The 62,862-nt window shown below is 32.4% G+C and overlaps 9 protein-coding genes and 1 non-coding gene across 11 annotated transcripts; 3 read left to right on the top strand and 7 right to left on the bottom strand.

The window, feature by feature from the left end:
* Positions 1–5,987: 5,987 nt before the first annotated feature.
* On the top strand, positions 5,988–11,243 carry LOC101219498 (NADPH--cytochrome P450 reductase 2). The gene is made up of 18 exons (XM_004146269.3): positions 5,988–6,559; positions 6,675–6,734; positions 6,851–6,927; positions 7,045–7,102; positions 7,181–7,264; positions 7,386–7,422; positions 7,578–7,647; positions 7,731–7,925; positions 8,051–8,143; positions 8,240–8,465; positions 8,561–8,644; positions 8,738–8,889; positions 9,387–9,483; positions 9,932–10,081; positions 10,171–10,248; positions 10,350–10,472; positions 10,567–10,680; positions 10,786–11,243. Exons 1-18 carry the CDS (start codon positions 6,212–6,214, stop codon positions 10,864–10,866), a joined length of 2,127 nt encoding a protein of 708 aa, XP_004146317.1. The 5' UTR covers positions 5,988–6,211; the 3' UTR covers positions 10,867–11,243.
* A 324-nt stretch (positions 11,244–11,567) lies between these two features.
* TRNAM-CAU lies at positions 11,568–11,639 on the bottom strand. Its single transcript has one exon. It is a non-coding gene; the product is annotated as a tRNA-Met (tRNA).
* Positions 11,640–12,571: 932 nt separating this feature from the next.
* LOC101219736 ((DL)-glycerol-3-phosphatase 2) lies at positions 12,572–16,903 on the bottom strand. Its single transcript, XM_004146270.3, has 6 exons — positions 16,663–16,903; positions 16,122–16,346; positions 14,690–14,750; positions 14,402–14,549; positions 14,193–14,272; positions 12,572–13,061 (listed from the first exon to the last, which is right to left on the bottom strand). The coding sequence occupies exons 1-6, from the start codon at positions 16,871–16,873 to the stop codon at positions 12,929–12,931; spliced, it is 858 nt and encodes a 285-aa protein (XP_004146318.1). The 5' UTR covers positions 16,874–16,903; the 3' UTR covers positions 12,572–12,928.
* Positions 16,904–20,956: 4,053 nt separating this feature from the next.
* LOC105435774 lies at positions 20,957–22,239 on the top strand. The gene has a single exon (XM_011658520.2). It carries the CDS (start codon positions 21,063–21,065, stop codon positions 21,867–21,869), a length of 807 nt encoding a protein of 268 aa, XP_011656822.1. The 5' UTR covers positions 20,957–21,062; the 3' UTR covers positions 21,870–22,239.
* Positions 22,240–25,191: 2,952 nt separating this feature from the next.
* On the bottom strand, positions 25,192–27,663 carry LOC101219260. The gene has a single exon (XM_004146268.3). It carries the CDS (start codon positions 27,343–27,345, stop codon positions 25,408–25,410), a length of 1,938 nt encoding a protein of 645 aa, XP_004146316.1. The 5' UTR covers positions 27,346–27,663; the 3' UTR covers positions 25,192–25,407.
* An 800-nt stretch (positions 27,664–28,463) lies between these two features.
* Positions 28,464–34,116, bottom strand: LOC101219019. Of its 2 annotated transcripts, XM_031880149.1 has the most exons (7): positions 33,780–33,918; positions 33,063–33,340; positions 32,257–32,371; positions 31,381–32,025; positions 31,072–31,180; positions 30,204–30,261; positions 28,464–28,802 (listed from the first exon to the last, which is right to left on the bottom strand). In XM_031880149.1, the coding sequence occupies exons 3-6, from the start codon at positions 32,320–32,322 to the stop codon at positions 30,236–30,238; spliced, it is 846 nt and encodes a 281-aa protein (XP_031736009.1). In that variant the 5' UTR covers positions 32,323–32,371; positions 33,063–33,340; positions 33,780–33,918; the 3' UTR covers positions 28,464–28,802; positions 30,204–30,235. The 2 variants fall into 2 exon arrangements, with proteins under 2 accessions (XP_031736009.1, XP_004146315.1); XM_004146267.3 differs by lacking the exon at positions 33,063–33,340 and having other exon boundaries at positions 33,780–34,116.
* A 6,448-nt stretch (positions 34,117–40,564) lies between these two features.
* Positions 40,565–42,603, bottom strand: LOC101218790 (AAA-ATPase At5g57480). Its single transcript, XM_004146266.3, has one exon. The coding sequence runs from the start codon at positions 42,373–42,375 to the stop codon at positions 40,783–40,785; it is 1,593 nt and encodes a 530-aa protein (XP_004146314.3). The 5' UTR covers positions 42,376–42,603; the 3' UTR covers positions 40,565–40,782.
* A 5,213-nt stretch (positions 42,604–47,816) lies between these two features.
* Positions 47,817–53,739, bottom strand: LOC101218557 (mitochondrial outer membrane protein porin 4). The gene is made up of 7 exons (XM_004146265.3): positions 53,585–53,739; positions 52,457–52,537; positions 51,582–51,649; positions 50,005–50,115; positions 49,767–49,853; positions 48,825–49,033; positions 47,817–48,675 (listed from the first exon to the last, which is right to left on the bottom strand). The coding sequence occupies exons 2-7, from the start codon at positions 52,503–52,505 to the stop codon at positions 48,369–48,371; spliced, it is 831 nt and encodes a 276-aa protein (XP_004146313.1). The 5' UTR covers positions 52,506–52,537; positions 53,585–53,739; the 3' UTR covers positions 47,817–48,368.
* A 1,693-nt stretch (positions 53,740–55,432) lies between these two features.
* On the top strand, positions 55,433–56,753 carry LOC101209952 (hydroxyproline O-galactosyltransferase GALT3). Its single transcript, XM_004146314.3, has one exon. The coding sequence runs from the start codon at positions 55,554–55,556 to the stop codon at positions 56,559–56,561; it is 1,008 nt and encodes a 335-aa protein (XP_004146362.2). The 5' UTR covers positions 55,433–55,553; the 3' UTR covers positions 56,562–56,753.
* A 3,382-nt stretch (positions 56,754–60,135) lies between these two features.
* On the bottom strand, positions 60,136–60,498 carry LOC101218317 (hypothetical protein). Its single transcript, XM_011650195.1, has one exon. The coding sequence runs from the start codon at positions 60,496–60,498 to the stop codon at positions 60,136–60,138; it is 363 nt and encodes a 120-aa protein (XP_011648497.1).
* Positions 60,499–62,862: the final 2,364 nt, after the last annotated feature.

Genomic DNA, 62,862 nt, shown 5'->3' with positions numbered 1-62,862 from the left:
TATGTAGACAAACTAATGGACCGAAATGATGTGAAAGGTTTTCCACAGTCATGTACATTTATCTTTTGAGAAATTGCATTAGATAACAGAAAAATTTAGAAAAAAATCATAATACTTTATTCATATGTGCCATTTTTATTGATAAATTGCATTAAAATTAAAAAATTACCTAAACTAAAATCAAATAAAATTTGAAGTATGTGCCATTTTTATTCATACTTATTATGATCGAATTTACAAGTCTAGTATTTTATTTTTCATATTTAATAAAAATTTCAAAATATATTTAATAAAATTTTCAACTTCCAGTTTAAGGGATAATAAGTCTTTAATTAGATTTTTATTTGTTAATTTTCAACATTTATTTAAAATTCAAACATATTTTACTTGTATGGTTTGATTTTTAAAAATAGTATCAGCATGGACATTTACCATGCTTGTTGCTAACTAAATGTATAACATCCATCGTTGTTTGACACTTAATAAATATAGTTTAAATTTATTAAATAGAGAATTCGTTTGAGCGCTAGGCCTACACGCACAATTTTGTGGACAATATGGTACTGTCACACATGCAACTAACATAAACAAATGCTATTTTTCAATCACATTTGAATCTTGAGCCAAATTTCATTTGAACATTTAAAAAAAAGTCACTTGTACAAAACCTCATGGGAATCACTCTCAACGTTAACAAGTTAATCCGATAAAACAAAATTAAAAATTCATAGATTTATTAAATAACTTTTATAGTTAAAATAACAAATGAGCACAAATTCAGATGTTTATACTAAACTTACAAATTTGATCCTACAAGTTTAATGATTAGAAATTAAATATAAATCTAGATTATAAAAAGTGGTTTATAAAAATGAGGTGTATTTGAAAAAGAATACAATATAGTCAACTAATTCAATAAATATGACAACAAAGGCAACAAAAATAATCCATCCCTATCATGATAAAGATACAATAAGTACCCAATTGACTAATGGACCAAAAGAATGTGGTAGAGTTTCGAACTAGTAATGTACTTTTTTTTTTCTCGCTTTTTAATATGAATATAGCCCGTATATGTTCATAGTTAAAATGACAATTTAGTCTAAAATTTTTCAACATTTAATTTAAATATACATACTATCGATTATTTAGTTAAAATCTTTCTTCTTTTAATAAATACTAAATTTACTCATTGAAAGTTAATTTTTTTACCTAAATTAGTTAAATAACAGAAAATCAACCTATAAATATATTTTCAACATTTATAATAAGAATGCTAAAATAATACCATAAATATATTTTTTTGAAAAATAACCAAATTAAATTGAGTATAACTAAACTTAAGATTGATTAAAAAGATATAGATTAAAATTGACTTTTTTTAAAAGATCTAAACTAAAATCAAATAAAGTTTGAGGTCAAATAAATTCTTACAAAAATAAATAATTAAATAAAGTGAATTTACAAATATAGTCTTTTAATTTTCAACCTTCAATTTAAGGAATAATAAAGTCTTTAATACCTCAATTAGATATTCAGGTGTTCATTTTCATTATTAGTCTATTAAACATTTATTTAAAATTCACTAACTTATTTGGAGATATAAAAATTATTTTGGGTGTATATTGTTTATATTTAAAAATAGTATTAGCATAGACATTTAAAATGATTGTTGCTAATTAAGTATATATATATATAGCATCGACATTGACTATTCTTAAATTCATATTAAGTTTGACGTACATATATTATAATTAACGTATATATAGTATTAGTAGGTCATACATATACTTCTATAGTTTATTTTAACAAATTCATGTGAATGTGATGGTGTTTTACAATATTATTAAAACTAAATTGTATGATATGAACTAGTCTTATAGCATATTAATTATTCAAGAATATGGGAGAGATATGAGTTTTTTCCTTCCCTATTAAGAATAGATTAATCTTTCCTTAATTAAATGTAACATTTAGTTCATAATAGATTGTTATTAGGATCCTTTTTATATTGTAAAATTTGTTTATCTTTTTAATTTGGTTAAGAATTCGATTTTACTAAAATAAAGATGTAATTTCATAGTAAAAGATGAAGATGAAATAGGTTTAGATTTTTCTAAAAGATCGAAATGGTTACTACACGAAATCTATTCTTTAATGATTTAAGTTCATATTTCAATTTAATACTAGGTATGGTTTTATAATATTGTTATTGTGTCAAACTAATTTAATTTAATATATAGATTTCAAAATTTATACTTTTAATGTCAATTAATTTAAAATAGCTATGAATTTAAGATTTAAATTAAAATTTAATTATAATTATTTTAATTAAATAGAAAATAGTAAAAAATAGAAGTTAAAAAGGTAAACATTGAAACATGTTTCAATAATAAATTTAAACAAAAACTAAAAGATAGAAACTTATAGTAAAATTAAATAAAAGATTTATTTGATAGAAAACTCAACTTCTATTTTTTATTTTAAGATTATCGATTTCAACAAATACGTTTAGTCGATATTGCCGATTATGTTTTTGAAATGGTTTTTAAATTTGTAATGAATCTATACTTTAAAATTTCAATCTAAAAATAAATTACATAAAAAACAAAAAGTTTACTAATTTGTGTTGTTTAGAAAATAACCAAAAATGTTATTTGTTTATTGCTTTGGACGACGAACAAATCTCAATTGTATTGATTGGTAATAGAACGACGACTTTGAAATCACGTCTTTTCGTGTTTTTGTTTCTTAGAAGAAAGCCTACATGCAAAGGGGCATTACCTCCTCTTTCGGAACATTTACTATAAATTGTGAAACGATTAAATGCTCCATTAATACAATACAATATAATATAATTATTTTCTAATCATCATTAACCAAACTAATCCCATATTATATTTAATATTGATGTGATTCAGGCTAATTAACAACATATATTTGGTAATCTGACATACACATAAGCTGTAGTTTACAACGCATAGGTTTAAAGTCGTTTCCATATTTACTCTCAATTCATACGTGTCAAATACCAATTGGTTCACAATCCATTATTCTAAATGTATAAGCTAAGTAGCCAATTACACAATCTTGCTATTTTAGCTATTTTGTTTGTAACTGGGAATGGGATGGATGATGATTGATGAAGCCAAATAATATAATTGTCCAATACAAATTTTAATCAAGGAGGATTTCAATTTGTCGTCCATTGTTATATCCAAAATTTAGTTGTTGAATCTGACTAATTATTAATGTGGTGGAAGAACAGAAAATTGGTTTAATCAGTGTACATATGGTGAAAGAAAGAATGACGCTGACGCCATTGTTGAATAAACAATCTATTTATACCCAAATTAAGAGAATCATCAAAGTTACTGAGATTTTAGGATTTTCTATATATGTATATATATATTAACTTGAGAATGGTCCAATAGAAAGAAGAGGTTTTTAATATAAGAATTTTGAAGATATAAATATATATAATACATTATTACCACGTGTCATATAAATATCTAATTCAATTATAATTAATAATTTATAGGAAAACTGCATATTGAGAGGTTGTGGTTTATTTAGAAAAGTGATGAAATCAAATGAGAACCGTAGATCTTTTTTAATATTAATTATTGTTGTTGTTGTTTTTTTAAAAAAAGAATAATGGGAGGTTGAGGGGAAAAGGAAAGGGATCTACAAATTGAGTTTTTTTTAGCAACGTGAAACACGACGAAAGGAAAAATTTTCTTTATAAGGTCTGAATTCTAATATCCATGGAATGATGGGATTTTGGTTACTGTCTATACCAAAAAAAAAAAAAAAAATAAACTAGTGGTTGATCCCTGTAAGTAGAAGTTTGTAACTCACATGGATTTGAGACGATGAGTTACATGTAGTATCGTTTGAAATACTAATCCCTTCAGTTAATGGTTGTTACAAGAATATATTATATATTCCGTGTTTCGGTCTTATACCATCTCATTGTTTGAATACCCTCACTCACATGTCTTTACATAAATGATTTGAATCAAGTTCATTTTGTGATATGGTTTTATATCAAATCAATTCAAATCCAATCACTTGTAACAACTATGAAATGAGTCATATATGATCACCAGTATGTCAACCATATACTGTTTAAGTTTCATTAAATAACTTCTCTTGTCTTCCGCCAATAACTTAGTTTTTAGTTTATTGAATTTTAGTTATGTATGACATTTATTTATTAAATAAACGGGTTGTTTACACACAAACCACACGTTTAGAGCACAAATTCTAACAAATATGCTAGATTGTTGGAAGATAAATAGATGATTGTTTTAGCTTTGAGTGTTGAATAATTTCATGATGAATTGAATTTGGATTGATGGTTAACCACGTGACAAATTATTTGTGAATTCAATTGCATTTTCACTCATCTATATTCATTCTCTTAATCAATTAGCAAACGATTGAATGTTGTTATTGAGCCGAACTTTTTGCAGTGAGAGAGAAAATTTAGTTGAGATGATAGAGTAAAATGTTATCCAATCATGAGCAAAAATTAAATGATATGAAAATAATTAGAGTAGTAATTGAATGGTTTTTAATGGTGCAATTAGTATGAGAATTGTCTATTGGGAAAAGATTCGAATTAGAATGCTAAGGTTAGGATCATACTCAACTCAAGAAAAAATGAAATATTGAATTTTGACATTTAAGCTCTTACAATTTATAATTTATAATTAACTATCATTGATTGATAGATATCAACATTTGCAAAAGTTACAACGACGTAACAAAAATGTTGAATATTTACAACATTTGCAACAAAAAGAATATCAATACAAGAACCCCAATTTGAATGTTATTAAAAAAACTTCTTTAACAAGAACCTTACAAAAAAAAACTACTTAACACATCATTCACAATCAATTTGGAGTGACGAAATAACTTAGAAATTTTATCCAAAACCAAAATTGTCTACTAAGGTTATTATCATGCGATAATATATGCATTATAATCACTAAATATATAGATTAGGGATTTAAAGAAACATGCATTAAGGGTTTAGAGAAAAATGAGAAAGTAGGTTTTTGTTGAAATATGTTTGAAAAGGCTTAATTTAGTCGGTTATTGAATGCATTTATTGAATGTTTAGATTGGATATTAGAAATTGTATGTGGGGGTAGGAATTGCGACTAACTTTACTTCAATATTATTTATTTATTGCAACTTCTTATGATAGGAGACTTTCCTCTTTAGATCCCTCACTTTTATGAGATTATTTTTTTCTTATTTTAATTTTATAACATAATGTATCCTTTACTCATTTTAAATAATTAAATTTGAAACTAAATAAAAGTTGGTGGGACACAAATTGATTTTAGAGAAGCAAATTGACAAGTCTAGATGCGATCTTATTAATTATTTTGGTTCAATTAGATATTAAAATTTAAGTTTTAATTATGAAATAGACTTATTTTAGCTTAAGTGCTAGATAATACCCAAACTCAAGCTTACAAAATTGATTGAGAACTTTATAAATAGAAGAGTTTGAAGTCGGTTAGAACACGATTCCTTAACTTCTTATGAGATCGGTTAAAGTTTTCTAATTCTTTTAAAGTTATAACTTGATTAACCATCTTTCGAAACGGCATTAATGTACCTCATTGGACGACCATTGGAACAAATTTTGGGTGCAAATACCTATAATAATTTAAAACTTTGTAGTCATGGGTTATGTAAGGTTTTTTTCCCCTCTTTTTTTGGGTATTTGTGATGCCTAAAAACGAAGTTAATTCGTTTCTTTCCTGTTTTGGGCAATTAAAAAAAAAAGTTGGAATTTTGTTTGGAACAGTTATTAATAAAAAATTTAAAAAATGTGGAGGGGAGGAAGGTTACGTTAACCATGGTTAAAAGTATGGTGTTAGGTGGGTTTGACTGGTCGGGTTTGGTAGGCGTTGGTTCATTCACGCGCTTCTTTGCCCTTCCAATATAAACACACCCCTTCTCTTATTTCTTCTCTCTCAACGCCAACTCACAACCACCACCTCTTCTGCCACCGCCTTCCTCCACCGGAGTTCCGGCCTATTCTTCACTGCATCTATTCACATTTTTCACTCCATACTGTTACTCCCATTCTTAACCGGATTCCGGTGGTTTCTTAATTCCTTGGTCATATCCTCCACCGGATTCCAGTGAGGTTTTTTAAGTTTCTTTGGATTCGGACTCCATCATGCAATCGGAATCCAGTTCTATGAAGGCTTCTCCATTTGACTTCATGTCGGCTATAATTAAGGGCAGGATGGATCCGTCTAATTCTTCATTTCAATCGACTGGCGAGGGTGCCTCAGTTATTTTCGAGAATCGCGAGCTGGTTGCGATCTTAACTACCTCGATCGCTGTCATGATTGGCTGCTTTGTTGTTCTTGTGTGGCGAAGATCCGGAAATCGAAAAGTTAAGACTATAGAGCTTCCTAAGCCGTTGCTTGGGAAGGAGCCAGAGCCAGAAGTTGACGACGGGAAGAAGAAGGTTACGATATTCTTTGGTACGCAGACTGGTACTGCTGAAGGCTTTGCAAAGGTTTGCATGTGAAAACAATCGTAGGCGTTGAGAATTTTGTGTAACTCGTTCGTTTGTTTACTTTTTTTTTTTTTTTTTTTGGCTATTGCTTACGAGTGACTGCGATTGTTCTCAGGCTCTATCTGACGAGGCGAAAGCACGGTACGATAAGGCCAAGTTTAGAGTTGTTGATTTGGTAAGCTTCTTTTTCTTATTTTGTATCTGTGATGTTGGTGGATGGCATTTTGGCACAGTCTAGTTTTGATTGACGAACTATGGTGCTGACATTTCGAATTGGACCTTCTTGCGCAGGATGATTATGGGGCTGACGAAGATGAATACGAACAAAAATTGAAAAAGGAGTCTGTAGCTGTTTTCTTCTTGGCAACGTGAGTTTCAGCATACGCGCAAACTTTCAAACTTTTGTTTGGATCCCTCATCTTTATTTCAAGGTTTAAGTCGTCTGTTTTTAGTTTCTTTTAGTGGTTAATTGTTTATGAATGCAGGTATGGCGATGGAGAGCCCACTGATAATGCCGCAAGATTCTATAAATGGTTCACCGAGGTAAAACTTCTTTCGGCATATTTCGTTTTGTGCAAATCATTAGAATTGTTTTTCTGATCTAAATATGCATATTCATAGGGTAAAGAGAGAGGGGAATGTCTTCAGAACCTCAATTATGCAGTCTTTGGCCTTGGCAACCGACAATATGAGCATTTTAATAAGGTCTCAATGGTTCCTTCCAAATTTCTTGGCTTCAATTGTTGATTGTTGATTGTCCGTTGTCTGATTCAGATTCTGCTATGCTAACTAGATTCAACTTTTTTTTTTGGATGGTGACAAACAGATTGCAAAAGTGGTTGATGAGCTGCTTGAGACTCAGGGTATGCTCTTGCCTTCTTTCTGATGTTCATTTATTAGGAAACCGCAATGATAAAATTTCTTTGAGAACACGATTAAGCGAAGATTAATGCATCTTTGAAGATAGTTTTTATAAGTTTATTACGCTTGCCAATATAATTCTTTATTTTGTTTGCAGGTGGTAAGCGCCTTGTAAAAGTTGGACTTGGAGATGACGATCAGTGCATAGAGGATGACTTCTCTGCTTGGTATGGAGAAAGTTGATTTGTTTGCTGAGGTTTGTTAAAGAAGATTGGCAACTCATACTTTCATGGTTTACTAATTTTTTTAGGCGAGAATCATTGTGGCCTGAGTTGGATCAATTGCTTCGGGATGAGGATGATGCAGCAACTGTGACCACACCTTACACAGCTGCCATATCAGAATACCGAGTGGTATTCCATGATCCTTCAGATGTAACTGATGACAAAAAGAACTGGATGAATGCAAATGGTCATGCTGTACATGACGCACAACATCCATTCAGGTTGTGAGAAATTTGATGTGTTGTGTTTTGAGTTTAACTTGCACCTGTCTTTACCCATCTGGAAAATTTAGAAATAAGGAAAAGAAGTAGAATGAAAATCTAACTTATTGTTTTATTGCATGAAGATCTAATGTGGTTGTGAGAAAGGAGCTCCATACACCTGCGTCTGATCGTTCTTGTACTCATCTAGAGTTTGATATTTCTGAGTCTGCACTCAAGTAAGTAGCCTAGTTAATTGTTGGGATTGTTCTATATGTCTGTACTATAATTTAGTAGCATAACACCATTCTCTAACGTTTGTTCTCTTTCACCAGATATGAAACAGGGGATCATGTTGGTGTTTACTGTGAAAATTTAACCGAGACTGTTGATGAGGCTCTAAATTTATTGGGTTTGTCTCCTGAAACGTATTTCTCCATTCATACTGATAATGAGGATGGCACCCAACTAGGTGGAAGCTCTTTACCACCTCCTTTTCCATCCTGCACCCTCAGAACAGCATTGACTCGATATGCAGATCTTTTAAATTCACCCAAAAAGGTATGTTTTGGAGTTGTTGCTTCATGCTTCTGGTTCACTGGGAGATCTATCTGTCAACTGAGGTGATTAATCTAGTCTTACTTATGCCTTTTCAGTCAGCATTGCTCGCATTAGCAGCACATGCTTCAAATCCTATAGAGGCTGACCGATTAAGATATCTTGCATCACCTGCTGGGAAGGTATTGATTTCTATCAGAAAATAAATTGGACACGTTTCTGCTTCTCTAACCTCACCCACTTACTTATTTGGTTAAAAACTAAAAATCGTGTAGGATGAATATTCTCAGTCTGTGGTTGGTAGCCAGAAAAGCCTGCTTGAAGTCATGGCTGAATTTCCTTCTGCCAAGCCTCCACTTGGTGTCTTCTTTGCAGCTGTTGCACCACGTTTACAGCCTCGATTCTACTCCATATCATCATCTCCAAGGTATTTACAATTTCCCTACCCTCTCCTTTAGCATTTTTTATTGTCTATTGAAACTTCTTTAACTGGTTTGGTATATAATATCCAAGAGAATTTTGTGTGATTAGAACCAAACAATTTGTTTATTTTCATTACATAAACGGAGGCTTGCAATGTGCAATGTATAGAAGTTCTTACCTGCTCCAGTTGGTTAGAAAACTAACATTTTTAAATTTTCTATTGTTTTGGAAAAGCTTATTATTTCTTAAAGATAAGTTGCAAGGAAGGGAATATAAGTTAGGATTTTAGGCTGAGTTGATTAGAATAAAGATTTAATGGACGACTGTTTGGTGAAATGATTTTGGAAAGAAATCACTTCTCCTAAATTGTCATTTTGTCTAGGCATATTACTGCACGATGCATCTTTCCTATCATCCATGTATCTCTCTTTTCATCTTCCTTTCTCTCCTTTTCAAAGTTCTCTTTATGCTGAATCTTCGATATCTTTGTGCCTTTAACAGGATGGCTCCATCTAGAATTCATGTTACTTGTGCTCTTGTCTATGACAAAATGCCAACTGGACGTATTCATAAAGGAATTTGCTCTACTTGGATGAAGGTATGTAAAATGAAAGACATAATCCCGAGAAGCTAGTATTTTTCAGAGAGTTATCCAATATTAGATGAATAGCAATTGTCCTGAATGTTTAGAGTTCTGAGCATCTTTAGATGTTTATTATGTAAATGATTCATGTTAAACTTCAGATGTTATGGATCATCATACAATAGCTCGGATATCTTTTTTGCTTGATATGTTAACAAGTGAAGGTTTCCACTGGGAAATTGGTGTAGGGTTTTTTTTCTTTTTTTTGTGGGGATACAAACACACAGTGATTTCTAACCTCATTTTGATTTGTATTTTATTCTGTTTCCTGATGACTGCTTTTAAGAGATTTAGTTCATCAATTTTCTCGTTGGTTTCAGATATTAATTAGTGATTGGCAGCTCATATCATAGATTGCCTCCTTCTGGCTATGAGAATCTAATAATTATTCTGCATTTTTCAGAATTCTGTGCCCATGGAGAAAATCCATGAGTGCAGTTGGGCTCCAATTTTTGTGAGGCAATCAAACTTCAAGCTTCCTTCTGATAGTAAAGTGCCTATTATCATGGTTGGTCCTGGAACTGGATTGGCTCCTTTCAGAGGTTTCTTACAGGTTTCAACTCGCACACTCCCCTTTGATTTTCTTCTACTTGAACTTTTGCGCTTCTAGAAAATAAACAAGTCGAAATATTTTATCTTCAGGAAAGATTAGCTTTGAAAGAATCTGGAGTAGAATTGGGGCCTTCCATATTGTTCTTTGGATGCAGAAACCGTGCAATGGTATGCCAAGTTCCTAGATTCAAGCTTGTACTTCGGCTATTGAAGAAATACATAGTTTATTTATAGATTTTCAAACTCATGCTTTTTATCTACTTTTGAAGGATTATATATACGAGGATGAGCTGAACAACTTTGTCGAGACTGGTGCTCTCTCCGAGTTGGTTATCGCCTTCTCGCGTGAAGGTCCAACGAAAGAATACGTGCAACATAAAATGACAGAGAAGGTGAAAAGACAATCTTAACAACCTATATAAGATTTCGGATTCATCATGGAGGAAGATATTAAAAAGCATTTTTTTTCTCTCTTTAAATATGCAGGCGTCAGACATCTGGAATTTGATATCACAAGGTGCTTACTTATATGTATGCGGTGATGCAAAGGGAATGGCTAGAGACGTCCACAGAACTCTCCACACCATCGTGCAAGAACAGGTAGTTTCACAAGTCATAACTCAACCAATAAAGTCATATATTTTATACGCAGTCTCGAACAATCAATTGTTAGGCCTATTCGCTAACTACGGATGTCGATTTCAGGGATCTCTTGACAGCTCGAAAGCTGAGAGCATGGTGAAGAATCTACAAACGAGCGGAAGGTATCTGCGTGATGTGTGGTGATAAAACTGCTCAACCCATGTGATCTCCAGAAAGGCATAATAATTAATAAGAAAAAAGTAAATGTGGTTGAATTAAATTATTATTGAGGTTCCTATGTCAATCACTTGGATTGAGACTTTTGATGGGTCTTCTTCTTAGCGAGGCAGAGGTTATGGAATTCTCTTCTTTTCTATCTCCCCATTTTGATCTACAGCTAAACATGAAGGATTCTTTTGTTCTTGTAATTTATAAAATACAGAATGTAGTTTGTCATTAGTTAGAGCTCTCGTTTCTCTTAGTGTTATTGTATCAACCAACAATATGGTTCAAACTTCAAATTCATATATACTTTGCTGTAATATTAAACGGATCAAATAATTTCCAATTTTGTCTTCATACTTTGTGCTCTCTCTCTCTCTCTCACTCACTCACTCACAATTCTGTTTACTAATTCGCTTGTCTTCCCAATTGGATTCGTTGTCACTGTAAACATACTTTGTGCTCTCTCTCTCTCTCTCTCTCACTCACTCACAATTCTGTTTACTAATTCGCTTGTCTTCCCAATTGGATTCGTTGTCACTGTAAAAATGGAGCATGTAAACATCAAGCACGTGACCCATATTCGATTCCATGGTGAGATTGTATTCCATAAAAACGTGACCCATATTCGATTCCATGGTGAGATTGTATTCCATAAAAATGATACTGCAGAAGCCACTCAATATCAGAGCCAGGTTTCGATCCTGGGACCTGTGGGTTATGGGCCCACCACGCTTCCGTTGCGCCACTCTGATTTTTTGTTATATAGAATGAACCAAAATAGTTAAATAAGAAATATGTGAGTGGTACGTCTCTAATTTATGACTTTGTATTTGTGGGTGGAAATATATTACATCAAATGAATTCAAGTTGAAGAAGAAAGATTGAAATCTTTAATGACTTGATGGATGGATTATGTAAGGTTGGATACGAAGGAAGTAGTTAAACTAAAAATATGCATATGTGGTGGAGAGATCTCAACACAACAACTAACCAAGAAATGTAAGTGCCGACGTGGTGTGTAATTGGCCGTTGGTTTATTGGTTGAGTATTATGTGGGTGTGTGTGTTTTGATGGAATGAAGGTGAGCCTAAATGCCAAGTTGCCTTTATAGTTGGGAACTTCCACCTACCACCATGCTCCCTTCCCTTTCCACACATAACATCTTTCATGCTTCTTTGTTTGGAGCATTGTATTAAATTTTCATTGGTACATCCTGTTTTATAAAAGAAATTTTACACGGTTGACATTCATGTAAGAATGAATAGACATTTCTATTAAAAAAGACGACAAAATGTCACTGTCTAAAAGTAATTTAAAGAATAGGCATTTTGGTTTTCTTTAACTCTTTTTTAAGACATATAATGAAAAATTATTATTTGTATTACGATAGACGGTGACTTTTGCTATATTTATATATATTTCATCAATTTATCATTATTTTTTATCGTACCGTTAGATTCAGCATAGTCGAAAGTTCAAATCTCTATACTCCAAATATTAGTTTAATTTAAATCTCAATATTCTCATATTTGTATCTCATTCAATCGTTAGGATATCGTTATTTATTTCATGTTGATATCGTTGTTTATTTCATGTTGTTCATATTTAAGTTTAACATTTTGCACAAAAATACAACATTCAAATGATTAAATAAATAAATTAAAAAATCGAGAGAAATTCGAACTGAACTAAGCTCATTTTAGCCGAATACATTTAGTTTTATTATATGAACAAATAGACCAAAGTAATAACAATAATAGTAATAAATGTGAGATTCTGATCAACAATTACAACAATTTTGAGATTCATCTCTCTGTTAAGATCAATAGATAAGCAAGTCAAAAAGGAGAAACTGCAACATTAGTCCCATTTCAATCATAGAAATTGGTAATCAATGTTCATAGTTTAGGCAAGAAAGGCCAAGCAAACTAATAAATAACTTGATGGGAGCCTTTCTCTTGAAATGTGGAGAAAAAGAATCTAACCATTCTATTGAAATGGTGAGTTTTGTATCTCAGCAGCATGAACCCAATGTGAGGACCTAGCTTTCTGAATCTTCAAAAGGAGGCAGACCCCATTCCTTGGGGTTGAAATCCAAGAGGGAACTCAATACCTGATTTGCATTGCCATGATGAGAACTATCCAACCTTGGATCTGGAACCATAATTACCTTCCTGATTATCAATGTCAACACAAGTTTTTCAGCCTCCATTGCAATAATCAGAATTGTAACAATCAAATTATGATTCTATTTTCTATTCCTTGTTACTTCAATTTTTGTTTTTGTACTTTGTAAACATATTGATTTAGGTTTGTGTCATAATTCCAACCTATGACAATGCGTATGAGGCACCTTTATATGTCATATGCATGCATATGAAAGTTGAGGTGCTCACTGCTACATGATTTTATGTCAGATTCTAATTATAATTTGGAGTTAGACTAAACTGAAACATTTACAAAAATACAAAGGACTGATATGAATATAGGGACAAGTATCAAAAGGAGAAAGGTTGAAGGTCTAGAAGTATAATTTAATCAATCTTTGAATACATTTGTTTTCCCAGTAAACCTATAAAGGATTCTGAAACTAACAGATCATCTTCAAAAGAAATTGCATATTTGAGTTTAGACAATAATGCAGAACCCAAAAATATTTTAGTTTTAAAATTAAGGAAACCTATTTTGAAAATACAGAATATGCAAAGCTGAAAGCACTGGCAAGAGTTTGAGATGTTAGTCAAAATCAATCTTTCACAACCATAAACTGAAATTATCAACCAAAAAGAGAACGAAATGGAATTAAAATTTTCGTACTTCTTATAGAGCAATGAGTTCTCGAGTACTGATAGCCTTAACAATTGCCTACATTGTATAATTATATAGACCAGAATGAATGGAATTTTGAAATGAAGAGTTTTGACATTGCATTTGGTTTGGATTTATTAGAAATCACTAATTAGAATTAGAAGGAAGAAAAGAGGCAAGATTCAATATGGGACAGGAAAAACGAGCAATTCAAAGGAGTTGGTTTGGTACCGCAAGTATCAATTTTCCACCATAGGATCAATATGGAACAGCAATATACTTCACATTGAAAACTTTGGTTATCCAAAAAACAAAGAAATTATTGAAAACTAAGGTGGGTATGTACTATCAAAGATCAAGTGTTAATTGAAAACATGAGGTGCTGCGAAGGCTATTGAGGTAAAGTTAAACAAATTGGGGGATGACTTTCCTGGTGTTGTCAAAATGTTAAAATAGTAAACACATTAATGCTTAAAACTTTAAATTCCACAACTTACATTCCTGCATTTTTAGCTGCAAGAACACCTGAGGGGGCATCTTCAAAAACAAGGGTTCTTTCCGCATCCACTGGAGCATCCTGTTTAAAAAATGTAGCATAGCCATCGTCAAATTGTATGATAAAAGAAAAGAAAAAGAAAAGGGAAGCACTTGAATGCTAGTAACTGAAAGAGTGAACCATGAGTTTAATTCGAAGTTACAGCCATACCGCAAATCTTTTAGCAGCTGCAAGAAATATATCCGGCGATGGTTTCCCTTGTTTAACCTCTGGATCATCACCAAGAACAATGTGATGCATCAACTTAAAAAGTTCACCATGTCTTTGTGTTTTAAGTTCAAAATGACGTCTATGAGATCTGTTGAGAATTATCAGATAATAAAGGTATAGATACAAACACTACAAAAAAGACAAGGAACAATGATTTGCACAAGATGGCTGGAATTCATGATATGAAAATCTGCCAAGCAATGAAATATCATATAAAATTAAATATACCCGGTGGCCAAGCCAAATGGTACTCCTTTTGCATGAAGATGTCTGATCAACCGGCTAGCTCCTACAATAAATAGGAAAAAATGGTGTTAACTGAAAGCAATTCATGATAATGAAAAATATTAATTCAGACATAAACCACAAGAACAGATATTGTTTAAGTGAGGTCGTACCACTAGCTGGTGAGTGGAAAGAAAGCACAGATATCTAAGAACAGGTGATCTAGTGAGAGGAATTGAGCTAAATTTGTCAGGTGGCTAAGAAAAAGGATGGAGTGACTTTAAGCTAAGCATCAAGTTTCCATGTGTGGGAGACCTGTCTCTCTCATATACGCTTAGCTTAATTAGTCCCTATTCTCATCTTAAAAGTAGAAGATATTATATTCCACTTTTTGTAGGAACTGGCGAATGTTAATAAATCTGCAAATTAGTGAGATTTGCTTGTCTAAGAGGCCCAGATCGAAATCTCCGATCATTGTTCTTTTTTTCTTTTAGTAATATAAAACTATCTACTCTATTGAAGTATATGTTCATCTTAACCCTCCACTCAATCAAATCCCATTTTTCTCTCACCTCTTCTTCCTCTTTTTGGTACGAGACTTTGTGAAAGTGGTAGCTTTTATTGAACTAAAAATCCTGAAAAGAATCTATGTCTAATTAAAGTTCAAGTTTGGTATGTTAACAAAGTGAACTTTCTATCATTTTCAGCTGAAACAATACCTGAGGCTTGTTATTTTGTTGGTGCAACAGCATAATAAATCTAAAGTATACCCCCATCTATCAAACAACGGTGTGGAACCAGTTCTCAGGAAAGATTAGGGGTCTCGAGAATCCAATAAAGTAATCAACCATATAGAGAAAGCTTAAGCGAGAATGCAATAGTAAGCAGTTAACTGGTAAGTTAAGGGCAAGGGGGAATCAAACATGACCTGTCTCATTCCATTTCTATTTTCAAAGTGGGAAAACTCCCTCTTTCTACAGTAGAACTTACAGCTAAAGGGTAACAAACATTTATAGACTCTGCTTCAATAGGAAAAATCCAACCTTTACCTCATTCTTCAAAAAATAACATCCCTTTGTTTGGAAAGCCAGAATGTAATTCACAACTCAGTCCTACTACAGTGCATGAAGAATCATCAGATAAAAACATTTCCAAATGTATAGCTTTCTAAAATGATTTCCTAACTGTTCACCATAAAAATTTGCCTCGCTATAAAAGGTACTATCAATCAATGTACTTTTCTCCGAATCATTTTTCAGATTTAGGCAAAATCCATTGGAAAATTTCAAATCCCTTGTAAGACATCATTTTCATTTTTCATTCACAACATCGTTGAGGTTTGCTTTGGCATCTCTCTCAAAATTATCACAAACAGAGTGAAATCTGACATAATTATAGAAACTTGATCATCAGCATCTAAAGTGCTAATACTAACCTGGCATAAGCTCACTTTGCGGAAACAAGCTTCGTAGCATGTCTTCTCTTTCCACAAGAAAATCCTCCGGACTAAGAGAATCACTAATCCCACTCTCTTCAACAAAGACCCGAGCAGCTTCTATAGCTTTCCTGCCCATCATCTTTGCCTTAAGTGACCAATCAAAAGTTTTATCATACCTAGCCAGAATTTTCTCTTGTACTTCAGTGTAAAACCCCTCAGTATCTGCCGCAGAAGTGTTCCCAATTAGTTCATAAAAATTTAACACAAAGTCTATGCAGATCTAGTAGAACAGTTAAACAAGCACATCATATGCTATACCGAAAAAGCATTCAGGCCCAGTTTAATCAAGTGGTGATCAAATCAAACTTTCAATTTAATTACATAATTTAGCTTTATAGGATGAGTGTTAACGCCGAACCAAAATAGAATAAATAAGTAAGAAGCAGCAGAGAAGGATATGGAAATATGATGGAACAGATCTGAAAGATGGAAATAATACAATAGGAAATGAAAACACAATAATAACGGAGAAATTTACCCAATAAGAGTCCGTCCATATCAAAGATAACGTGAGTAATGGATCCTTCGGAAGAAGTGTCGGGGGAGAGAGTAGCCATTGAAACTGTGATTGGAGTGCGATTTGGGAATTGGAATTGAGAAGAACGGAAAATATTGGAATTGGGAAAACGTATGAAGTGTTGAAAGAGTCTTGTTGGAGTGGAAGAGGGGCTTTGCAAAAATTGAAGCATCGAACACAACAGAATAAAATAAAGTGTTGAGGCCTTTGCCAATTTATTAGCGGGAATCAGATGGGAAATTCACAAAACTCCAACTATTTTCTTTTTATATTTGAAAACTAACTTCGTTTTTCTAAAACTCGTAATTTTGTTTTTTCGATCAAAATTGAGCTCGACATTCTTTCAAAAGAATTAAAAAAGTTTCCGATCTCTCTGCCAAATGCATCACATATATGAAGTTTTTGTTGAAAATTTAAAGAAAATAGCAAATGATCGAATCACGCCGTAACCTTTATTTTCTAATTTTAAAAGTCTTATATTAATATATTTCATTCATTAAAGTAATGAAATTTCTCGGTCTCTCTCGATCGCACTCGAGATAATGTCTTTTATTAAAATAAAACAATTATTACCTTTTCTTTTACTTCTATTTTCAAAGATGTTGTAAGAGTATATTTTAACCAAAAATCTTGAGCTTTTTTTTTCTTCTTGTTCTACAATTAACTTTCTTTGTTCATTATCTTTCGTAGAGAAAAGATTATAGTTTTTCTTTTTGTTATAACCCGGACCGGCCCACTTGGAAAACCTTGGTTTGGGTTACTATATTGAGGCCCAAGAGTTTGGTGAGCCCAAGTAAACAAAGTGGAAATGCCTCGATCCAAATAATCAATTTTTGAGAGAGTATATATGTATGTATGTACATAATATATTTGAAAGTCTCAAAATCCAATCCAGAACAGGTAAGAGATACAATGATTAAGAATAAATTAAATCACATTTGTTTTGCATTAAAAGCTCTATACACATTGAGATTTTATATGCATTCCCAATCTTATACAACAAACTAACTAATTAAGTTATTTGTTATTATAACAACCATTATAGAACATGCAAACTTAATTCTAGAAGTATAACATGCTTGAACATCTTAAGTGAAAAAGGATCATATACATCTCACTGAGTTTGATAATCAAGTCCCAAGCAACCAGTTATCTAACCTTTCTTGAATAACCCCGTTAACATTGTAATACCTCTTAACATAGATTTCTAGGGAATATCCACTCTAGTATAAATAAAGAAGCACCCCCACCACGTAGGTTTTGTAGTCTTCTTCATGTTTAAACTAAATACCACTTTAACACTAATAGCACTTAAGCATCAAAGCATCAAACAAAATACTAATAGTGTGAGATTCTATGTCATCTACTGAAATCACTCAACTCAAATTTGTCATAAACAAAGCTAGTGGTCAAGTGTGGCTATATATGTATATATCAATGATATGTGATTTGACTGAAAAAGCAGATGTTTAAAGCAAACGCTATAATATCGAAGAAAAAATAATTATCATAGATTAAATTTAAACATGTTTGACTCCAAACCACATGTATTATAGGTCGTACGCAAAAATAGCCATTTTAAAATTTTAAAATAATGAAAATAGCAAAATTTTCACTTTCTTTTCTTTCTTTTTGAATAAAGTAAATTCTTAGAGAGAAAAGGCAACAGAATGATGTCATAAATAAGAATTTAAAAAAGAAATTTGTTACGATACTGATAGAAAGAAAGGAAAAAGGAAAAAAGAAAAAGAAAGAGATTATTAGGTGACAAATGTAAAGTAGAAGGAAAGGAAAGTTGATTGGTATGTGACACACTTTTATTTACTATATTGATCTTACAAAATAATATCATTTAATTACACACTTCTAAGTGTAATCAATGTGTTCAACCTCACCTAGTCAACATCTTTTAGTTTCACTAATCACCCTTTATTTTCTGACTTCTGACATTGACACATGTGGCAACATCTGCAGTCTATTCTTCTTTTTAATTTATATTAATTTTATGATTGTATATATTATTCTTAAAATATAATTTCATTTGAAGAATTCATATGATGTATTTATTACAATCCTCATAGTCAAGATTTTTCATGATATTCAGCAACAAAATATAATATTTGAAATAACATACTAGCGCACGATAGATAATCTTTCTTGGTAGCTTCATATTATGACAAATATGTTTTTGGAAGGTTAGTTTGACTATATATTAAAGATGTTAATGCCAAATTTTAAATGAAAAGTAATACATATGATCTTTTGTAAATTTGTAATTCAGAGAAAGAATAACCTACAAAAACAAAAAAATAATTATATTAATGATGTTTGGAAGACCTTTTTTATAATATTTTATTGAATTTAACTTTAACTTAAAATTTTCAAAATACTATATTCAAATTTATTTGATTCACTTCTATATATATTCAATGGAATAAAATTTTAAATATACAATTCAAGTATTATTTTTGAATGGTAAACAATAAAAGAGTGTTTAAGTTAACAACTTAAATTAAATGTTAGAGAAAAGGTCAAATAAATAAACAATATGAGAAAAAGAAAAGAAAAATGTGCACAAAATTCTACAAATTGCATTTATGTAAACTAAGGTCTCTGTCTCCTCAAGCAAATGCTTCCTTTTCTTCCCTCATCTTCTAGAAATTAAATTTGCGGAAGCCATCGCTGCCGAAGGCTTTACATTTTTATTGGCTCAAACCACAAGTTTCTAACAAAACAAAATACTTCAATTTTCCGTAACCTCCAATTTCAACTTTCCTTTTCCATTTCTTTACCTTTTTTAATTCTTTATTTTACGGTTTATAAAAAAATGAGTTCTTTAATTTAAATTAATTTTCCTATTTTACAAAGGCTACATTTAAATCAAGGGTTTTTTGTTAAAATAAAATAAAATAAAATAAACTGTCGAGTATCGATAATATATACGAGCAGGCGTAATCAATAGAGATTTATTAATGTATTGATAGAATCTTAAATTTTGTTGTATTTTATAAATATTTTTAATATTTTTATCATAATACTTTTTTAAAAGAGTTATTTAATTTTTCATTCTCGTAATGTTTTTTTTGTCTAGAAGAGTATTTACTGATGATTATTTTAATTTGTCAGTATTGATTTACAAAATTAGAAATGACGTGATACTTTATTTGCTTTTTTTTTTTCTAATGAGATTTGCTGAAGGAGGAATGACATAATACTTTATTGATAAGATTTTATAATTCTGTTTTAAAATCTTGCATTAGACTCAATTGAATTTTAAAAAAAATAAAATCATAACTCTCTCTTAAATATTTAATTAACTAATCATTTTAAGGGTTTTCGTTTTTTAATAGTTATGAAATTTTAAATATATTTATTTTTTTATTTCTAAAACTTTTAAACGTTTAAATCATTTTTATTATAAATAAAATGTGACCACTGTTTGTCTTATAAATTTGTTTATATTAATCTTTGGATCTTGTATATTATTTTGAAAATTTTTGTACTAGTATAGCTTATAAAGTTTGAAGATGAAGACATGATATGTGTATATTTAATAGCGTAAAAGTAATTGCATTTATAATTATTCTAATTTCTTATTTGATGATCAAATCTTGCAGGTGTCTTTTTCATTATAAATCTCTCGTGGACTTGAGTCTTGATATTCGAAGCCACTTTTGTTAATCTAGTTTTGCTCTTTTAACTAACTTATGTGAAAGATTCTCACGTTGCTCTAGTATGGAAGCTACTGCATTTCAAACAATTAAGTTAAAAAGAAAGTAGTATATGGTTTAGCCATCAATCACTGCTATTTACAATATACTTTCTCTAACAATTCAATGTAGTTACATGTAAATCTAGTAGTGTTAGAAGTTTTATGGTGTTCGAGACTATAAGGCATTAGATCAAGTGCAACTGATCACGGTTAATTATATTTCGTATGATATATATATTTAATAGTTTTGCTAGTCTACCTAGAACTCGAGACTCTTTGTACTTTAAGATGTCCATTCTACCATATTACCTTCTAATTTTTTTTATATTAAATTTAAGTCTTCAGTAAATCTTCAATCTTCGGTAAGATATTAATAAAAAAAACGGTCATATGATTAAATTTTCCCCAAACAGAAAAGTTTTCCTAAAATATTTTATACTCCAAAATAAGATTTTCTTTCCTTAATTAATCTGCAAGAAAAAGTTCAAACTTTGATACTAAAATCCAAACATTAAAGGAAACATTGATATCATCTCTCTCTCTTTATCTCTAAATTTTGTGCATTTATATATCATTTTCATCGTCACAGATTTGCATAATTCCAAACACACCCTTTTTCCTTTTATCTTCCTTCTTCCACACAATCTCCATGGACGACACCTCCGAATCCAATCCCTTAACCTCTAAACGCAATCAACACGAAGACGATAACGATTTTGAATCCGACGACGAATCTCTCTCCTTCTCCGATCTTCCCATGGACAGAGAAAACTCCGACGCCCATACTCATCCCGATAGCTTCCGCAAGAATTCACGTAGGTCCTCCTCCGAACCTCTTGATCTCTTCGAATTCTTCACCGCTGGACTCATCACTTCCGAGATTTCTCCCGCAGAGGATTTGATCTTCTGCGGTAGATTGCTCCCTCTCAACAATGATCACTCTACGCGTATTACCGCCGATAAAAGTTCCTGGAAGGAAGAGATTAGTCGAAAACAAACTGTATTTCGAAAACGCTCAGAATCATTGTCCGGATTGCAGAGCTCTGTTTCTCGATCCAACAGTGCGAAATTCAATCTCAAACGGAATAGCCGATCGCTTGATTACCGTAGGCTGTATCGTCAATCAAATTCGATTTTCTCACCGACGGCTGAAATCGATCGTAATTGTTCGATCAAAACTGGTCTGAAGCCTGATTCACTGAACAAAAGGACCTCGTCGAAGCCGCGGTGGTATTTGTTAATGTTCGGAATGGTGAAGTTTCCAGCGGAGATGGAGCTTAGCGACATTAAAAGCAGACAAGTACGCCGGAGTTCGTCGACGCTTTTTCCAACAAACGAAAGCAAAAGTAAATATCACTGCGGTTGGAGCTCCGGCGAGGCGACTTGGAGGATACTTCGAGCGCTTAGCTGCAAGAACCACGCTAGTGTAGATGTAACGGCGTCGTTAACTGCCTAACGTATATTTTCACGTGGATAGCACGTGAGTGGCAGTTACATTATCATTGTTACTATATTGCCCTCGCTGATGTTGTGACATTCAAGTACCTCATGAAGGTTAGTTTGGTAATTTGATATTAAATATTCTTCACGTCCAAGGGAGGATAGTGTACAGTGGCGGAGCGTGGTTGATGATGGTGCGCTCTTCTTCTATTATTATTATTATTTGCATTTATTTTGATTTTTATATATATAAAAGAAAAAAAAAGTTTGGGTTATTTAGTTGGTGACAATTGACATAGAGATGAATGAGAATCACGAGAATCCCGACGAATCATAATCATAATTGTTAGAATTTTTGTGATATATATAGTTTTTATTTTTCTCAATTTTTCTAAAATTCAAGTTTGGTATTTCTTAGTAAATGCACTTCACCTTTGAAAAAGATCCAACACAAGTATATTTATTATTCTTTCATTCGTCGTTCCATTTAGGTAATAATATTAATATAGTATGAAGATTTTTTCTTTAGAAGAAAATTTTAAAATGTGATTCTTTTGATGGTTTGCATCATTGTGGATGTGGAGTACAGTGGCATGTTTTATTCAACTTGTCCTCTCTCTCCAAATTTTTGGTAGATGGTCTTCATCATCTACTAACTTTATTGTAAGTTGTAGGAAAAAAAATATACAATTTCGATCTCTAACCTAACAAATAAAATCTAAATATTTGTAAATTCTGAAAAGGAAAAATGTGTTTGTTTGAGAAAAGGGAATTGGAATGGTAATTAGTTGTACTTTTTATGAAAAGAATGGAATGGAGTAGTGTTGAGGAAGGCTTCTCAATTCCGTTGTAATAATTTTGATTTGTAATGTCCAAAAAGTTGTCCTCGGGGAACCTTAATATGTTGGGGGGAAGATTGATGATTATACTTTATTATTATAGGGCATTGGCAATATGTTTGTTTCATTCACGCGGAGTATAATGTCAACTAGACAACATCATAGCTTTCTTATGTGCATAATGGGAGTTGTGAAATTAAAATGTATTGATTGAAGCGTATAGAGGAATTTTTATGGTCCTCGCTGTTTAACGAAATAAATCATTTCTTCAATGTTATGATTGATGCCCATAAAATCATGGCTTCAGCTTGATGGAAAGGAATTCATTTAGATAGCTTACTTTAGTACTTTATCTATGCAGTTATGTGCAGATTCAATGTTGTTATCTTACTTAAGAATGTGCTTTTAGATGGATGATCAAATAGACGTTCAATTTTGCAGCTAATAGATTTTTTTGGGACTTCTAAGTGTCTAATATGTTCTGAAAACAAATCATTAACCTATTTGATCAGCCCTATTAAAACTGTTTAGATTTGTTTAGATTTTTACTAGGAGTACAGTTGAATTTTATATATAATGGAAGGATTAATTTTTTTAATTCAAATTGCCAAAAAGATCTATTAGACACTTGATTGAAAATGGAAAGAATCTAATTAGATATTCAAGAGGTGTTTAAGTGAAAGGAAAGAGTCAGAGAGTTGTAAAAGCTTGTGGTTAAGGATGCAACAAGCTAAAATATAAAATGATATTTTTTTAGTTGTGGACTCACTATGACTTCAACTTCGACTCTTTGGGTAAAACACATTACACTTGTAAAATTCAAGAACCCAGCAAGACATAAACTTGAAAGTTTTGAAACTTAAACTTATAATTAAACTTGGGATATTACAAACAATTTGGCTAGCCACACCAAACAAAGGAGAGATTAGAAGTGCCTTCACAAAGATGAAATAGATATTAAACCAAAAATAGTCATAATGAAACTAAACTTGGGTGTATTGAAGGAGAGATTAGAGGTGCCTCCCAGTATTCGTTTCATTCATATATCATGCTCCCATCCCATATTTTTCATTGACGATTGTTAATAGGATTTTAATTATAAATAAAAGCACGTTAATTTGTTTTGAAGTGTCAAAACGCGCATTTTGACAAATCTCACCGAACAACCCCCTCGACACTACAACATTTGGACGTCAAAGAGACTTGTAGAAAATTAATTTCTAGGTAGTATTGAACCTATAACCTACAAGTCATCTATTGAGACTCTCATTTTTTATCACTAGACCCATGTATGATAATAGTTTTTCAAGGTATATCAAATTAAGTTCTTAAACCTCAGAACACTCTTCTAAGTTCAACAAAACACGCTGTGGTTATAAATTAGTAGGTTAAAAAAAAGGATGGTCAAAAAGTACATAGAAACTCTATTTTAACTACATGAAACCTGAAAGCTTTGGGTACTGCCTTCTCTAAAAAAAATGGCAAAACCATCCACAAACCAGACCAATGTAGAATCGGAGAATTGAGACTTTGTTTTTCCACCCTTCTACTTGATCCATAGCATAGTCACAAAAAAATAATTGAATGTTGAAGATTAGCAAAATCCAGGCAAATACTGAGAGTCATGAACAAGAATTCTTTATTCTACGCCAAAGAATCGACCTAGAAGTACAAGGAAAAAGCAAAGACCAGTTCTTTCACGCTTTAAATTTACCATTTGATAAGATCAAAGAAATTGAGTTGATAAGGTTTAATAATGTAATTGGTAATAGAAAAAATGAAGTGCTGCAACTCATCATCTATATGACATATGACTTGGCCAATAGAAGAAATAAGAGTCGATAGGGTTTTAGTATGATAGGAATGCTATGAGACAAAATGCTATACTGATAAATTAAGAATAGTATACATTAGTAGGGGTACATTTGTATTGGGCAAATTATAAGTTATATAGATGGAAGGAGTGAATGAGATGGGCACTGAAGAGGGGGAGAGTCCAAGCATCTCGTTTTACTTGGATTATCTAGTACTTCTACATTTTTCTTATTTCATAATAATTCAGGGTGTCGGTTTGGGTTCAAAATTAGAATAACACCGAGGGAATTACAGAAGAGACCTTCATGACCTCAGTGGATAGCTACAGTTGAACATCTAATCTAGCTATCAAGCTCCAGAAGAGGGACACAAAGTCTTTTGTTCCAACAAAAAAGATTATACGCAAGGAAAGTAGTTAGTTTCATAAAATAACAAGGGCCGAGAGGCACAATTAAAGAAGTACAATCTTTTAAACGTCTAGTGGGTACTACAGATCAAAATCTAGTGTCTAACAATCAACGTATAGTTCAAAAGGCTCAGAACCTTCATCAGATAGATAATAAAGGACATATTGAGATCAATAAAAGATTACCGATAATTTAACGTCTCTACAGCTTGTGAAAAGCTCCTACCCTCCTACATACATTTCTTGTAAAAAAATCAAGCATAGTTGATTGGTGAAGCCAAAAGAATTCGGTAATGTACAATCATATTATATCAGAAAAAACAAAATCATATGTTCACAAATGAAATCAATGGAAAAATGATAGACAACTTTCACGAACCCCAAATCTAAATTACAAGCTAAGCCGGTACAAACAAACCTAAAACACATACCTCACTGAAAATACAAGAAAAAGAAAATATAAAAACATGTGTAAGGTAAAATACCTCGAGGCTTCAGTTGCACGTATAAACTCCAGACTCAAACTTGTGATCTGTCTCGTAGAAGTCCGTTTTACCCTCAGTAGCTGGCCGTAAAGAAATCCCGGATAGTGATCTATAACTCTGAACCGAAAATTTCACATAACCAACTACTTCAAGCTCTTCTCCTTCATCTTCCTCGTTCCTATCCACAGGCATCCTTGCTCTCAATAGACCTGGAGAACCCTTCAAAGAAATCTCAGGGACATGCCATTTTAATTCTTTTTCGGACCTATTCAATATAGCTTTTGGAGACACCTGCAACAATGAAGGATCAACTGGTAGTTTTAGAGTAAAAGTCACGTCAGTCAAAGGTTGCGGCAAATCAGGGTTCGCAGCGAATTGAATCATCACAGAGAGTAAAGTCCCCCTATGGCGCTGTATGAGACGAACCCTCAAAGGCAATGGGGTTAATCTAGGTAGCAAACTATACTTAATAATTGGTATAGGTTCATTTGAAGGTGCTGTACGCACGTGAAACATTCCGTTTCCAAGACTGCTAACACGAGAACCCTGCACAACAAATCTCTTAACTGAAGCAGTATCCTCAACACGAAATGAAAACTCTGTTTCTTTATCATCCGAAGTTTTGGGTGGCAAAGTTTTCAAATATACAACTCCCATCATTCCTACTCTTGCCAACAGCGATTCTCTGAACTCCGCACTAATTTGTTCTATGATATACATTTCGGGTCCCTTCATTTCAGTCTTAGTCACCAAATTCTCAAGTGGCGTTCCTTTACCAGTAGCATCAGCAACAGCTACTTTCGCTCCATCAGGTCCGGTCTGCAAGAGTTCCAAGCCACCGAGGCCTTCTGTTTTTTTAACCTTCTCAGGACCCACGAACTCAGATGGATCTAATCCTCCACCCCAAGCATCGCTGAAGCCCTCAAACGTTTCTTCCATTGTAGCCTGATCAGTACTGAATTCTATACCACCATAGTTTCCTTCGAATCCCTCCACGCCAATATGTGTTGATTGGGTGGCTTCTGCAGGTGGCAATGTTGGAACCTCAAGACCCGCCAACACCATAGTCAAATCCGTAGCCGAAGGATCCTTGGTCTTCTTGAACCCGCCCACCAGCTCTTCAGGCTTGTTAATCATGTCACTAGCCGCAAATGGATCCTGTTCAGCAGCGGGCTCCTCAGTCTTCTGCTGCTGCTGATCCTGTTGCTCATTCACACTCTGAGTAACAGGAGCAAGAGTTGCTGCGATTTCATCACCAGCTTCAAGAGTCTCCGCGGGTAACTCAAATCGTGCACTCGAAAATGCCTCCACATTGGCTTGATGGTCAATCGAGTGAACCTCCATAGCATTCCAATTATCAGCACCACGAATCTTATTCTCCGTATCAAGAGCGGAATGAACCATTTTCGCAAGACCATCCCCGTGCATCGAAGCAAGCATTGCCGCAAGCCGAATATTGCTGACACCCCTAAGAACAATATCCAACGCCATATAAATCTCAGCGTATTTCCGGCTAAGCTTCTCGGGAGTGACATCAACACCACGACAGGCCGTAACAACGACGCTAACGGCTTGGTTTACAATATGGATACATTCAAAGACATTAACAGAATTATCTTGATCAGCAGTGGTAATCCCAAGGACATAGATGCCATTGACAAGGCGATATACAACTCCGTAACGGCTTTCCGCACCGACAATAACCTGACCATTAGAGGCAGCCAAAGGATCATCACCGAGAGAAGCAATAGAGTCGGCGAGAGAAGAATCATCACCAAGGACGGTGGATGCGTGGTGGCTCTGATGCTTGGTGGCAGCGAAGGCCAATCGTGTCTGGCGGAAGGAGGTTAGGGCAACTAACGCTCTTGGAGGAGGGAACCATTCACGAGTTTGAAGGAGGATATCAGATCCATTAGCAGGCTGCAGGGCAAGGGCTAAACAGGACATGGCGAAATGGTGGATTCAGATCTGACGGTGATTGATCCAAAGCTTTCAATTCAATGGGGATTGAGATTCTGTGATTCTAGGGTTTAGAGGTTGAACATGAAAGAGAAATGAATTAGAGGACATACTTGGATAAGGATGATCTTCAATTGCGGGTTCTTGAAGGTTGTTGAAACTTTGAAACTTTGATGTCTCCGGCAGAAGAAGGAAGATCGCAGTTGATGGAGAGATCGGTCAGTGAGGACTCGGAAATGGAAATGAATAGAAATTGGTTTGGGCTGAGGAGCGTCGTACCAAGAGAGCCCACAAAGTGTGCTTCTTTGAGCTGCCCTACACATATATCATCCACATTCAAATTTTGAACTAATACGTACATAATAGGCTCTTATCATTTATTTCTATTCTCATAGTATTAATCGATTCAAATTTTTATTCTTAATTTATTTAAACATTTGATTTTGTTGAAAGATTTTAGGAAATTCAATCTTTTAGTAATTTTGGACTCTCATGTCTCACTAGTCCAATTGTTTCATGATTTTCTAAAAAGAAGGTGCATTAAAAGGGTTGATCTTGCTCTATAAATTGATTTATATAATTGTACTACGGGTTTTGTGAAGAGTTGTGCACTAGGTTATTAACTGAATAGTGTGCAAGAGTGAGGAGATCACTTGAGTTAGGGAGGGTGTCAGGGAGAACCTACCAAAAAAAAAATGCAAATTCGGAAGCGACACTAAATGGAAGGTAATACGAGATTGAATTTAGAAGCAATCAATTTAGAGGGGGATTCCTTAGTAAATCTATATTGTACAGTATAAATTTGTTTAATATCGTGAAGATATTCATTTTGAATTTCAATATATGGTTTCTTCAACTCGATATACATTGATTCAATTCATTCTTTCATGAGTTGACTTAGTGATCATACTTGAAGATTGATTTTCCAAAAAGCTGACAAGACATTTCTTCGAGAAGAAAAGCTCTACTCGATGTTCTAATAAGAGTTCTCTCCCTGATTTTTTCTTTAGATAATCGTCCATCTATTAACATCATCTCTAGAAATAACGTTAAAATTTATTTTAAAACTAGTAGAAATATGCTCTAAACCAAATAAAACAGTCGTCTAGAGAAATAGTTTCAAATTTGAATCAATGAAATTATGTCCGTGGAAGATTTTCTACATGTAAAACAAATTATATTTAACGAGACGATTTTGATACGTCGATCATCAATCTTTGATTCGTCCAATAATCCCAATAGAGAAACAACAGACACAATACACAAACCATAATTCCTGGCTATAATACATATTGATATTTGTGACACAAACCCTAAATCCTAATTCTTGCTGCCTCTTTCACATTTTTTATAGCAACAAAAATAAAAATGGCCTCATTCAATCCTCTGGAAACAACACCTTCATTTCTCCAGAGCTTTGAGATCTAAATCTGCTGTTGTAACCACTGCATACAAGACAAAACCCCAATTCAGAAGTCTCTCAAATAGTAAAACTTTGAAAGGATTTATTAAGAGACATTCAAAGACGGTGAGATGAACAATGCAGTTTCTTCAAAGGAAATATGAGCTGGCTCGGTTTCATGTTTTAGTTCTCATTACAGCATTTACTGATTGGAGCTCATGATGGCATCTGGAATATTACACATCCTAAATTCTAAAGCATGAAATCTCGCCAAGTTATACAACCATGGTAGTTAGCAGCAACATACTCAAATTGACCTGAAATCTACTATATGAAGATACATCATTCATATGAAGTCACCGACATATTTCCCCTTTTCCAAAATGGTAAAATAGCTCGACAGATCTTCTGCAAAAGGTTTTTAAACTCTAACCAACTGCAGAGTTGAAGCTAACACAATTTATCCTCAAAAAACTATAAGAACAAGACAAAATAAAGGGTTGATTTAATATCCTACAATTTTCCTCAATAATCAAATGTTGTAGAGTTAGATGGATATTCCCATGGGATTAGTCAAGCAGCTGGTGCATTTCCAAAATGACCAGGTGATGGTTAAAAGTGCTTCCCACTGAGAACCAAAAGTGGTTTGAGAAATTACAAGAGCGTATGAAAGACACTTAAAAAACACGAACGTGCAATAATTGCTTCAATTAAAAATACTTTTTTTTTTTCAAAAGATGAGTACTAAACTAACCTTGCTCATGAAATTCTTATCAAGAAAATTAAAGAATATTTTTTCAAAAGGCAGGTCAAACACATTATTGTTAAATGCGACGGATTAAATGTATCATATCAAAATACTTATATTCAAATTTTCCTGAAAGGCAAAGGAGAGAAGGAAGACAATAAACAATTTATAGAGTTTAAATAGAACTATCAGATTTCGCAAAATGGGATTATTATTAGCATTACTTCCAGAGTTCCAGAAAAGACAGTTTGATTTCTGATAGCTTCAAACAAGAAAAAGTTGATGGGAAAGCTTTCTGGGAAAAAAACCATTTTAAGAGCATTTTGCTGGCAAATACCACTAACTTCTTAGTGTTGGAGTTGGACTCTAAAATCCCTCCCAAGTAACTTAAAAGAAACCGGTATTTTCTCTCCCTTCTGAACCTTCAGTAACAAGATTCCTCCCGTTTAACTATTTAAGAAATAGAAGTTCAAGCTAGTCAGATATTAATAGTCATTGTAATTCTCTTTTACAAAAAACCACTTCAGCCCAAGGCCTATAATTGGAAGACTTCAAAGGAATAGTTGGTCACTCATCCCAGAAATTGACGATCCCATTAAACTTCCAGGAAAATCCCCTAGTGGTGGCAAGCAATGCATTGTCGTATACCAACTCAAATAACAAGAACAATATTAACAGAGTTACAAAAAGAGGTACCTGCTATATTGTCGATGTCTCATACAGAACTGTCAAGTTGAATAAAGTACAAAGGGCACTGCACAAGAGGAGAAAAACCAGATAAGAAAAATACCACAACTGAGAACATAGATTAGTTCATGCAACTACAATTAAATCAAGGTCATCCAAAATTTCATATTATATTTTGAAAAACTTTAAACAAAGAAAATAAGAATTTTCAAATTGACAAGGTCCATAATAGCATTGAAAAGGTAAATAAGAGAGAGAGACCCATAAGATATTAATCCACTCTTGACCAGAAAAAGAAAAAAGAAAGAAAAGACACCCAATATGGCATGTACAAGCTGAGTTCATCTGAATTATTCTTAAAACTGTGTTACTAGTTGGTAGTAAAGACAAATGACTAGAAAAATGGCAAAGTTGATGCCTGACAGAACCGTCCTTTAATATTTTCCCCAAATATAAGCAAAATGTCCTTACATGAACTGAATAGAAATGTTCTATCGTGATATTAAAATGCATTGCACTAAAAGTGATCTGAAACTCATTTAGGTTAGATTGACAAGATTTTTTAATATCCTGAAGCATTTAATGCATGAGACTTCCACTCTCACATTTTTAGAATTCAATAACACATTTCTAAAACCTATAAAACATATCACATTCAAGGTCACATTGGACTCCCATATCTGAAGCTTGAAAAAAGCAATCTAGAGTGATATCAAGATTTTTTAGTACCACGATGAAACTCCACATATCTCTTGAAAGGTTTTTCTCACATACATTACGCGTATAAAAAATTTATATGCTTAGTAACAGTATCTGTTCATCATCCTCACTATGTTAATTAAACTCCACTTTCAAGTTGCATGCTCTGGCTTCTTACCCAATAAGAAAATTGTTAGCATCAGAGCAAGTGTAAGTTGAACTGAGCAACCACGCTGCATATTCCTTGAACTCTGGAATTGTCTGCGAACCAGAAACCTAGAATAGAGCTGGCAAAACCAAAATATGAAGATCTATTAGTGTTGAGAGATTTTCCATCACAGTCACATTCAAATAAAACACATGGTGTTATTCCCAATGGTGAAACATTATTAATGTTCACTTTTCATGCTTGTGAACGTTTGTCATTTAGTATTTATTACCATGGTTGAGTGCAATATTACTTTTCGAGAAGCAAGAAAAAATTCACCTGACTGCATACATGACCCGCAATTTTTGCTGGAAGAAACTCCCTTCCAGTTTGCCTCCAGAGGTTTGTTCTGGATCCTTTTTCTTTAGGTGTGGGCTCCACCATTGGCATTGGGTTTCTCCGTTCATCTTCATCAGGAATAACAATTGTCAAAGTATCGAAGTTAGGTGAACTCCACACTCTTCTACCATTGGTTGTCCTTTCTGTATGGCATACAACTTCATCCCTTGAACGTGAAATTTCATTATCTTGAAGTTTCATGACAAACTGTGCATTTTGAATTTCTTCAACTTTATCACTAATATCTAAGCTGCTCTGGTTACTGCTTGCTTCTCGTCTTCTGTTACAAGTCTCATGAATAGATTCTTCATAAGAAGATACAGGTTCCGAGTGTTCATCTTTTGGACCTCGTATAGTAGGTGTTGTCCCAGTGAGAAATGCAGCTAAATCATCACGTTCCTCCTCATTAAGGTTTACCCATTTAAGTGGTTGCTTGCCTTCCTCGATAAAATATTCACGTAATGATGCCTCGACGCAGAATATCTGGTTTTCAATGGCATCAATAAATTGCCTATGTCTTTCCAGCTTAGTAGCATCCCCATGTTTTCTATGGCTCAATCTTACAGCCTTCTCAAACTCTTCCAACTAAACTTGCATCCAGAGATGACAGGCATAAGTATTAATGCAAAAAGAACAAGGACCAAGACATCAAAGGAGAAAACCAGACTCTATCACTTAACTGGAATGTCATACAGAAGAATAAAAATTAAGAAAAATAAATTTGTGTCATAGTTGTCAACAGAAGGGGTAGGAAGGTCTGAGATACTCTACTTCGAAAACAAAAATGAAGTAATTTACGTACAGAATATTAGTCACCTGCCATTTGGCTGTTCCCAGTGCAGTTCGCAACTCCCTGGTGAATTCATCCAAATTTTCTACCATTGACTTTGTTCTTTTCTCTCTTAACCATGTCCTGTATGTGGATTCCAATCTGGCATTTAGATAGAAGAAAAGTGAGAAAATTAAACATCAAAATTTGATCCTAGTAGAAAGAATAAGAATTTAACAATATTACGACATGATTTTATCGAACAAAGTGATTTTTAAGAAAGGGGCAACCAATATCAAACTCAACCTTACAGATGCAGGGCAAATAATTTCTGTTTTGTAATACTCTCATTAAGAATTTAGGATCGTTTATGTTTTGAGTTTGTTTGTAGTAGTTTGTGTTGATCAGAGAATTTGAATCGTGATTAGTGAGATGTGTATTGATACAAATATACAAGGAACTCTGATAAAGACAAATGAAGAATACAGAGAGGCCCAAAAACGTCCAACCAGAGTGGATAGTACATAAAAGAACCTTAAACATTTAAAACCAAAAGTAAAGGATATTTATGAAAGAAATTTAAATTAAGAGCCACCATGAAAAGCACTGAAATGTGTCAAATTCCAAATATTATCCCACACCTTATCAACCCCTACGAATGTATTCCTATCCCTTTACCAAACAAACCACAAAAGGCCAAAGAAATTAATCTTCCAAAGTAATTGGTCTTTCCCTCCGAAGAAAGAGGACCCTTAAGAGATTCCATCATCATTTCCCAAATCTCAATCTCTGAACTACATACAGACTCAAACTCTGCCATAGCAACGTTAACCCTTGATAAGAAAGGGCATACCACAAATCGTGATTTAAACTCTCCGCCTGCATCCATAAGCAGAACAATTCCACCCTAAAACACAAGATAAGGCTTTTAACAAAACTTCAATAGCGACAATCCTTCACAGGAATATCTGAAAAACCAGACTATCTGTTCTCTCTGCAGGGTGCTCATCGTTTCATCTTCTATCAACATCAAATACCCACGGTACTAAGATGAAATACATTAAGGAAATGTCTTGAGCTAGTCTGCAACGTATCCAATTGCTTAACCATCCTCCTCTCCAACATTTTGTGCTGATGAAATATCATAATCAAATCATCAGTTTTACCAAAATCACTAAAACTATCTCACATCCTATTTCCCCTTTCCACTTCCTGTCTTCCCTCTCTCAACAACATAACAAACAGATTTCAAGGTATAACCCTAAACCAATAAAATCAAAACAAGGACACATAGGAAAGAAAATGCGAGAACGAGGACACCGTTGGCAAACTTATTGGTACAAAAGCCATAAAACCAGCGTCTTTTATACGTCAAGACCACTAATAAATTCTTCACATCGTTGAAAGGGAAAATCCCAAAATCCGGAATCAGGAATCATACCCACGTGATAGAAGGAAAAAAAAAACGGAGAATTTCACGCATTGAAAAGCAAATAAGATCAATCAAAAATACAAACAGAGAAATTCATGCTCAAATCGCCCAAACCCTAGAAGCTAAAACGAAACTCACATGTCAGCCGATTCTTGCACCTCCTCAGCGGCGGAAAAGAAAGCATCTTTCTGCCACAAATCAAAACTCCGTGCAACCGACATGTCAAACCAGAGAGCACGAATAACGCAACAAGATCGCAGCTCGTTGGAGAAGAACGATGAATCAATCAATGGACGAATGAAAAAGGAAAAAGAGGAAGAGGAAGCGAAATCGTAATCTTCACTCCCTCTTTCCCTCTCCTCTGTTAATAAGATTAAACAGAGAATCGAGAAAGAGAAAAGATACGTAAAAGCGATTCCTTCTTCTTCCTTTCCTTTCCCTCCCCTTTCCCTTTCCTTTTCCCTTCCTTATTTGCAGAAGTTGGAAGTTTTAAGCCGCTGCATTCCGCCATACGTATATTCCTCCATTCTCATGACGTGTAAAATTCTAATTGGCCATTATACTTTCTTGATCTCACCATGACCGTTGGATGAGCTCCGTGTGCGGTGATGCGGAAATCCATCTGTAAAAAAGAGAAACATCAAAGATGGCGTCGGTTGGTGGAGAGGAAAGACGACAAGAAACGAAGATCGAGCTGCCCTATCCTTTCGGGCAGTTTACGGTCACCCTTTTTTCTCAATTATATTACTCAATTCATTATTAAACTAAGTTTCAATATATTATGAAATATTTCCCATTTTCTTTCTCTCTATGACTCATGGGGTTCGGTAATGAGTCAGCTAATTATTTTATTCATCTTTTCTTTTTCTTTCCTTTTTCCTTTATAAAATAATTAATCATATCAAAATATGGGGTTGAAAATAACAATCACAAATTTTGACCAAAAAGCTACCAATATTCATTTCTTTATTTTTCATGTTTTTTCAATCTCTCGTTAAATTTATGAGAAATAAATAATATTTTTAAGTAGATATTAACATAACACCTTAAATGATACAAATTTAAGTTGAATTTAATACTATAATGTCTAACCATTTTTAACCATGGGTATAAGCTCATGATTTAGACACGTTGTTGGATAGAAAAATCCTAACTGTTACTTTGCATTAATTTAGGAAAAAAAAAAAGAAAAAACGTTTAGTGTGATTCTTGTGTGAGGTATTCTCTTGTGCTTGACAAATAGTATAAATTATTCGTAAATTTAGTTATTTTTGTTGCATTGTATAGTATTAAAATTTAGCTATCCTTTGAGTTTAAATTGGTCTGGTCTTCCTAATACACACCACTCTTACAAAGCCAATATAGAATTTAAGAGAAGATTATGGAATGTTGTAACGTAGGTAGGTTATGAAGATGAATGGTGTGAATTACTATTTATAATAAACTTTAATAGTTATAAACTTTATTATAATTTAATTAAATTATGTATAGTGTGGTGTCATATGCTTTTCCTCGGCTAAGCCCGATAATTTTGGATCCAATTTCTCCAAATTGAGAGTTGGGCCTCATTGGGCTTATTACAACGATGATGTAACGTTAATATTCTACCATATACGATTACTAAAGTTCAAGATTGATGTGTGTATGTGTTTAAATGTAAGAGAGATAAATCCTTGCGTGTTGTTGTTAAAGCGTTTGAAGATGGAGAGATATTGTTTATGGTTATTGGTGGGCTATTTTTGTTTGGATGTAACGGAGAGGAAGATCAAGATCACAAAATCGTACGTTATTGGATTTTGTAGTATAAATTTCCTTGATTTTGGATGAGAAGATTACATATGCATTTGTTTTGTAGAAGATTTGAGAAGAAATTAAGAGAATGAAATGCAAGCCAGGGGAAAGATGGATAGATCCTAATTCAAAGGAGTTTCTAGAGATTTCAATAGCTATAGTTTTAATTTCCCTTAATGTAAATTGGAAACATCTTTTGGGTACCTCCTTTAATGGGTCTTTTTTGTACCTCTTTGATGATTCAATATATTTTATCAATGATATAGTTTTGTTGTAAGGAAAAGCACAATTCATTCCTTCATGAGCTTCTACCATTGCTTTTTATAGAGTTGTTGGGAGGAAACTTTGGTTTAGAAAGGGACAAGGATTGAAAACTTGGGTTTTTCACCATAGCTCTTGTGTTATTAGTGGAAGGACTGTCTTCTTTTTTACATTTCATTTCATTTATAGCTCATTTACTTTTACGTGACTAAATTTTAGATAAGATAGAAGTAGTTAAAAAGTACTTAGCACAACTAGCATTTGTTGAAGATTAAAAAGTCTGTAGTTCAAATCTCTCAATGAAACTAAAGTATTAAATTTCAAAAGTCATATAAAAAATAAAATTTGGTGTAACACTAATTAAATTTCATTAATAGATCAATTATAATGAATTGCAATCACAAACGTAATTTAATTTTGTTTTGATTACATGTACTTAATACCGTGGATTTTTTCAAATTTACAGTTATCGTTAATGATCACCCTCACTCGTCGATTGAATTGCAACTTTTGTTTATGGATTCAAACATGGATATTGTTGGTTAGTATATATGGAAAACACATGTAATTAACAATACCAATACGTAAAACATATTTAATTTATTGTAAATATAATTATGTAGATATTCATAACCTACGAGATGTTACCAATATTCCTATAACTATCCCTTTAACCCATGTTGTAACTTTCGTTCCATTGAATTCCATATAGTGTAACACTCATATCATGACATGTCCTATAAATAGAGGTATGTGATGGTGCCTTTGTAAGATACACCACAATTGAATTCAATTGTTCTTTACATCCTCCATTTCCTATTTATTCTGTTTGGTTGCTTCATTCTCTTTATCTAACTTATTTATTCTTGTTTTATAACATAATTGAATTTTAGTCTGATATAACATTTGTTTAGGGTTAGAAAAGAAACAAACTTTCCAACTTGGGTTTTTCCCTTTTGACAAACCCATAGTGTAAGTCTATGTCTCAATTACACTTCTCATCTCACTACAACACAACAAACCTTAGTTATTTTTTAACTAATTAATTAATTAATTTATCACTTTTTTTAAATAAATAAAAAAAAAAGTTAGAGATTCTAAAAATGGAGATTGTCCAGTTCTGTCAATTTTAAGCACTATAATTAATAATAATATAAACAGAAACTGTCCAAATTCATACCTATATTTTCCTTTAATCCAATACCACTTTGCAACTGCCACTTGCCATTATCCTAACTTTAATTCTTTATTGCTTTATAATGTCCTATTGGTGCTCGTCCGACACACTTCACGATTAACTTGACAACATCTTTAACATTTTGTCATATTTGAATTTCAATGAAATAAAATGAAGAATTTCAAAGAATTTTGCAAGTTTGAACGATGACAATGGATATTTGATTTCATTCGAACTCACTCGGACATATAATACCTAAATTTAAGAATTGTTTATCTTAGAGAAACATCGATAAATTTTCAAGTTTGACTATCAAATTAGTAGCATGTGAAGTGAAGGATAAGAATAAGAGAAGATGAGAAAGGGAGTAGAGAATTTTGATAGTGATTCTAGGGGGGTGTGGTGTGGTGTGGGGTTTTAAGAAGAAAATGAGTTGAATTAATAAGAAGAAGAATAATAGGTCATAATTGAAGTAGGTAAAGAAAATGGGTTCAAATGTTGGTGGAAAAAAGCATATGGGCCTTCAATGGTTGTGGCTCTCACAAAGTGTTTGTTTTAATGTCTCAATGAAAATGAACCTTATTATTATTATCATCGCCTTCTCACTTACTTCACACATTTGAACTCAAAAAATGCAACGTGGCTTCTGCCAAATCACATTAATTCTCTCTTTTATCTATTCATATATATATATATTACATTTGACAATGTCTAAACTATATGAATCATCATCATCTTCTTCTTCTTTGTACGGCTTTGCTTTGTGGTTTATTCTTTAGGGCCAATTCTCAAAATTTTCTCTTCTTTTCTCTTTGGTTTAATCATAATGATTTATGTCTTTTGCTATCTGCTCAGATTTTATAAGATCTTTCTCTATCCAAACCCTGTTCCTCCCCTTTTCATAATATTATTTTGCAATCCAAAAACCAATTATATCATCTATAGCATAGAGTGAGACTATGGACCTAATTAACAAAACACTATAATCACCATGAAAATGTTAGCAGCAGAAGGCTTGAACAACATTGTGTTTAACTCAAATACAAAGTAGAAGATGCGAATTCCACTAGTCAAGAAATTGACGTATTCATCCCACCACTAAAAACATGTATCACCATCCCTAATTTCTTGCTTCTTTAAACGATCTTTAAATGAATCATACTTAACCAAACTATAGCTAACGATGAAGTAATAATTGTGTCAATATTTGTTTAGAAAATTAGTTGGATAGTTGGAGCATTTACTAGACACAAAAATAAATTACATGTATAATACAACATTTAATTTTTTTAAAAAAATTGATTAGATTATAGAATCTATTCAATACGGAAGCAATAAGAATGTACTGAACATAAGATTAAAAATTTGGAGACCTATAAGCAATCATAACGTAGGTGTCCACAACTACAACCCATTTTTTCCTACAATATTTGGATGTTACCAAAATAACAAATTTTAAATAGACTATCATTAATCACGGATTAGTCCAAATATGGATAGAGGATCATGAACTCAATTCCTTCTATTTGAGTTATTTTATTAAACTCGTGAATTTTAATGACGTTTAGACCAATCCATTTGGTAATATAATTAAAAAGATTGGTGTGAGTATAAAAGGTTGTGAAATTTTGCACATGTAATATAGCCTCAATTCTATAATATATATGAAAAGTACAACCTTTGTGCAAAAATATCATTAGTGATTTTATTGTTTCTGTTTTTTTTCCTTTTGAAAATCTGAGGTTAGAAAAATGGGTGGGACTCAATTGATGATAATTAATAATATTTATGAGTTTATAAAACATGAAGAAATTATTAGGTAATTTAAAAGTTAAATTGCAAGAGAAATAATGGTCCCAATTTCATATTATAAATATAAAGTGTTTTTGAGAGTAGTAGAAGAAGGTATTAATAAAAATATAGTGGCAGATGTCACATGCTACATCCATGTAAACCGTAATTAGAAACATTTTAATTATGGATTTGATTAAAATATTGAATGTATTGTCCTAATCCCTCCCTATAAGGGCATTCTAAAATGAAATCTTTAGAATATAAGGGAGATTAGAGAAAAAGAAGAGAAGATGGAAAAGGGAGAAAAAGGCAAAGAGAGATGAGTCAGATGTCAGCTGTCACCACGTAGGCGGAAGATCTACTCAACTCAACCCATGAAATCTTTCCTTTTCTCATTAACTCAAAACGTCAATATCAACACCTAAAGAATTCCTTTTTTATTAATTCTATTTTGTAATTTTGTAATTTTGTAATTTTTCAATAACTTTTTGTTTCTCATTATAAAAAAAAAAAAAGAAAAAAAAACTCAACTCATCTCTTCTTATAATAAACTCCTCCTTTTTTTGGCATCTAAATCCCTCTTTTTCATTACCCACCAAAATCAATATCAATATCAAAATCTCCACTTTCTTCTTTTCAATTTCAACCCCCAATTTTATTTATCTATTTAATTCCTTCTTTTCTTTATTTACCTTATTACCCCTCCCCTCACCTATCTTATCCATCCACATAGCCTTTTCATGTTTACATCACTCTCTACCTTTTATTATGTAAAACCTTCGCTTTACTTTTCTTTCATAAACTAAAATAAGTGACTCATTCTATAATATTATGACTCACTTTCTCTTTTCAATTTTTAACCCACTTTACTTTTATTCATTCAAAGTATTAAGCATATCATACACTATTCCTATACCTTAACATTTTAGTACTAAATTGCTACTTTTATGAAAGTTTAACATCAAAAAATGATTCAATGGTTTATAACATTTAAAGGTGCACTATAGTCATATCATATGTTGATTGCAATTAATTAAAGATTACAAAATAGTATATAGTGTAACAAGACGTTTACGGGTCCTAAGAATGTTTTTGTCCCAATCTATATCTTATTAGTATATTATATAAAATAAGATCATTATAAGAAAGAAAAAGGAAAAGAAGTGAAGAACCAACAACAAATCGACAAGAACACTTGAGGGACGTGGAAACAAAAACACTCCACAAATTCTCAAATCATGAAAAAATAACCAAAAGGAATGACCAATTTTCAAATCATAGCATTAATATTTATTTCCCAATATTAATTGAATTAAAGTACTTGGGCATCCACCACCCTTTATTCTCCCCTTTTTTGGCTCAAAATAAAAACCACCAATTACTTATATGATTTGATAGCTTTTAAAAACACTAAACATAAGAAAATCAAAACAAGAATTTTCTTTTCTTTTCTTTTTTTTTTCTTCTCAAGTCCGTATTCTAATAATCAATTTACCCATCAATCTCAATAGATTGGATTAGATATTATTTTATTTCTCTCTCAATCATTATGCATTAACCCAATAATTAAAGGAGCAAATTGTAGATACAAATTTCTTCAAATTATAATAACCAACTCACTCACTGATTATGTAGTTATTTGTAATAAAAATTTGTTTGTTTTAAAAAAAATTCAACATTTATTCTCAATCATATGGGCACAAATTACAAAAGAGTATTAATTATTGAGACCCCCCACTTCTCATATTTGCATTGGGATCCATGTGTTAAATCACAAACTTCCAATGCCTTTCCTCTAGAGTCTTTAGTGGCAAATTACATAAACTAGCAAACAAATTTAACACCAAAAACCAACTCATTGAGCAATATCCATTTATCAAAATTGCATTATATATATTCATATATAAATGATGACGTAATATAAATTTCATTATTTAATAGATCTTGTAAGCATGTTAATTAGGATTGGATCCAAATTGATTTCATAGATCTTGATTTTTCTCTCCACAGTAAAAGAAAAGAAAAAATCCTTTTTTCTTTTGAACTTTTCACTTCTTTTCAGTCACAAAAAGGAAGAAAAAAGGGAGGAAAATAGAAAGTGAATTTTACCAATTTTTATTACTGAATGAAATTGTTGTTTTTTTCATGATCATCATCTTCTTCTTCTTCTGTTTCTTTCCTGCAATCTTCTTCTTCTTCCTCAAATTCAGACCCTTCTTTGGGACTATCCAAAGTTCTCTTCTCTTGTTCTTCTTCTTCCTCTAAACCCATTTCTTTTTTCCTTAATTCTCCACTATTTTTCTCATTTTTTTCTGCTTTTGATTTCAATGTCTCTAACAGCTCGGTCACTGCTCTGTTTTTACATCGACGATTCTTTATAAGAAGCTCACTCACATCCGCCGGCGTCATCTTCGCCTTGTCGATCACGTCTTTGATTTCGTTCAAAACAATGGAGTCTAGGTCGTCTTCTTCGTAATTTAAGTAATTTTTCAGAAGTATTTTCAATGCAGAGAAGGAACAGTAACTCATGAATATATGCATATCCATTCTCCCACTTCGAAGCAATGCAGAGTCAAGTTTCTCAATGTGATTCGTTGTGAATACGAAAATCCTCTCACTACCACAGCAAGACCATAACCCATCGGTGAAATTGAGTAACCCAGAGAGAGTAATCGAATTACCACCTCCGTCATCGCCGGAAATTGAACCATATCCACCACCGTTGCCTCCGCCGCATCGGAAATCCGGCAAATCGTAGTAACTTCTCATCCCGGAAACAGGACTCTTCTTCTTCCGATCAGTGAGATTGATGGAGCAATCAATGTCTTCGATGACGATTATCGATTTAGAAGTTGTTTTCATAAGGAGTTTCCGGAGTTCAGAATTGTTATGAACTTCAGTAAGTTCAAGATCGTAAATGTCGTAACCAAGAAAATTGGCCATTGCAGCGATCATACTCGATTTACCTGTTCCTGGAGGGCCGTATAGTAGGTAACCCCTTTTCCATGCTCGTCCTGTCTGTTGGTAGAATCTTTGGCCGTTGGCGAAATCTCGAAGATCTTCCATAATCTGTTGCTTCTTAAGTGGGTCCATGGCCAATGTATCAAATGTGCTAGGATGTTTAAATGGCACCGACTCCCATGGATGCCCCCTCGAATCCAACGACCCACCTCGCGAATTCGTGTATAGAAGCCGTTCTTGATTCTTACGACGGATTTCTTCAGCTTTATCCATAACGAAATCAAGATAGGAATCCAAAATCAAGGGCTTATCTTTCTTCTTGATTCGTAGAGTAAAACCCCGTTTCTCCTCCGGCAGAGGACGCCACAGATAACCTTGAGCTTGTCTCTGAGTGACGATGTGTTCCCATTGGACAGTGACGCCATTAAAGGAGTCGAGGATGCAGTCATTGTTGGAGAGACCGAAAGTGATAGCGCTGGAATTGAGAGCGCGCGTGAGACTCAAGCGATTACCGGAGATAGAAACAGAAGAGCTTAAGTAGAGTTGTACGGCGTTGTAGAGTTCGTTGGTGTTGACGCCGTCGATTTCAGTGATGTCGAAGTAGACGTAGGAGGAGAAGCAACGGAAGAGTTGGTTAAAGAGTTTGACGGCGGCGAAACGGAGCTCTGGCGGGAAAATTGCTTGAAGAAGAGTTTGACAGAAGGCTAAAACGCCAAGAAGGGAAGCCAGAGAAGACCAGTATTCCTTCATAGTTGAGTGAGAAGAAGAAGAAGAAAGAAGAAAGGGTGGTTGAGTAAGAAAAGAAAAGGGTAAAGAAATTTATAGAGGAGAGAGAAAGGGAGGGGGTTTAGAGAGAGAATGAGTGGAGGATGTGGGGAATTGGCTGGCAATGGCAATCGCAATGGCAATGGCAATGGCAGAGAGAGAGAGAGAGAGAGGAAGTGGAAGAAAGTACAGATGAAAACAGCAACAGAAGAGGGGAAAAACAAAAAGGGTTTTTGGAGTTTTGATAGGTAGAGATCATAGATGGGTCCCTTTCTTTTCCTTCCCAATTTTTTAGATTTTATTTTTGTTTTTCTTTAAAAAAAAAATTTGAAATACTTTTTAAACTAACCAAATATTAAATTTATTTTTAAAAAATAAAAAAATATATGTGTACATTCTAAGCTATAATTCAATTAATTCTTTGGCTCTATCTCTCATTCAACTCTTAATTAATTTGATATGTAAATGTTCTCAATTTCCCTTTCTTATAAATTTAACTCTTAATTTGTTTTATATTATAATTTTCCAAAAAAATCGTTTAATCTTATAAATATATATTATTTAACTTGAAAGTTTTCACAGTGTTATATTCTGTATTACCTTTACTAAATAACAAAAGAAAAAGGGTTTTGTTTTGTTTTATTTATAATAAATCAGACTAATATTTTGTTGAGAATACTATTTGATTTTACTTTTTTGTTTTTCCTTGAATGTAGATGTATAGTTAGTACAATGTTTGAATCAAAAGAAATATCTCTGTCCCTAAGAATCTCTACATGTGAACTATCCAACATGTCATTTCTGAGCACAAGTACTCTTTTGTTTAACCCTTATCCAATATTTGAGACTATATTACAAAATAATAATAATAAAGGGATATGAAAGGACCCAAAAAAAAAACTATAGGTTAAAAAACATTTTACGTTTTTCAATTCATAAACGGTTTACATTTTTGACACAAGAGAGTTTAGCTACAACGTTTTGGGTTCTTGAAGCACAGGAAGAGAAAGGAATTTGGGTTCTTGAAGCACGGGAAGAGAAAGGAATGATTCTCATATTCACTAATCTTATGTTTTTGCCTCCTCGATAAGTTAAGAGGCATTGTTCATTCATGCAAAGTATTATATTCCAATCTTTTTTTCTTTTTCTTGAAATGTAGAATGTTAAAATAATAAAAGTATACCAACAACATGTTGGAAAGTATAACAAACTTCCATAAAGTGGAAATCAAATCAGCTGTCCTTTTTATTTTGAATTATCATGGGTTTGGTTTAATTAATTGTTAGGAAAAGTTTGAATATTTTTGCATGATTAAGAGAATTCTAATAATAATACTCATTTTAAATCTATTGTTCAATTATAATATATATATATATAGCTTTTTTAGAAACCTCATGGTCTTGGTTCATTCTAGAATAGCATCTAATTCAAAAATATTTGTTAATTAAATGTTGCAATGGGAATATACCAACAAATTGTATTAGTCTATACTTCAAAACAACGTAAATAAACAAACAAATTATATTAATTTGGTGTCCAAAAGAAATTTTGTATTATTTTTATTTTTCAAATTCAAAAAGCAATTCCAAGAGAATATCTAAATTAGAAAGAACATAAGTAACTTTGCTATTCTTTCAATTATAAAATGGCATATATATATATTACCATGAACTTTGTAGTAGAGAATTTGTGATTAGTAATAGATTGAGGTATAATTAAGTTATGTTTATGGAATTATAATACAAAATGTAAATGGCTTGTATTACACTTATTTGAAAATGATTAGTGTATTGAAAAGGTGGTTTGGGCAGTGAGTGGCTTTGATGAGAGATAGAGAATAATGTTAGTTAAAGGTTTATATATTATATGTTTGGGGCATAGTGTAAGTTAGAGATTGTGTTGAGATAAATAAGGAATCAACTTTAGAAGGCATTTGGGGAAAGGGGTTAAGATTGAGATCTTCATTCATTAATTCATTCCTCTTTTCAAAGTCAAATAGATGGCTTTTGGCACCCAATTATGTTCCCCATCAATTACTTAATCATGCCTTCATTATATTTAGCATTTTGGTCACAAATCTTATTTATATCTATCCCTCTCTCTATATATTATTTATATAAACAAAATAGTTAGATTTATTTTGATGCGTTAATTTCAAAATTTATTAAAAGAGATAATATATAAAATGAAAGAAATTAGTTAAGGTTAAATAAAAAAGAAAGAGTAGAGAGAAATGGACAAATAAAAAAGGAGAAGGAGAAGGAGAAGCTAAAAAGGAAGAAAGAATAAAGAAATGAAAAGAAGGGGTAAGGCCAAAAGGGGCAATGTGTGTGTTGGGATGTCCCGAATGACCTAGACAGCCACGTGTAATGCCCTAATCTCCCCTCTCTCTTTCTTCTAACCTTAATTATATTATAAAGTTTAGGGGTTAATTATAATTTTAAATAGAGTTAGGTACTATGGATTAACATCAATATTGATTAATGCAAACCTCCAACCACTATAGTCTATGTGTGTGTTACTACCACACTCTTCTTTTCTCTCTGCTTTCGATCTCATTCTCTATTTTTTTTTATTTTTTTTAAACCTAAGATCCATATTATTACCAAATAAATAATCAACCTGGTGTTATCACAATAACAATAATATTTAAAATAATAACCACCAAATTGTGGATTTTAAATATTAAACAATTCGGTTTTTTTTTTTAGATAAATAAATTTATGTATGGAACGATGGAAAAAATTTGAAAATAAATGTGTTAGGTCAAAGATTGAGGATTACAAATTTTGTTAATACATTTTTTTTTCAATGGGTATTTAAATTTTCAAAGAATAATACTTAATTACCCACTAACTATCGTATTGTTTTTAATATCTAAAGCAATGAGCAACAACTAATTAATGTAGTTTATCTAATGTATAATGTGTGTTAATAATTAAGAGTTACGTGGTTTTATTCTTTTATGTACTAAAAAAATATTGTGCTATTATAGCAGTGGTTAAAGTTATTATACGAAGGTAAGTATCTTTTTTTATTTGCCTTTTTTTAATGCTGTAAAGTTAATATATATATATATATATATATATATATATATATATAATTAGTGTTCAATAGCTTCTCAAACTTATTGGAAGTATTTAAAATGTAGTTTTAGATTGAATTTTTATGTATTCAATAAGCTATTGGTATTTTCAAACTTTTAATTTAGGGTTTAGTAAATATGTACATTGAAACTAACCTATCAAACATACTAATAATAAAAAGAAAAACATATGAGGTGAGTCAGTAGATTTATTATTATTAGGAGTCTTTTTGTATTGAAAATTTAAAAGTTTATTAGACATTTAATGTACATACAAACTTAAGAATACGACAAACAAGCTTAAATTCAAAAACTTCACTACTAAACTAAAAGTTTATTAGAAATATAAATAAGTCTAAATTCACGTTAGTTTAGCGTGTCTATGAATTATAGTTTATATTTTAACTCAAAGTAGATAAGTGCATACGAATTTGACATTAATGTTCATAATCACATAGATATAGATAAAGATGGGGAAACTAAACTTGGGCTCAACATTAATGTTCATAATTATTGATTATGTATAAAAAAAATGGTTAGATAAATGAAATAAAAAATTGAAATTGAATTGAATGGATGAAAAGAAAAGAAAAGAAGAAATAGATGAATAGAAGGTGAAGGAGGTGAGAGGCAGAGGGTGACACACAACGCAACTGATGGGGGGAATCAAATCTGTATAAATAATATGGTGTCGTCATTTTTGTTTTTATTGTGTTGATTTCAAATAAAGAAGAGAAATGATGATTAACATTAATTTCATTGGTTTAAATGATGAACCCTTTGCTGTTTCTCTTCCTCTGCCACCACTGCCACTGCCAAAGCCACAGAGTTCTGAGAAAAGAGAAGAGCTCTCTGTTCAAAGCAAATAGCAAAGATCCGAATCATTCATTCATTTTGGGTTTCGACCCAAAATCCAAAAATCACATATCTCTCTCTCTCTCTCTCTCTCTCTCTTTTCTATTTCACTGAGTTTTTCAGGTTTTATTGATAAGAAAAGTGGTCAGATGACAGAGGTGTGCAATGGAACAGAGTAACCCTTTTTAGGGGCTTTTGTAATTTAGGAACAAGTAATCCCCCTTTTTTTACCTTTAACTTTAACTTACCCACCACGTCAAATACATAAACACACGTAAACTCCACAAGAAACAAACAAAACAAAGTGATAGGCCACAGCTTCATAGGACAGAAAAATAAACAAATACAGAGAATCTTTCTCAATAATAATGCCTCTCTCTATCTCTATCTCTGTCTCTATTAATGTTATTAGGAAGCAGAAGCAGAAGCAGAAGAGTTGCGAATGGTCCTTCTTCCCTAATCTCTAGCTTCTTCCATGCCTACACTAACACTACAACTACAACACACTCTCTACTTTATTCACTTCTCTCTCTCTCGATTCGATTCCCTACTGCTTTCTTGTTTCAATTTTCAACCAATCAAAACTCATCTTCCAACCAACTTCATCACCCCCTAATTTGTCTCCATTTTATGTGGGATTACAACACTTTCTATATTCTAAAACTAAAACAAACCAATTAAAACTCATAACTCAGATTTGTCAGTTTAAACAAGTTTAATTCAGCAAGCGTTTTTTCTGAAAAGTTACATATCACATAACTTTGGGATCTAATCAAGATTATTAAAAATTAGATAGGTATCAAAATATGTGTTAGCAAAAATAGAATCATATATCTTGAAAAACGATGAAAAATAAGATTTACTTAAAAGTTGTGGAACGAAATGAGTTTAGTGACTCTTTATGATCAAAACACTCCATCCGAACATAAATTTTAGATTATATAACATTGCAATTCCCTTATAGGCCAAAACACTGCTTAGGTTTGTATCAACAATTTCACTCTCCTAATAATTTCTATTTATTTTCACTTGTGTGTTTGGGAAAAACAAAAAACAAATACACAATCCTCCAAAGAAAGGGAAGAGAAAATGAGTTTAGTGACTCTTTATGATCAAAACACTCCATCCGAACATAAATTTTAGATTATATAACATTGCAATTCCCTTATAGGCCAAAACACTGCTTAGGTTTGTATCCACAATTTCACTCTCCTAATAATTTCTATTTATTTTCACTTGTGTGTTTGGGAAAAACAAAAAACAAATACACAATCCTCCAAAGAAAGGGAAGAGAAAATCACTGCAGAAGCAAGACACAATGGGGAGCACTATTTGGCAGTATTTGAGGATGTATATAAACTCCTTGACCAAGTCCAACAATTCGATGAATAGTACTGAGAAAATCCACAAAGGAAAGGAGAAGAGGGTGCCAACCTAGTTGAGTAAGTTAAATATTGCTCACTGTTATTATGTGTGCAAAAAGTAATATAACAAGATTCTTTTATTAATTTTTACCCCACCATACTATGGAACTATGAACTTGGATGGTGGAGACCAAGAAAAACATCCATAGTGATGTGTGGAGTAGAGCACAATTATGAGAAGGAAGAAGTGGATGATGAACCCATTGGATGTTCACATTATTCCCGACATTAAAAAATGAAAATTTGAACGATACAAGAATAATACAAAAACCAAATGAAATTTCATGGTTTTGAAAGCAACCTGAAGCTGGAGAGAACTGTCGCTCTCTTTACCACTTATGTGATATCAAAGTGAATGGCAACATGGGCTTAGCAAGCAAAATGTTGCTCCTCAATATTCCCTTTTTTTTTTTTTTTCTTTTTCCAAAATTGGTTCCTCTAATCCTAGTTGTGCCTCGAAATAATATCTCATGAATTACATGGAAGAAAACCTCCTCTTCCAAACATAAACTGTGAAATTCCACAATGAATATTGAATACTTTTGGGGGAAATTATAACGACACCAAAGTTATGGATATGGATGTTCAATTTCACTTGAATGGTTCTTTAGATCTCAAGGCTTCAGAGCAATAGCAAGGCCTATCTTGGGAGATGAATCAATAGCTTTTGAGTCGTACTCAGCTGACAGAGTCACCAAAGATTTTGGCCTCCATTGTCGCTGGAAAAGCATAGCAGCTTTTCCTTTGTCGGAGAATCGTGTTTTCATGAGCGTAACTGGATCCAGAACATGAGAACTTCCAATGGTAAAGGAGTTTTCAGAGGTGGAGAACTTGTGAGTCATTTCAGCGGCTACCATAGTCTCATTAAGAGGATCCAATGAATGAACATAAGATGCCTTCAGAGCCTGTCCTTTGTCAGTTCTGCATCAACATTGCTTAATTTTTAGTTCAATAGCAAAAGCCAGATAGAATTAAATAAATGAAATCAAATTCAAGCTGAGCCCCCAAAGTGAGTTACCAAGGATTAACTAGTTTGTTCGAGCCATAATTAGTGATCAAGCAGAACTTACAGCATAAGAGCCGCAGAAAAGTCTGACTTATTCAAGCTGATTCCGGCATTGTATTTTGTGAATGAAGCAGAAGTAGTATCAAATCCCACATCACCACCTAAACTACAATTCTTGCTACCGATTGCAGCTGAAAATTCCAAAAGTGGACTAGGGTGGAGACCAATACTGGAATCAATAGCTGCATGAGGGTGGAAGTACTGAACGTCCAGCTGTAGAATGCCATAAATAAAGTCATTATCATGAAACTCCAGCTAGTATTCCGTTTCCAGTCAATAAATCAGATAATTCCAATAACAGAGATCATATGCAGAAAAAATATAGTCAATGAGACGCAAGCTCAGCCAACATGTCTAAATCCTGTTTGGAACCGAAAAACAATAACACCATATTACACTAATTGAATTTAAGTTAGACTGATATGTAAATGGAGAATTTCAATGATCAGTGAGTATCAGGAACTCAAGAAACCAATACTGGTCCTGTTACACCAGAACTACATGCAATGAAGGGTGTTTTCATCTGAAACTGCTACTTAAGGTGATATTTTATAATCCATATAGGTTTGGTTTCCGTTTCCCAAACCACCAATTGAAAAGAAAATATCTATTAGTAATGCAAGGAAATACTTGCAAACTATTCATTTTTTTACGCGCTTCTATTATAGTGAACTGGTTTATAACAATTGGTCAACTTTCAAATTATTTTCAAATATTTATTTCATGCAATAGTTAATCAAATAGTTTAATCTACAAGCACCAGGTCATTATGTTACAAAAATGCAAACATGGAGATGTAAAAGCTATTGCAGTCTAGGATTTAATTTGCTTCCACTACATAATCAGAGATTGTCCAGCTGATTTCAAAATTTCTCAAATTTGAACATCCATGGTGATGATTTCCTTCTTTGATTAGGAAAAAAAAATATCCATACACTTCACGAACCTTGCCCGACTTGTGATCAGGTACTCTGAAGCTAAGCGTGGCCTTGGTAGTTGGTAAAATATCAGTCACGGTCACTTTTGTAGAAACCTGGAAAATGTTAAATTTGGTAAAACTATCGTTGCCCTTTGGCTTAGAACTTGACAATCATTTTTAAGTATAAAAGGAAAAGAAAAACCAGAGCATAATCCAACAACAAAAGTTTAAAAAATAGTCACAAGGACAAGATGTTAGCCATTACGTTTGAATACGTATCAATTTTCACATCGACGGTTGTCTTTCCACTCTTGTACAGGGTACTGATATCACCAATAAAAATTTGATCCCGCTTCAAACCGGTTGCAGTTAGTCCCTGCATTATGTAATTCAATTTGGGAAGATTAGGTCTGCAAAATTTGGCTAGCAAAAAGCTAAAATTGCATTTAGAAAGAAAGCCAAATCTTGTCGTCAGGCACAAATATCCTTCAAATTTTGGATGGATACCGATGAAAAGAGAGCACCACAGGGATCAGTAGTGTAAATGATCCGAAAAATTAAATTAAAACAAAGGAAAACTAGATAAATATAAAAGAATGAGAATAGATGGGATAGAAGCCTATTCTGGAATGAAGTTTTGTCTAAATATTCAACAGGTACACTATTTCCTGTATTTAGTTCTAAATATGGAATAAGAAATAAAAAGGCAAAAACAAAATCTGATAGTGCTAAAGCAATTGTGTCAAAGAAATTATCAGTCGATCTCAATTAACTAATATTTCTAACATAAGTTGCCGAAAGAAAAGAGGAAGAATGATGACTTTATAGGCTAAAAGATCCAAAACACCAGAACAATGGTAGCAGTGTTTTCAAAACGCAAGGCCCACTCTAAGGCAACAAACTTTTTAATCGCCCGAAGGCAAGAGGCAACAAAAAGGCATCGCCTGCTTGAAGCGAGTTGCAGTTAATAAAATAATATATAATAATATAAATAAAAAATATATGATTAGAAAGAAATTAACTCAAATAATCTTGAGGAAAAAAATATTTGAAAAAAGATATAGAAATAAAAATGATTTTGTTTCTACTTGATTCTTTTTCTTTTTTAATTCTCCTTTGTTTCTTTGATTTTTCTTTATTCTACCTTTACAAACTTTGATACTTCCTTTTAATCCTATTGGATAAGATTTTTTTTTTTCCCTAAAAAGAAGTTTAAGCAATTGAACAAGGCAAGCGCCTGATCACCTTTAATGTATGTTCAAGGCGACTGAAAGGTGCAAAAGGCGAGTGCCTTGCTAAAGGTGCTCGCCTTCGGTACTTGCAAGCGTTAAGGCCTCGCCTCTTGTCTCAGGCAAGCACTCGGCTGCACCTTAACAGTACTAAATGGTAGTAGCATGAACGTAGATACAGAGAACAATGGAACTCCTGATCATGAAACCAATCCATGAAAGTTTTCCATGCTTGATATTGATGAAGGGTAAAACTCCAATAAGCACTTAATAGAATTTATTCTAACGAGTTAATAAGGCTAGGAAACATAGGCACACAGAGAACAAACGGACAAGTTATCATAAATTTGACATGTTTGCTTGGTTAACTTAATATCTATACACTCGAGAAGCATAGATGAAATCAGTAAACTACTAAACTACCATCAGTCGCAAACTCACAAAAAAGAGTTATAGTCAACCAAAACAAGGACAATTAGCTTGAAAGTTTCAAAGTTACAGAGCATATCAATACCATTGTAAGAGTAAAACCAGATACCACGTTTGAAGTGTTGGAATAGGGAAGACCATTTAATCACAAGAAAGAATCTAATGAATTAGAAACAAGAAATACCATTCCATCGGAGTTCGGCAGCAACAGGGTAAACTTGTGATCAAAGTTGTAGTCTTTGGTTAAGAGGTCTGCAAGTTCACCATCAAAGTGAAAATAAGCTTTTGGAAATTACAACTATGCCAAGTTAGAGCACCACGTACAAATCCAAGATTAACATCAAATAAAATTATAGCATATAATTACGGTATTTTAATACATACACACACTAAAAACATATGGGTCCCAAATTACTATAGTGTATGTATGCATGCCTACAAAAAGAAGGGGTGAAAACACGTGTGAGGAAAATGTGTAATATAATTATGGTATTTTAATCTATACACACACACACTAAAAACAGATAATGTCCAAATTACTATAGTGTATGTATGCATGCCTACGAAAAGAAGGGATGAAAACACGTGTGAGGAAAATATGTAGATTGTTTGGGCCCTATGGAGTATTGTTAGTCAGAGAGGCGTGAGGTGAGGTGAGGTGAGGTATGTAAATGCTTTGGGTTTGAGAGTGGGATTAACTGTTTTGTATAAATTACTTGAAATTGCTTTCTATATGAGATCTTGAAGAGGAAGGGGAGCTCTCGAATTCTCCCTCTGCTTGAAAATAAATTGAGGCTAAGCCTATCGCAATTTTCATAGAGAATAAAAGAATAAATGGGTACACGTGCTAATAGGAAAGACCAGTCATTAGTGTCATGACTCATGACTCATGACTCATGCGAGATTTGAAGAACCGATAAAACATTTTCTTTGTGAATAACATGGAATACCAAAATTGTTGCAAACCGCCTATTAAGAGAAAATTAATTAAGGAAATAGAAAAGAAACAAGTCAAAATACGCATCTCAGATACACAGGGAGAATAGATAACATATGTACCTCTGGCCTTTTTGCCAATATCTGAAAACGGCGGTGGAGAACTGCCCATGATTCCACGAAATAGTCAAAGTTCGTACGTTCCTGGAAAACATATTTAGAAAGAAAACAATTAAAGGTATGTTTCGGTACCATACTTAGGCCAAGCATAGATTTTAGGGGAGAAACGAGGAAAAAATCCCAATGTCAATCAAAATTGATATCGCAAAAAAAACATTAAAAGAACATAAAAAGGAAACCCAAAACCCAAAGTCCAAATTTCCTCCAAGTATGGACCTCTTAGAAATAAAAGAAACCCCATATAAGTGGAATAAAAGTTGTACTAGTTTGCATATGGCAATGAGCTACTGATATATGTAACATATGGATCAAATTTTGTTATAAGTTTATAATAATTACAGATGTTAAACTTCCATTCTATATTTTCATTTCCTCAAGTAGAAAACAACAAAGTTTGATCACTAGACGTTTCATGCATAAAGCATTAACTGTGTAGAATAGCAACATAAGGAATCAACAAGCTGAGGAAGAAAGACTCAGGGTCTCACATCATTTTCTGATAAAAAAAAATTGGCTAGCTCTCTAAGCCTACTTGAGCAAGGGCCTAAATATTTTTAAAGAAGTTCCTTGAGACAACATCTTTTTGGAAGCCTACATTACAAACCCAACAAACCACAACATACAAGTAGGTGGAAAATCTTTCCATTCAAGCAATGCACATCAGAAAGTAACCTTTGAATCTCAGTTGATTAACCTATTTCTTAGGAGGCTTTTCCTACTTTGATTCATAAGTTAACAAGGAAATTCGAGAAGGTAATCAATATATTCTGAAACCTTTGAATCCATTTCATTTCACACAGAAATGGAACTAAAATCCCCATTTGGACGTTGACCGGTTTAGGATTGTACGGCTTATTTCGCTAAAATGAGATCGAATGATTTATGCAAATTAGAAAACATTAAGAGGATGAAGATCAAACAAAAAAGAGAATCGCCTTAACCTAAAAAGAAGAGTAATGCGGCAAAACGCAAGGTAAAGTTCTAGGTTAAAAGAAATGAAGAATTAGTCGGTTAAAGGGCGATTGAATAAACAGGAATTACATGGGGAAATAGTAAAGAAAAATGAGATACCTGCCGCGAATTAATCGAAAAGGGTTTCGGAGCAGGAATCGCCGACAAGGCCAGAGTCCTGAAAGCCCTAGAGAATATGAGGTATCAAGCAATGGGCGACGAGGAGGATGCCAGGTTGGCGCTCGTCCAATTTTGAGTATTGATTGCTTCGCCACTACAGTGCCACGTTGCACTTATTTAGGTACTGATTGGTTCTTAGGGAACGCAAAGTGCTGAGTTGGACGTTTTTAATTTAGCATTGTTAGTGATATTCTGGCGGTGGTGATTAGCTTTGAAATGGAGAAGGTGATGGCGGCTCAGGTTTCCTTTCCTTTATTTCCTCCTTCCCATATTTTTAAGTTTTTTTTTTCCTTTATAAATTTTAGTCTACATATTTGTAACTTTTTAGTTTCTATATTTTTAATAAATATCAATTTTAGTTTTTAATATTAGTTTATTGGTCTTTTTAAATATATTCACTTATAAAATTGCTTTTATTATTTATTATTTAATCAATTTTAGTGAAAATAAGTTTTTAAAGAACAACATTTTAGATTTATTGGAAGCACCTTATTAAAATTCCTCTCCATTAATGTTTCGTCATTCTCTGTTTCATAATATATTAAAGTTTGCTATACTGATTGACTTAACTTAACAATTTAGCTTAATCAAAGTAACAAAACTACGAAATTCAAATCTTTATTCTCTCCATCACAATGAATAAAATAGCACGTGAATTGTTCGTGGAGAAAATTTCCGTGCACAACACATGCCTTTTGTGGACTTTGTGTCGATCCGCTTCTTCGATTTGCTCTTTTTTTTTAGTTAACCTATGTGAGAATACTCGTACTTCCATTAGTGCGGTGTTGAGTCAACTACGTACACATCGTTGCTTGAATTAGTACTGAAAATGTATACTTTGACCAACCACATAAAGCAAAGTTAGGATTCTCACTTTTAAGTTTTTGTCAAACGAGCTTATTTGAGTTTTGTAAGGAGTGCGATTGAGAAACAATTTTACCATTGAGTAATTTCTAAAATTGATATTATTTGAGTTTTGTATATATGTATGATAAACTTGAGGAGAGGCTCTTTAAGTCTATGCTAAATGATTTATAGCTTGCAGCCGTTGAGATACCTAGCAAAGCGTCAAATCCAAGCTTTTCCTCCCAAATTTTATGATTAGTCTAATTTCTTCTAAAACTTTGAAAAATAAAATCTCAAAATATATCATTATAACTAAAATACAAGTACTAACTCATTATCTGAATAAGAAAAAAAATAGTGTGTAAATATAAATGAAGTATGAACGTAAAATTAATATAAAGTAGTGGGAAACATTTTAAACAACAATCCTCGTAAGTGCTAAAAATTACGTATTAAACAATGGTTGTGAAATCAATGGCATATGAAATGAAGAAGAGTCAACTATGTTGCTTACTTTATAAATAAGTTGGCGTTAATTTTTTTTTAAAAAAAATATGATTTAATAATACGGCTAAGTGCAAAAGTGCCTAAATTACGAAACCTTTATTTGACCAAAAGCACTTTACACATCTAAAAGCATTTTTGCATTTACCACCGCTCCACTTTGCCACTACACTCACGCTTTCTTCCACACCCACATTGCTTCTTTCCTTCCCCGAACTTTCTGCCTTTTAATATGCAAAAACAACAATGCCTTCAAATTAAGCCACCAAATTATAACGTTTGTCTTTCTAAAATCCTCATTGTAATTGTTATTTAATCATATTTTAAAATTAACTTCGAGATATTAAATTTAAAATTTCTTATATAAAAAGTTTGGTATTGTTATCTTGAAGTATGAAGTGTTTTGGTTTGATTTTCCCTTTTCTTATATATGAAGAAGTCAAAAAAGAGTTAGTCCTAAAACCACGAGATTGACAACTTAAATGCTTTCATTATAAGATATCTTATTAACTAACGCCTCTTTCTTTCTTCTTAATAATTACATTCTTCAATTCCCAAAATGCTTAATTCATTTCCCTCTTTACATTTCTTTCAAATGGACGTTACCAGATCCCCCAACAAGTCCAACCGACGTCGTTTTGTTCTTCTTTCATTCTTCTTCATTCTTTTCCTCTGCGTTTTAGCCTCCATTAACGAAGTTCGTTTCGACACTCTTTTGAAATTTGGCCAATGCTCCGGCGTCGCCGCCACTACTTCCTTTAACTCCTCTCTTGTAAATTCTTCCTCTGTTTCCAACCACACCGATATTCGTATTCTCATCGGCATTCTCACTCTTCCCGATCAGTACAATCGCCGTCACTTCCTCCGCTTAATTTACGGCACGCAATCCTTTTCCGGCGCTAAAATCGACGTGAAATTCGTCTTCTGCAATTTAACAAAAGAGGATCAGAGAATTCTCGTCGCCTTGGAAATTATGCGGTACGACGACATTATTATCCTTAATTGCAAAGAGAATATGAACAAAGGCAAAACCTACACCTACTTCTCCAGTCTACCGGAGATCTTCAACAACAGCGACGGCGGGGGTTCTTATCCGCCGTATCACTATGTGATGAAAGCCGACGACGATACTTACATTAGACTAAACAGCTTGGTGGAATCGCTCCGGCCACTTCCGAGAGAAGATCTGTACTACGGATATGTAATTCCTTGTCCGAGTATGGATCCATTCGTTCATTACATGTCGGGAATGGGATATTTGATATCATGGGATTTGGCGGAGTGGATCAGAGAATCGGAGATTCCGAAGAAGCATTTGGAAGGGCCAGAGGACAAAGTATTTGGGGACTGGATTAGAGAGGGGCGGCGTGCGAAGAATCGGTTCAATGCGAAGTGGTCGATGTACAATTATCCGGAGCCGTGGACGGGATGTACTCACGAGCTTTGGCCGGAGACAATCGCCGTTCATCTGTTGAAGAATCAGGAGAAATGGATTCGTACTTTGAAGTATTTCAATGTCACTGCGAATTTGAAGCAATCGAAACTATACCATATTGACGACGCATAGGTGAATTTAATCGATTAAATAACTTTTGTTTTTCATTTTTTTGGTTAATTCTTTTCAAATTATACACAAGAAGATTCTTCAATCATGGATCAAAAGATGTTAAATTAGAATGTATACAATGTTTTGATTCACAATAAAAATTGAATCGTTTTACTTCAAAACTAATTAAGTTCTTGAATTTTGAGCTGATAATGATGAACCGTTGTACATCCCTACTTCAAGCTATACCTTTATATATTTTCAATTTGCAAAAATGATAAGAGAGAACGTCCAACCCAAGCATTAATATTGAAAATATCAGTAATGCCCCCCAGAGTTTTAAAAAACACACACATACATTTTTTAAGCAATTGAAATTACAAGATATACAATGTGATTATTTGGGTTTTGATCTACTCTAGAACGCATATACTTAAATTTAAACTCTCTTTAAGTTTAGTTAATTTAGACAACTTAATTATTGACGTATTTCAAAATTGAACATTCTAAGAAATGAACTATGTTTGTAGTATGAGTTTCAACTCCATTCTATCTGTGCTTGAATCTTACACCATCTATTTATCAAGGTTTATATATTTTGTACAATAAAATGTTATGATTTATAATATATTTCAATTGTAACTTTTTCTTGTGACTTATTTTTCGTCCATTTCCTACTTTTACATGCGATGCAGTAACCGTAAATAATTAAATTTCATGAATGTTGACAATGACATATTTTAAATGTCGTTGTAGTATCTTTTTTATCCGGTAGTAATTTCAATAGTTTTGTCATTTAAAGCAATTTCCTACAATATTTCTTCCATTGCTCACTTTAAATAAAATATATTAAAAAAATTAATTTAAACCTCAAACTAATAGTAATATCAAATTAGGCGATGAATTTTCACAAGTGTATAAATTTAAACTTTTAACTTTCATAATTTTATCAATTTAAACTCCCAAATTACAATAGAGTCAAAAAAAGAACAAGAAAAAACTTAAAGCATAAGTAGAGAGAAAAATAAAAACAAACCCTCCATATATGTGTTTTATTTGAGTACATTTATGAAAGTTGAAAGTTTAAATTGATACACTTATAAAATCTCATGGTATAATTTGATATAACTTAATTTGGGGTTTAAATTGGGACAATCCCAAAGTTCAAGATTTAATAGGGTTTAAATTGATATGACCCACAAAGTTTAGTATTTCCATCGACATTTTGAAATTTTTTTTTTTTGAAGGTGGGGAGATGACCATGATATGAACATATAGTCATGTTGATTGAAGTGAGAGTACTTTTCTTACGAAATTTTATTTTTTAAGTACATCTTAGAGTGCACTTATTTTATATTCTTCTCATCTTTCTACGGCATAAAATGTGACCAAACAATTAAGAGTCTGTTTGAATTGAATTAATAACAAAATGTTTTTCAATAACACATTTTCTTTTGAACATTTTTTTGAAAATGAGTTTAAAATTTAAACACTTAATATTTGGTTATATTTTTTTATAAGTGTTTATATATATGTGTGTGAATTTGGTTTTTAAAGATTTTTCGAAAATAGATTATTTTATAAATGAACTTTTAAAAAATACATTATTTTAATTTGTCATTTTTTTCAAAATAATGTTTTTGATAAAATTAAACACTTTAGAATCTCAACCAAACAATGTTTTGATAAAATTAAACACCTTAAAATCTCAACCAAATATATCCTTAAAAATACAGGAGGTATCAACTCTGTTGTTTTAGTTTGAACATTTTGAAATTAAGTAATGTAATTAGAAATGAATGAATGTGATGATTTGGCATTAATTGCAATGAGATTATTTATCTAAATGAAACCTTTTTATAAATGACGATTAAACATAATTTCTTGAATTTTTGGGACTTTTTGGTGATTAACTACAATTTATTATTAGATTAATTAAATTTCACCAACAATTATAATTTGATTGAGTTTTGACAATTAAACTTTCTCATATCTAACTCAATACATTCAAGTCTCGAATAGAGAAACTGATAATAAGCTCAAGCTCAAGTCCAACGAGCATGTGAGTTCACAAGTCCAAATTCAGTCAATATATGGACTCAAGTTCAAATTCAATAAACACATGGATTTCAAGTCCAAGTCTAATAAACACATGGACTTCAAGTTTAAGTCCAACAAGCAAATGAGATTAATCTCCACCTAAAGCCCATAAAAATTTTCTTTAAACAGAAACTTCACATTCATTTAGATATCTTGGGTTAAAGAAAAAATTAAAGCTTTAAAGAATTCGATACTGAAACTTTTAAAAACTCACAAAACATCCAATACTGAAATTACCATCTTATAAAATATTAAAGGCTTGAAATATCATTTTTTTTAATTCTAAAAAATTGAAATTCAAATGGGCTGACAACAAACAAAACATTTTTAAAAATTTACTTTATATTCAAGATAAAGTATCAAATAAGTAAATATTAGAGAGTGTATAAACTATTTTATAAACTAATACACAAACTTGAATTCCACAAATTACATTTATCTAAAATCTGTATGAAGAATTATTATTATTTAAATTTCTTCCTCTAGTAAGAATAATGTAATTCACATTTGCTATATGTTGTTTTCTTAATCATTAAGCTTCACATTTGAAGGAACAATAATTAATACGCGTAACGCACAAATATTTTCCAACTCATACCATCCTTTGTCAAAAAGACTACAAGAAAAAGACACGCGTTATGTAAATAATATATATACATATGAAACCTTACGATTTTCTGCCATCTTAATGCTTTTAAAATACATTTCTCAAATCTGTTTAAATTTTGAAATTTTCAAGTTGGTAAATACAATACAACCTTCAAATTTTATGTCTATAGATTATTTTTTTGCCTAATAAATATTATTTTTCAAAATATCTAGTTAAAATAATCTCAATTTATATCCCTGACTAAAATTGAAGTCGATTTAGACTAATTGTTTAAAAAATTATTAATGCTTCATATGTACATTAAGACTTCTTAAAGCATAACATAGTATATTGGATTGGTTATATTATTCACAAGGTTCATTGGGACATTTATCTATAGGCATTTTCAAGAAATTGAGATGTTGACACTTTATTCAATTTACATTACAAATGAACCAACCAATATAATATATACAGGAAAGAGAAATTTCAATTAATAAGTAATTACATTATAAAGAATAAATAAATCATTGTATTTTCCATTATTTTCACTAAAAAAAGAAAAAAATAGAACAAAATTCTTGAAATTTCAAAACCAAATTATCCTAATTATCCCGATTATTGCCTTCAATTTGTCATCCAATGAAAGCAAGTGGGACATCTTGTTGTTGAGAGCCAAAAAAGATAATTAATCAAAGCACACAATAATTGAATTTTCACAACAAGAAATTCAAATACTACTCCAAATGCAAGGCTAATTAATTTAGCCATTATGAATATTCATCAAATGGATCATCATTCCCAGTAACCCCATCTTCAAATTCAAATCTTCTTGAACTAATCGAATTGAATCTGCCTCACCAAATTGGAGAAGAATATAATATATAGGTGGGATTATATTGATGATTAATCAAAACTATTTCCACGGCAATATTGAAGCTCAAGTGACACCTGGCGTTCGATTCTGAGCTGGCGATAGAAATTAGCAATAAAAGCCTCCGCACGGGAGTCCACGTCATCTTCAGAAGCGTAGCTGGTGGTTCTTTGTAGCCCACGAGATGAAGAAGAAACCGACTGTTCTTCTTCCATAATAATATCTTCCGAACAAGCCTTTAATCCCGGACGTTCGGTGAAGCTAAGACGGAGATTTCTCGACGAAGTCCGGCCTAACATCGCCGCTAACCGCCATCTTTGAATGCTAAAATTCATCATGAATCTAATCTTCTTCACCGCCTTCCTCAGCCGACCCAATAAGCTAATCGCCTCCATTTTTTTATTTTTTCCTCAACTGATTTGACTTTTTTTTCTTCTTCTTCTTGCTCTTGCTCTTGGTTGTTGTTGTTGTAGGAGTTTGTTCGTTAACAAAAACGAAAGGGATAACTTAGGGGTATTTATAATGCTAATAGCCGGCAATAAGCATAATATAATTAACAATAATGTTATGGGTATTGGTTGGAAATTTCTGTAGGAGCTTGAGAAACAAGGAGGAAGTAATGCGTGTGGAATTGGAAGACCGTGTTGATATGACAAGAGTAAGGTCAAAAGTTTGATGCAGTCTTTATTTAATTTGATTAATCACTTATATTGCTTCCTTGATTATGTGGGGTATGAGCTAATTACTTTTTAGTTATTTTTTAAACTAAACATTATATTATTTTTATTGTTTGAGATTATAATTGAGTGGAGTTTCATAACACCTTCCTAATGTGTGAGATTTAATTATTGTTTAAGCAAGAAGATGATTTTTTTCTTTTTTGTAATATTATTTTATGTTCATTGAATCGGGTTGTGTTAATAAGTAAGGTGAATTTCACAAGAAAAAGAAAACTCAATTTTGATTATCCATTCATTGTTTTTATTAGGATTAAGAATCATGTAATAATATTACTTAATATTATATTTGTTTGTTATGTGTATTCATTGCTTTTATTATACGGATTTCTCGATTTTTGATAGTATTAGAGCTTTTTATTGTTTCAACAGTGTGTATTAAGTGATCACTGACAATTAAAGATGTTAAATATATGTAAATCAAGTTTGCATGGTTAACTTGTAGAGTACTGAGGGTGAAAACAAATTTATTACAAAACCCTTCACATTTCAAATTTACTTTACATGATCAAACACTTAATTAATTAACTAAATTTGCAGACGGGAATTTGATAAGAGAAATAAAAATGGATTTTGTGCACTTTAATTTGTTTATACTGCACCTTTTTAATTAATTGTAAAGAAATAATTTATAAGCAGAGTTTCTTATAGAAATGTATGATCGATCATCTGAATTATATATTATGGTATTTAGTGAAACTGAGGTGGAACCTACCAAATTATAGAGTTTATGAAGACGACAAATTGGTAGGTTTTATTGCAATCTATGCTTAATTATTAGATATCTGCCACCTTTCCTTTCTCTGATCCAATGCTCTATTTATTTGTTTTTTTTACTCCAAAGGGGATTATACAACAGATTTTGTAAGTTGTTATTATTATTATTAAGGCTATATTAAGTTGTATTTGAGTTTAATACGCCACAAATTTAAATAAATATGCAATGCGTATCTAATTATGTCATCAAGTTTTTTTCTTCTCTAATTGGTTAATTAATTTCATATTGAAAAATCAATTGAACAATAATAATTTTGAAATTCATAAAACTATATTAACGTCATGAGAATTATGGAAAATTTTTAAAATTTTTAAGAAAGCTATACTCGATCAATGATGGACAGTTGATAATTAACGCTACTTTACTGATAAGTCAACTATAGAGATGTGATCGAAGTTATGGATTGAGTACGCGACTTCAACGTCAACTTATGTACCTATATATATAAATTTAAAATATATTTATAATTATTTTTAAATAACTGTACATGTAATTCAAATTATTGTTAATTATTAAATAATTTGTATTTAAAATATAGTTATTCTAATTTAATAAAACTCATGCAAAATAATTCCAACAAGTTTTATCCAACAACAAAAACTATTTACAAAATTTTATTAAATGAAAACGAACTAAATTCTAAATCTTTTAAATTATATATATAAGCTAAATTTTAACTTTTTCTAAACTCTAAACCTTAATTTATAATTTAACCTTATTATATGGGCAGGAGCATGTAATTAAATTGACAATATTTTAAGTATTTAAAAAACTATGTGAAATTAAACAACAGCCAAATAATCCTGAAGCAGAAAAGTAAAGAGTGTAAAATAAATTGTTAAAATATTGTAAAAGTATTCTACCTTTAAAAACATCATTTAAAAGAAAAATAGGAATAATCTAAAAAAACAACATTAAAAATTAAAATATGGGAATATTGTATTTGTAAAGGAAAAAGGCAAACCATTTTTTTACCTAACAATGACAAAAGGAAGCGTCGTCTTTTCGGTTAAAGGACAAGGTGACAGTTGTCTTTTATATTATTCTTAGAAAAATACATTATATTTTATTCTAAAATATTAATTAATTAGAGTTGTGAATTATTTTTTTTAAGAAAACGAGGCCAAGTCAATAGGCCGCCGTGATGTGAGTGCAAATATGCGACTGAGCCCATCGTGGATAAAGTCTTACTTTTATTAGAATCCAAACACAGAACAAATGAGGCATCGTCATCACTTGACATC

The sequence above is a fragment of the Cucumis sativus genome, chromosome 1 (assembly GCF_000004075.3).
Source record: "Cucumis sativus cultivar 9930 chromosome 1, Cucumber_9930_V3, whole genome shotgun sequence".
Lineage (NCBI taxonomy): Eukaryota > Viridiplantae > Streptophyta > Magnoliopsida > Cucurbitales > Cucurbitaceae > Cucumis > Cucumis sativus.
This window is presented reverse-complemented; position numbering and strand designations above follow the sequence as displayed.

Bases quoted from the DNA above. Each gene is read 5' to 3' on its own strand.
- LOC101219498 (XM_004146269.3), top strand. From the start codon at position 6,212: ATGCAATCGGAATCCAGTTCTATGAAGGCTTCTCCATTTGACTTCATG. The intron at 8,645-8,737 runs GTATTGATTTCT...AAAATCGTGTAG, and splicing joins TTGCATCACCTGCTGGGAAG to GATGAATATTCTCAGTCTGT. The intron at 10,473-10,566 runs GTGAAAAGACAA...TTAAATATGCAG, and splicing joins AACATAAAATGACAGAGAAG to GCGTCAGACATCTGGAATTT.
- LOC101219736 (XM_004146270.3), bottom strand. From the start codon at position 16,873: ATGCTTCAATTTTTGCAAAGCCCCTCTTCCACTCCAACAAGACTCTTT. The intron at 14,273-14,401 runs GTATGGCTGTAA...TTTTTTAAACAG, and splicing joins CAGCTGCTAAAAGATTTGCG to GATGCTCCAGTGGATGCGGA. The intron at 13,062-14,192 runs GTAAGTTGTGGA...ATTGATAATCAG, and splicing joins GCAGCTAAAAATGCAGGAAT to GAAGGTAATTATGGTTCCAG.
- LOC105435774 (XM_011658520.2), top strand. From the start codon at position 21,063: ATGGACGACACCTCCGAATCCAATCCCTTAACCTCTAAACGCAATCAA.
- LOC101219260 (XM_004146268.3), bottom strand. From the start codon at position 27,345: ATGTCCTGTTTAGCCCTTGCCCTGCAGCCTGCTAATGGATCTGATATC.
- LOC101219019 (XM_004146267.3), bottom strand. From the start codon at position 33,862: ATGTCGGTTGCACGGAGTTTTGATTTGTGGCAGAAAGATGCTTTCTTT. The intron at 32,372-33,779 runs GTGAGTTTCGTT...TCTAAATGCCAG, and splicing joins GTGCAAGAATCGGCTGACAT to ATTGGAATCCACATACAGGA. The intron at 32,026-32,256 runs GTGACTAATATT...ATGCAAGTTTAG, and splicing joins TGGGAACAGCCAAATGGCAG to TTGGAAGAGTTTGAGAAGGC.
- LOC101218790 (XM_004146266.3), bottom strand. From the start codon at position 42,375: ATGAAGGAATACTGGTCTTCTCTGGCTTCCCTTCTTGGCGTTTTAGCC.
- LOC101218557 (XM_004146265.3), bottom strand. From the start codon at position 52,505: ATGGGCAGTTCTCCACCGCCGTTTTCAGATATTGGCAAAAAGGCCAGA. The intron at 50,116-51,581 runs GTATTTCTTGTT...TACATAATGCAG, and splicing joins TGCCGAACTCCGATGGAATG to GGACTAACTGCAACCGGTTT. The intron at 49,034-49,766 runs GTTCGTGAAGTG...GGCATTCTACAG, and splicing joins CTGATCACAAGTCGGGCAAG to CTGGACGTTCAGTACTTCCA.
- LOC101209952 (XM_004146314.3), top strand. From the start codon at position 55,554: ATGCTTAATTCATTTCCCTCTTTACATTTCTTTCAAATGGACGTTACC.
- LOC101218317 (XM_011650195.1), bottom strand. From the start codon at position 60,498: ATGGAGGCGATTAGCTTATTGGGTCGGCTGAGGAAGGCGGTGAAGAAG.